Source organism: Schistocerca cancellata, chromosome 1 (assembly GCF_023864275.1).
Source record: "Schistocerca cancellata isolate TAMUIC-IGC-003103 chromosome 1, iqSchCanc2.1, whole genome shotgun sequence".
Classification (NCBI taxonomy): domain Eukaryota; kingdom Metazoa; phylum Arthropoda; class Insecta; order Orthoptera; family Acrididae; genus Schistocerca; species Schistocerca cancellata.
Genome location: NC_064626.1, coordinates 611,574,060 through 611,637,161, shown reverse-complemented (window position 1 = coordinate 611,637,161; position 63,102 = coordinate 611,574,060). Strand labels below are relative to the sequence as shown.

The window sequence follows — 63,102 nt, the reverse complement described above, 5'->3', positions numbered from 1 at the left end:
AACATTCGAAAGTTGAAAATCTTGTCAAAAAAGTGAAGGTGGTCTCATATAAAAGCCAGACAATTTTTACTTCATTTGTGAAATCAGTTACAACTGATGCATAGTTAAATAGTCAGGCTCAAATTACTGAAATTAAATTGGTAGGACTCATGACAGAATATAATCTTCCATTCAGTGTTGTAGGACACCTGGAGGGCGTAGCTAAAAATTGATTTTCTGATTCTAAAATCACCGAGGCTATGCGTTTACGGCGCACTAAATGTTCCCAGATCACAAATAACATGATAAGAGGTTGCCATAAGAACGAACTTGCACAAAAACTGAGACATTCGAAATTCAATGTTCTTACTGATGAGTCAACAGATGTGAAGAGCACAAGGCATAAATGATGATAGTCGATTTTTTCCATTTTCAGGTTAGGACAGGAATTTGTAGCTCAAATACGGCCGAATTTGTAGGGGGGTGTACATGGCAAGAATGCTGGCAGTTACTAAGCTATTTGCCATTTTATTTTTGTTGTGCACGGTAAAAACGATGAATGTCATCTGTGTTCATGGCACATACGATGAGAGTCATTTCATAAGTTTGGCAAAACCTGCTTGATCAGGAGTTCAACGTGCTGTCTTCATTCTTTTGTTTACTTTGTGTTTGTGGTTAGAAAGTTGCCAAAGTTTATAGCTTGTGTTCTTGGTAGTAGTTTCTGTGAAAATAAGTGAATTAAGTGAGTCAAGTGTGGATGAAGATCGTGAAACGTCAGTAAACCTAGCACAAAGATGAGAAAATCCCAGACCTAGAAAGCCTGAAAATGAATCACGTCTTAATGATAAGAGCTACACCTACAAAGGTAAGAATTAAGGATGGTGATAATTTTATTGACACACCTGTGTGTTATAAAGCATTTTTGTCTATTTTTGGTGTAACTGGAAGAAGGGTTCAGACTATTCAAACGAGTCTGAAAGAAACAGGTGAACCCCCAACAGACAAGAGAGGAAAGTATGACCACAAACATTGTAGGACCTCAGAAGAAGTTTAGCAAAGTGTCATTAATGACATTGCATCATTTAAGGGTCGTACAAGCCATTATAGTTTTGATAAAACTAAAAAAAAAAAAAAAACAACTTGACAGATACTTTAAATTTGAAAAAAATGTACAAATTGTACAAGAAAGGTAGATATAGTGGTAAGATTGTGTCCTATGAATATTATAGACAGATATTCGTATCTAAGTTTAACGTAGCTTTTGGATGCAGCACATGTGACAGGTACCAAGCAGAAATGAAAGCTCTAAGCCTCCAGCTGGAACAGACTAATGATGACAAGGAAAAAGCAAATATTTTAAGCAGCATTAAGACAAAACAATGTGAGAATGAACTGCACTTGAGGAAAGCTAACATGTTTTATGACACAAAGAGAAAATGTAGGAAAATTTCTAGGAAAAGGGAGGATACTGAGGCACTTACCATTGATTTAAAAAAAAAAATAATTTAAGCTTACGTAATTTGACCACAAATGACGTTTACTACCACCGTCAATTGTCATTGTATTTGTTCAATGTCCACAGCCTATCTATGAGAAATGCAACTTTTTTTGCTTACCCAGAAACAGAAGGAGGTAAAGGTGCAGACAAAGTAGTATCGATGTTACACTATTATATCTTCACCATGTTACAGTCCAATGTCAAAAACTTGTACATATTTTGCAATTCTTGTAGCGGACAGAACAAGAACTACACCATGTTTCGCTTCTGTCATTATGTGGAACAAATCCTAAAAAAACTAGACTGCATAACAATCATATTCCCTACTCGCAGCCACTCTTACCTAGAATGCGATAGAGATACATAAGTTGTAAGTAGCAGTATTAAAATAAAATCTGTATGGGCATAATGTGTTAAAATCTAGAATATTATAAATCTTATAAAATAAACAGTAAACAGAATCTGTTTACAGCTTACAAGATCCACAGAAGAAGCACAGAAAGATAGTGGACTTTCATCGTTTTTACCGAGTTTTTTATGACTACCATCACTTTTATCATGTTTTTGTGTACCTATTTAAGTTCTTAATTAATAAAGTACCTTAAAATTGAAAATGTGTTTATTGTATTACATTTATTACCTAAACAAATAGATATAGAACAATAAAAATTTTGTTGTGATAATTATACGGTGAACGTTTATGATATACGAGAGACTAAAGCAGAAAATTAGTCGTCCTGAAAAGTTACAAAAAAGTGACTATCATCATTTTTGCCTTGTGCTCTTCATGTAGGATCTGTTAAAACGTACTATGTTGTAGTTAGATACTTTGATAAAGACACAAATAAAACTGAAAGTAAAATTTGGAATCTTTGTGAATTTTTTTGACAGGATGAGTATGATATGATTAGAATAAAGTAGAAACTTCATTCTTATCTAATGTTTACATTTTCTGAGTGCGTTTTATACTGAAAACAGTATTATAGGATTTGCTTCTGACGGCTGTAGTTCTATGATGGTGTCAAGAAACTCTTTTGCTCCTCGATTATCTGAAAAATGTACTGGACTAATTATTCTCAAATGTATATGACACTCGCTTCACATATGTGCCAGTGAAGCTTGTAAATGTTTTCCCGGACGTTGTGGTGTCCTAGCTAGCAAAGTTCACAACCATTTTAAGGCCAGTGCTAAGAGACAGACGCAGCTGCAAGAATTTCAAAAGTTCTTAGATCTCAAAATTCATGAATTGTTGCATCCATCACAGACAAGATGGCTATCTTTGCCAGCTGCTGTAGTGAGAGTTTTAGAACAGTGGAATGCTTTGTATCTCTATTTTGATTCTAAATGCCTAGATGAGACTGGTTGTGGCAGAAGAAATGCACCTAACTCTCAATGACAATGTTTTAAAATTATTTTATATATTTTTGTCTATATTTTAACGAAATTCACAGATTTAAATAAGTATTTGCAGATTGGTAAAATTGTTATTATTGACTTACATCACAAAATCGTAGAAGGATACCAGAATATGTTGTTTGCTACAAGGACCAGGAGTATGCCATAACCAATAAATTGACTGACATTGACCCCTAACAATGGTCGAAGTTTCTCCCTGACAGTCAGAATTATATAATGAACTGGATGCTGTGAAAGACGTTTACCGGAGTTCGAGGGATTTCATGCAGATGGGAGGCTCAGAACTGAAAAAGAGATATAACTTTCATGATGATTTATTGCCATTACTTGCAATTTTCACGCCTAAAAGGGTTCTTTCAAACAAGAAAAAAAACTCGCTCTCTTATACCTCTATTGCCATGAATAGTCTGTCTAGGTGATGACAAGTGTTGTGGTTGGCAAGAGAGCCAACACCGTTTTACTAAAGGAGGCCGAAATGCACGCGTTTTAGCTCACGCAGGCTGGCGTGAGGTCTGGAACATGACAAGGAAATTAGAATTTAGAAAAACGGACGTAGCTGGTGGAATACTTAACTTTAATCCATTAATGATGAACGTCGGTCTTGACGGTACATGATTCACAATATCAATAATAACAGATAACGGCGCCTTGCTAGGTCGTAGCAAATGACGTAGCTGAAGGCTATGCTAAACTATCGTCTCGGAAAATGAGAACGTAAGTAGGCAGTGAACCATCGCTAGCAAAGTCGGCTGTACAACTGGGGCGAGTGCTAGGAAGTCTCTCTAGACCTGCTGTGTGGCGGCGCTCGGTCTGCAATCTCTGATAGCGGCGACACGCGGGTCCGACGTATACTAACGGACCGCGGCCGATTTAAAGGCTACCACCTAGCAAGTGTGGTATCTAGCGGTGACACCATATTCCTCCCCCGCAAATCGGCGTACAGTTGTGGCATAAGGCTTCCGCCCGCCGTGGGGAGGACCCCATGTCGATGTATGCGACGAGGTGGGGAGCCTAACAACAGGCGAGGCTGTGCCACCCGCACCCTGCCATTCGGACCGCGGGGAGCTAGGAAACGCCTGAAAACCTGCTCCAGGGTGCACGCCAACATGCGGTGTATGCGCCCGCAGAGAGACAGGAGGGGCCGAAGGGTCGACCTCCATCGGGCCGAGGCACCCGACGGGCGAAGACGACATATGGTCCGGAGCGGTCAAGAGTTCCATGTCGGAGGACAACTGGTCACGAGAAGCGATCGGCGGCGAATGACCCAGGGAGGCGCCCGGCGGTTGCAGCGACGCGTCCACTGCGGGCGTCGCCGGCGGGAGAACAGGCAGCGGCGGCGGTGGCGGCGGCGTGTCGCCATGGGGCAAAATGGAAGGCAGCGTCGGTAACAATTGGGGTTGAGGCGAGCCAGTAGATGGGTCCCCAGGGCGCTGACCGGACGGCATCGTCGCTGAAAGCAGACGGCGAGCGGCAGATCCCGTGCGACGACAGAGGCGCAGCTGGTTGAGATGCCGACGCACCTCACCAGAGGCCCCCAAAACCAGATACATAGCGCGTCCGAGGCAGCGAAGAATGCGCCCTTCGAGCCAATGCCGTGAACCTCGGTAGTGGCGGTAGTAGACAACGTCGCCTGGGGCAAAAGCAGGTGTCTGCCGCTGCACAGGAACCTGATGCGGCGGATGTAGCAAAGACATCGAGGTTCGATGAGGGCGACCGTGGAGCAACTCAGCTGGCGAGCGACCATCTCGGGGCTGAGAGCGATACGAGGACAAAAAGAGCAATAACGCGTCCTCCCGAGAATGCAACTCTTTTAACTTCAACATCTGTGACTTGAAAGTCCTGACCAATCGTTCAGCGGCACCGTTTGACTGTGGCGAAAACGGTGCGGACGTCAGATGTTGAATACCATTGGCCTTGCAGAATGACTGAAATTCTGTGGACATGAATTGTGGGCCATTGTCGGAAACAATAGTCTGAGGAACACCGTCAATGCAAAAGATAGCAGATAACGCTTGGATGGTGGCAGATGACGTCGTGGAAGATATCCGGACAGCAAAAGTAAAATTACTGAATGAATCTACCACAACAAACCATCGAGCATTCCAGAATGGACCAGCAAAATTAATGTGTAAGCGTTGCCAAGGGGAAGTGTCTTTTGGCCATGCAAAGAATTTCCGCAGTGGTGCTGATTGTTGTTCGGCACACACCTTGCAAGAAGAGCACATATTCGTAATCGCGGCATCGATTCCGAACCAAGTACAGAGCTGACGAGCAAGTTGTTTCGTTCTCACTAAACCCCAATGTCCTTGGTGGAGAAGCTGTAAGATAGAGGTCTGTAACGAACGTGGAACCACGACCCTGGACTGATCATTATCAGAACGCAACAGCAAAATACCACGTCGAACAAAAAGTCTGTCCTTCTGAGCAAAAAATCGGCGAACCAACGGATCCTCGATCCGTGACTTTGACAAGGGCCATTGCGTAGCAACAAAACGCAGAACGGTAGCAAGGACAGGGTCGGCAGCTGTGGCTGTAGCTACACGACGAAAATCAATCGGAAACGATTCGACCACGTCATCGGTTTCCGAATCAATGAACATGCAAGCAAGTTCAGAGGAATCGAATGCTCTATCCTCAGCAAAAGGCAAACGGGACAACGCATCGGCGTTTCCGTGCTTAGCAGTTGATCGATACAAGATATCGTAGCGGTACTGGGAGAGGAAAAGAGACCAGCGAATGAATTTCTGCGCTGTACGTGGAGGTGCAGGCTTGTTCGGATGAAAAAGCGATGTCAAAGGTTTGTGGTCTGTGATGATGGTAAAGTGCCGACCATACAAGAAATCATGAAACTTTGTAACACCAAATACTAGAGCCAACGCTTCTTTCTCGATCTGTGAATAATTTCTTTGCGCAGACGAGAGCAATTTGGACGCAAAGGCAATAGGGCGATCGTGCGATCCATCTTTGTGCGCAAGCACTGCACCGATCCCGAAATCCGATGTATCCACCATCAACAAAAGGGGCTTCTGGGGATCGAATGGCGTAAGGCAAGTATTGGAAAGCAACGCCGATTTCAACTGGCGAAAGGCGCGTTCGCATTCCGTCGTCCAGACGAACGGAACACCTTTATGGCGTAAGCGATGAAGCAGAGCTGAAATGGAAGAGGCATGTGGCACATATCTGTTATAGTAATTTATTTTTCCCAGCACACTCTGTAGCTGCTTCAAATTCTGCGGCGAAGGCAAGTCTTGTATGGCACGAAGGTGCGTGGGACTGGGATGTATGCCTTGGGCATTGAGTACATGCCCCAGGTATGGCAAATCACGAGCAAAAGACACACATTTGTTCTTCCGCAAGCGAAGACCATTTTGTCGCAAGACCAGAAATAATGTTCTGAGATTGGCCAAATGTTCTTCTTCCGTCTTTCCGGAGATCACAATATCGTCCAGATAGTTTGCTGCAGTAGGGACCGACGCACAAACAGTTTGTAGATATTGCTGAAACAATGCAGGGGCGGATACACAGCCGAATGGCAGTCGTTTGAATTGATACAAAACAAGATGCGTGTTAACCACCAAAAGGCGCTGGGATTCTTCGTCCACCGGTATTTGCAAGTACGCATCTGTGAGGTCCAACTTCGAAAAATATTTGCCTGGGCACAGTTTGTCAAATAGATCTTCCGGGCGGGGTAAAGGAAAAGTTGCAATAACTAGTTGTGGATTCACTGTTGCCTTGAAGTCCACACAAAGTCTCAATTTTCCGGAAGGTTTTGGCAAAATTACTAAGGGTGATGCCTAGAGAGAAGCCTGCACACGTTCACACCTTGTGATTCCAAATCGTGTAATGTTTTTGCGACCTCATCGCGCAATGAGTGGGGAAAATTGCGCGCTCTGAAAAATTTCGGTTGCGCGTTTACTTTCTGTTCCAAATGTGCTTTATAGTTCTTAGCGCAACCAAGACCCAGTGCAAAAATGTCGGCAAATTCTTCACAGAGACGAGAAACACTGGCTGAAGGCAGTCTGGCTCACTGATAGGACCTGATTTACTATAGACAAGTTAAACAACTGAAATAAATCGAAACCAAACAAGTTCACTGCAGAAGAAGAACGAAGGACGTAAAATGACGCAAGTTTTGTTTGTCCTTTGTATGTTGCAAGAAGGCTGCACTGTCCTAACACAGGGATATCTTGACCTGAATAACTAGTTAACTTAACATTTGCGGCATGCAACGGAGGTGTGCCCAGCTGTTTGTACGTGTCTTGATTGATCAGTGAAACTGCAGCTCTGGTATCGAGCTGGAATGGTATCACTTTGCTGTTAACGTCCAAGTCCACAAAAAGTTTATTGTCCTGCTGATGACAAGAGCGACTGTCTTGCGCAACGTGAACTGACACAGGTACAAAATCACTTGCAACTTGACGGGAGTTCCGGCGATGTCGATGCACACTATTTGTGGGACGAAAACAGTCACTGTTAGAGAGAGTGGCACTGGGTGGAGTGGAATGAACTACATGAATTTCCATGGGCGAAGTTACGCGAGTCTGAGTATCCTTGATTCGGTTCCGATTCCGGCGCAAAGCAAGGGGCCTGGAATGGTTTTGAGCTTCCGATCTGAGCTTTTTCTGGCAAACACTCTGAACATGTCCTTTTTTATTACAATAAAAGCAAATAGCTTGCCGTAACAGGCAATTCACACGCGAATGTCTAGTAGCGCACCGTGGGCAGGATTTGAGCACTGCATTTGCTTGCCGGCGCAGCACACGTGGCTGAGAGCCTGGCGGCAGCGGCGCGGCCGGGCGCGAGGGCTGTTTACTGCTCCGTGCAGCTCGCCCGGCAGGCCGGTTAACCTGACACACAGCTGGTGAAGTTTCAAATGATTCATGAGCAAATTCAAGAGTGTCCTGCCAATCCAATATGTCCATCACTTGTTGAAGGGAGGGATTGACTAGTTTCAAAATCTGTTCCCTTATACGAACATCGGAAACGTTCTGTGCAATTGCATCACGTACCGTAGTATCTGAATAAGGGAGTCCACATTGACACTCAAAAGCACAATACTTAGTAAGGCCTTGCAAGATCGCAACCCACTCCCGATTAGTCTGACCTGCCGTACGTTTTGTACGAAAGAAGGTATACCTTTTCGCAACTACATTGACTGATTCTTTGAAATATGCATCTAATGCAGACAAAATTTTGTCGCAGGGCAGAGTTGCTACGTTGCGTCAGGGAAATAATTTGACTATCACATGGTATGTTTGTATGCCGACCGATGATAAGAGATAAGGCTGCCGCTCGTTACCTCGAATTCTGTAGGTGGCGAGATGGAATCCAAATTGGCGTGACCACTCCGTCCAGCTTTCCAGTGCAGCATCAAAAGATTGAAAAGTTGGTGCAACAGCGTGTTGTGGCTCCGTTAGCGGTGGAGCGGCGGCTGCCGCATCGTTTTGCATTGCACATTGACCCTGGACGAGCTGTCCAAGGGCATCCAGTAATGCCTGCGTCTGCTGATTCTGTAAGCGATAAAATTCGGACAGTACATCTGGAGATTGTGGCGAAGCCATTACACAAGATAATCAGGGCAGTTTAGAGAAGATTACGGTTTTGCCTCGTCGTCAATGTTGTGGTTGGCAAGAGAGCCAACACCGTTTTACTAAAGGAGGCCGAAATCACGCGTTTTAGTTCACGCAGGCTGGCGTGAGGTCTGGAACATGACAAGGAAATTAGAATTTAGAAAAACGGACGTAGCTGGTGGAATACTTAACTTTAATCCATTAATGATGAACGTCGGTCTTGACAGTACACGATTCACAATATCAATAGTAACAGATAACGGCGCCTTGCTAGGCCGTAGCAAATGACGTAGCTGAAGGCTATGCTAAACTATCGTCTCGGCAAATGAGAACGTAAGTAGGCAGTGAACCATCGCTAGCAAAGTCGGCTGTACAACTGGGGCGAGTGCTAGGAAGTCTCTCTAGACCTGCTGTGTGGCGGCGCTCGGTCTGCAATCACTGATAGCGGCGACACGCGGGTCCGACGTATACTAACAGACCGCGGCCGATTTAAAGGCTACCACCTAGCAAGTGTGGTGTCTAGCGGTGACACCACAACAAGCATTTACAACAAATCAGTGATGAATGAAGGAAACTTCCTATCATAAAAATGGACGAAAATATTAAGAACTGTTCAGAAGTGGACGGAGTTTGAGGGATGTATTCAACATAAAAATTTTATTTGGCAAGAAAAAATTCTACATCTACATATACAGCTACATGATTATTCTGCAATTCACATTTAAGTGCTTGGCAGAGGGTTCATCGAACCACAATCATACTATCTCTCTACCATTCCACTCCCGAACAGCGCGCGGGAAAAACGAACACCTAAACCTTTTTGTTCGAGCTCTGATTTCTCTTATATTATTTTGATGATCTTTACTACCTATGTAGGTTGGACTCAACAAAATATTTTCGCATTCGGAAGAGAAAGTTGGTGACTGAAATTTCGTAAATAGATCTCGCCGCGACGAAAAATGTCTTCGCTTTAATGACTTCTATCCCAACTCGCGTATCATATCTGCCACACTCTCTCCCCTATTACGTGATAATACAAAACGAGCTGCCTTTTTTTGCACCCTTTCGATGTCCTCCGTCAATCTCACCTGGTGAGGATCCCACACCGTGCAACAATATTCTAACATAGGACTAACGAGTGTAGTGTCAGCTGTCTCTTTAGTGGACTTGTTGCATCTTCTAAGTGTCCTCCCAATGAAACGTAACCTTTGGCTCGCCTTCCCTACAATATTATCTATGTGGTCTTTCCAAATGAAGTTGTTTGTAATTTTAACACCCAGGTACTTAGTTGAATTGACAACCTTGAGAATTGTACTATTTATCGAGTAATCAAATTCCAACGGATTTCTTTTGGAACTCATGTGGATCACCTCACACTTTTCATTATTTAGTGTCAACTGCCACCTGCCACACCATATAGCAATCTTTTCTAAATCGGTTTGCAACTGATACTGGTCTTTGGATGACCTTACTAGACGGTAAATTACAGCATCATCTGCGAACAACCTAAGAGAACTGCTGAGATTGTCACCCCGGTCATTTATATAGATCAGGAACAGCAGAGGTCCCAGGACGCTGCCCTGGGGAACACCTGATATCACTTCAGTTTTACTCGATGATTTGCCGTCTAATACTACGAACTGCGACCTTCCTGTCAGGAAATCACGAATCCAGTCGCACAACTGAGACGATACCCCATAGGCCCACAGCTTGATTAGAAGTCGCTTGTGAGGAACGGTGTCAAATGCTGCCTGCAAAAGAATTTTTATTAAGATGAATCTCATAGAAGTGGAAAATAGCAATAGGTTCATTACTTTCACTGTGAATGGATGTTTACTTGCCGGCAGTGTGTGACAAGCAGCTGCTCATGCAAAAATTTTGTTCTGCTGAAAATATGCCCAGCAGCATGAAGAAAACACAGTTATGTTCATCCTATTCCAATTCTTCTGTTCCTGAACCTCCAGATGGGGAAGGTATGGTGATGATGATGATGATGCATCCAATTTTGAAGTCTTCTTCCAAGTTAAGCAAATAACGAAGTAATCTTTTTATAATTTTATGAACATATTTAGTTTTTATAAATTACTTCCTAGTAAAAATATTAAAAATAGTGGCATTTAAGTGTAGAGAAGTTAACATGACATAATGGAACACACCTATTTTTATGTGGCACCAGTATAAAGCTCTGACAGAGGCCAGCCACAGATTCTTCCCAATCATAATTGCGCTCTAATTCCATTATTCTTCACGATAATTATGTAAGTGATAAACAGGAATTACGCTTAAAGTTTGTTGGGTGTCACTGACTGCTTACATTATGAAATACTAGATGATTACAGGATAGGTAATTTGCGCTATATTTTAAGCAGAAGCATGGTTTTGACGCATCTCATTATTTCTGACATCATATCTCCTGAACTGTTTGCTGTATAGTGATATTGTGTTGTAGGTGCATTCAGTGATATCTGTATACGCAGAGTAAGTTGCAAATGGCATTAGTACTGAAGAAGTGATAAATTAAAACGTCAGGCCTGATGAAGTTTTAATGCACTCCAATGTAATCAGAAGCTAGTTTTTGGACGTCTAAGTGTCTATGATGTCATACCCCTTGAACTAAGTGCTATACAATGATATATTTTTTCAGATGCATTTAGCGATATACGTAGATACCGTCTGCAAAGTGTGTTGTGAATAGCATTAATGATAAAGAAGTAAAATAATGTCATGGTATATGCTGAAGTTTGACCACACAAACAGTGAAAATGTAGTAAGCGATAAACTTTTTTCCTTCCATAATTTTTTGAGGACTGCCAGCGTTTCCTAAAGATATGAGGGTGTAGGTGAAGTTTGCTGGTAGTTGCTAAGTGTTATCATTTTCGAGTAATGGATGAACAAAGTTGGAATATTTGAGTGCCATCAGTTCCAAGACAGAGACTTAATTTCTAACTGTAATATTTATCATGTTAAACCCAACTTACTCTTAAAGAGAGGATTATGATAGCATGTTTAATTTTGAAATTCAGTCAATAGTTATGCAAAATATTGAAAACGAGTTTTTTCTTGCTTCTGGAAGCCATTAGATTAGCCACCTGCAACAAAAAGTCCAGGACAGACACCCAAAAACGGATTCAATATTGTAGAATGTGGATCTGTACGATCACTTATCGAAATGAACGATAACTATGAAGCAGTTATCGATTCCCTAATGCTGAAAGGTTGGCACCAGTGATAACGGTAGCACACAGTAGTGAAAGTGATTGGAGATACATCGTGAAGACACAGTTGTAGATCTTATACGTATTTCCCGTCAATCAATGACATAATTATACGATATTCTATGAACCGAAAACATGATGTTAACAACTTGAAATTTTGATGTTAAAAGTCGCTCAAACAAAAAGAAAAACCCTACGATTCACACAAAGAATTTATCGTGTGGGTATTCCATATTGTAAAACTTGAGGACTGAACATATCATAATTATTGATGAAGTAATCATATTTCTGTGCTACACAATACATCATTCTCTTCAAGGATTTTCTTCATACACTGTACAGCCATTAGTAAAGTGTATATCTGATTTGTTAACCATTTCTCTATGTATAGTCATAAAATTAAGGTACATTGCCTGACAAAGAAGATGAACTGCCCAGAAGAAAGGGTCAGCTGTCAATGCGACTTTGTACAAATACACACAGTGATAGTTTATAGCTAAATTTATTGGGGTGCTGGTTCAGGAAATGTTTAGCCTTCATTTTAAAATTATGTACAAAGAAACAAACATTTGCAAAAAGAAAATTTGCTCAAGAAATTGATAAAAATCCTAAAAGAGCAAAATCAATTTTTTACTTACTTTAATCTAAACTGTTACAGTTCAAGTTTGATCTACTAATTTAAAAATGAAATCCTAGTGCCTATTTTCCATGAATGTGATGCACACATGGCATGCTTTATTGAATATATGAGTCGTTAAATCACAGATATTCTTTAGAAGGCCATCTGCAGTAATTAAATCACACTATAATAGCTGTTTGACAGTCTGTATTTTCTTTTCATTGAGCAAACAGCTAATTTTTTGCTGCATGAGAGTTGGTGCTCCTGCATAGCCACTTCCCTGTAGCAGTTCTTAATATGGATAAGCAAGGCATTGTGGTAGTCTCGACTCCCATTTGGTTGTTTCTGATGTCACACCAAGCTCTAATGAAATGTGCCTGGATAGACACACGCATGGTGCAATAGCAGAACTGCATCAGCACGTTTTATCCTCTGATATCCTGAATTCAGATTGTATTCGTAAGTGATAGATGACTGCATCATGTTTAATGTGTCTGAAAAGTATTTTAGTTGTCAGTTTCGCAAAATGAGTGATTTTGATAGTGATGTTACAATAACTACTTTTTTAATAAATTTTCCCACTCAAGGCCATTCAGTGGAAAGCTGGAACTTCTTCAGAATGGTCGTCTACCCCCTGTCTCAGCAATTTCAAGACAGAGAACAGAAACAGAGAACAAAACCAGAAATTTCGTACCAGCATTTAATCCTGATATTTGCAACAAAACAGTCTGGTTATGCAGTAGTGACACATTATGTAAATTCTTCTGATTGTTGCTCAGAAAGGACAAATCGCCTTGGAACAGCAAAGATCGTCCTTATTTGGACCTTAATAATCTGCACATTGTAATTTCGAGGCACGAAAACTCTGAATCTCACATCCATACACGAATAGACCTGCGTCCATTTGGTAAAAGTATGATTGATTTGCAGTTAGATTAACAGAAACGTGTAAGCATTGAGAAGCAGATTGGAGCAGTGGAACAGAATGACGAAATTCTGACGGGATTGACAGAATCCATCTGATTATTAGGACAGCAGGAATTGTCATTTCGAGAACATGGGGAACTGCTACTCCAACTGTCAAGGAAATTATGTGGAGGTAATTCATTTTGTTAGCTGAATTTGGCGAAAAATTGAGATCTAACTGATCTGCCTTTGTATTCACTACATGATATCATCTTTTTCAAAATGATTTAATCTGAAGCGTACATGGTATTACGCACTGCGATAAAACTAAGATCAAAGAAGCGTCATTTGTTGCTCTTTTACTAGATGAAACATCAGATGTCAAATCTTTCGCAATCATGAACTGTTTGCAGATATATATACCGGGGACAGATTAATAGACTGTCTTTAAGAATTTGTATACAAAAATAAGTTGGTCACGCTGATTATGATGGGGCTGCCATCATAGCAGGACGTTCGAATATTGTGTGAACAAAATTTTGAGAAATAAGTCCAAATGCTATATTTATGCCTGTTACGCCCACAAATTGAATTTGGTTTTATCACTGGGAGTATTGTACATGAGAGCGTATAGGGTGTTTTCTTTTTTCCTGATATTAGTGGTTTTGTAACATTTTTGCCCATCAAACTTATATAGTTGTGAAGAGTCTTCCACAACTTGTGTGAACAAGGTGAAGTTTTTCAAAACATTTGACACAAACTGTGGCCAATCAGAGGGTTGAAGTGGAGATCTGTACAAGTAAATTTTGGAAAATTAAAAAACAAACTGGGTCACAACTGCTGTTAATGAAGCACATGGATTTCTCACAATGTTATGGGATTTCCAATTTAACTCCATTTTGGGTCTCTTTGAAAAACTGCTTTCACTGAGAAACGTTGCATTTAACATTGTGCAGCCCAGTTCCTTGGACTTACAATTTGCAGCAAAGAAGTGGAAGGCTTGAAAGAAAAGCTGCACAATAAAAGATACAATGGCTTTTGGGAAAATGTGTACAAAGTTGAAAGCATATGTCATACTCCAAGGAAGGGAGGAAAATAAAAACGAACAGAAACATATGTAAAGGATGACTATAGGAGGGTGCAGTTAAATGCCAGTTTTATCCTATACGTACATACATACACAACATATACACTTATATACAAGTGATAAGTTTCATATTGCATGTCTTACCAAAATTTTTAGGACATGCCACTGTGATATCCATTCTTCTTTTAATGTAGACGAAAATAACAGTAATTTTTTTTCTTGATCTGTGGATGACAACTGAGGAAATTTTTCTCTGTTGAAAGCACTGCAACTGCATTTAGTTTCTCCTAATTCATACTGCTTCTTAGAAAAGTTAGAAAAGTTTTTATTCTTTTTGGTGTTGAAAAGCACCATGTTGCCTCTTATGTAATCATGAGAACTGTCAATATGATTTTTATTGGTGCGAGTATCGTAATTTCACTAAGGAGATTATCTAGACTATTTTTCAAAATAAGTTTCAGCAGTTCCGTTAATTTGCAATATTCATGAACATCAGACCTGCAAAAGTATAAGTCCAGTTTACTTTCCAGCTGCTCTATGTCAGTAATGGAATATTATGGAGTGGTCAGCACTATCTACACTCCTGGAAATTGAAATAAGAACACCGTGAATTCATTGTCCCAGGAAGGGGAAACTTTATTGACACATTCCTGGGGTCAGATACATCACATGATCACACTGACAGAACCACAGGCACATAGACACAGGCAACAGAGCATGCACAATGTCGGCACTAGTACAGTGTATATCCACCTTTCGCAGCAATGCAGGCTGCTATTCTCCCATGGAGACGATCGTAGAGATGCTGGATGTAGTCCTGTGGAACGGCTTGCCATGCCATTTCCACCTGGCGCCTCAGTTGGATCAGCGTTCGTGCTGGACGTGCAGACCGCGTGAGACGACGCTTCATCCAGTCCCAAACATGCTCAATGGGGGACAGATCCGGAGATCTTGCTGGCCAGGGTAGTTGACTTACACCTTCTAGAGCACGTTGGGTGGCACGGGATACATGCGGACGTGCATTGTCCTGTTGGAACAGCAAGTTCCCTTGCCGGTCTAGGAATGGTAGAACGATGGGTTCGATGACGGTTTGGATGTACCGTGCACTATTCAGTGTCCCCTCGACGATCACCAGTGGTGTACGGCCAGTGTAGGAGATCGCTCCCCACACCATGATGCCGGGTGTTGGCCCTGTGTGCCTCGGTCGTATGCAGTCCTGATTGTGGCGCTCACCTGCACGGCGCCAAACACGCATACGACCATCATTGGCACCAAGGCAGAAGCGACTCTCATCGCTGAAGACGACACGTCTCCATTCGTCCCTCCATTCACGCCAGTCGCGACACCACTGGAGGCGGGCTGCACGATGTTGAGGCGTGAGCGGAAGACGGCCTAACAGTGTGCGGGACCGTAGCCCAGCTTCATGGAGACGGTTGCGAATGGTCCTCGCCGATACCCCAGGAGCAACAGTGTCCCTAATTTGCTGGGAAGTGGCGGTGCGGTCCCCTACGGCACTGCGTATGATCCTACGGTCTTGGCGTGCATCCGTGCGTCGCTGCGGTCCGGTCCCAGGTCGACGGGCACGTGCACCTTCCGCCGACCACTGGCGACAACATCGATGTACTGTGGAGACCTCACGCCCCACGTGTTGAGCAATTCGGCGGTACGTCCACCCGGCCTCCCGCATGCCCACTATACGCCCTCGCTCAAAGTCCGTCAACAGCACATACGGTTCACGTCCACGCTGTCGCGGCATGCTACCAGTGTTAAAGACTGCGATGGAGCTCCGTATGCCACGGCAAACTGGCTGACACTGACGGCGGCGGTGCACAAATGCTGCGCAGCTAGCGCCATTCGACGGCCAACATCGCGGTTCCTGGTGTGTCCGCTGTGCCGTGCGTGTGATCATTGCTTGTACAGCCCTCTCGCAGTGTCCGGAGCAAGTATGGTGGGTCTGACACACCGGTGTCAATGTGTTCTTTTTTCCATTTCCAGGAGTGTATTTTGCAGGATTTCGTTCTTAAAGGTAGTGCCGCATTTTTTATATGAGAATTTAGCAGCTACTACGTGTTTTGTGGGAGAATATTTGTTGATTACTTCAATGCATATACAATTGCACACTTCCTTAAATTCTTCAATGGTGTCTTCAAAACATTCACTTAGCAGTTTAAGTTTCTTAATTTAAAAGTACCAGTTTTGAGAGTTGTTATGTATTCATTAACTTCAAACACACTAATTTCTTGTGACTGCATTTGGTTGTAAGTTATTTCAGCATGAGGCATAATATGATGAAACAACTCTAATCAAAACCTATAATTATCATCATTCAGGCACCTAAAAATGCTTTTGCTTCTGTGTTGATTTTACCTGCACTTGAAGTTTACTGAATTTCAGTAAGGCACTCCTTTCGAGGTTGCTAATTTTCTTGAGCTCTATTGAAGTTCCACTTTGTAGAAGATGGGCATGGAATGCCAATGTCTGTATACTTCTAGAGAACTGACACGCTGCAGTGATTTTGAGAATAGTATTGGAATAACCAGAATGTTAGAGAAAAACGTTCTTGCATTTTGTAGAATACTTGCAGCATTTCTCATTATTATTTTATGTGCGAAACAGTTGTGGTTACGACAGTGCCATCAATATCACAGACCAAACAGACGCAGTCCTGATGTGTGGTATCTGTGAGAGAGAGTGAAAGACAGTTAAGTTCACAGCTTTGTATTGAGTAGATGAGTTGCATGATTCTTTCTCATAACAAAGTTTTGTTAACTCATAACGGTGTCTGTAGTGGAGATCTATCACATTGGTGACCCATGGCTACTGCGACAATCATATTGGAACGGAAATTCATTCACTTTGTTCTACCATGCTCTAACAGCGCAGGCATCTTCTGCTATGCTGTACACATAAACTATGCTAACAATGCAGGCATCTTGTGCTGCGCTGTATGCATCAACTGCTCCATGTGATGATACCACTTGGATTCTGCCTCTGTATGTGGCCATCAGTGCAGTGAGTGCTTTAATTGATAAACAGCTATGAAATCGGAGTTATGTTCATGTTTGCAAACGATGCAGCCCCAAGCTCTCGCAACTGCCACGACACAACAATGAGCGTCATTGCCCAATTTAAAATCGTTAGACTTCACACAAGATCCAGCACCACACATGTTGCTTCTGGGACTTGATTCTCTATGGTCAAGCATTACAATCAATACCAAGACAATTGTGTCGACTGCGCCAGCTGCACTCTGAATTTAAGTCATGCACACTGCCGTATTAGACAATGTATGTCACCAGCATTCTCATCTGCCAGATGTTGGATGTGCTCTACATCCACACTATGAGTGCTACAAGATACTCCCACAATCATTCTGCTTTAAACGTTTCATGGGAAATCACTACTGGACATCAAGCCTGCCCTCCAGTGACTTTCTAACAAACCTAAACTGCCTCCATTGCGCCATTAGCAATCTGCCCTATAGGTTTACACCCCTTGGAATGTGTCTTCACATCACAGGGAACACTGGATGATGATATCAAATTTATCACATTAATCTGATACCTGGTTGAATACGCCATCATCATTAGCAATGTCATAATAAATACATTACATCGAAATCTGCCTTACTACAATGACTACCACATACCTCAGAAAAACAGTCATGAAAGGCCATATATGATGAACAGTTGGAAGATAAAACTCAATCACAGTTGTGGCCTGACTGCAAACTTTGATAGACACAAACCTCATGCCATACAATATGCTTTGGACACTCTGAATACTCATACTTCCTCAGCAACTGCAACTAGCCCTGCTTCCTCATGAAGCAGAGCCTCTAGACTGGAAGTTTGACATAGCAGATAGATTATTTATGGTCCTACAACATCAGTATTGCATAAACTTCAGAGGCACCACACTATCACAGCATGTCAGAGAACTGCAATCCACAACATGGGCTGAGCTGTTCCAAACGGAACCAAGAATAATTGACAGTGACATCACCACCGCGACCCTAGGCATGGTCTGGCTGTCTGCCCAGAGTACTACTCCCGCAGCTCGCTACTCTATCACGTCTGACCCTGTTGCCCCTGTTACATGGCTGTACTCGTACCATGCGCAATTCATTAACACCATGTGCAACTGCTGGCTTTCATTCTTGTTCACAAACTTCAAGCATGGACTGGAGTAGGCGCATTGGCCTGCGAGCAGATGGCAAGCTGCCTTTGCACATACCGAATCGGACGTCATCCTCAATGTCACTCCCTCAGGGATACTGGTTCCAATGTAAGTACAGTTCCTAAAGACATGTTCACAATGTTTAAAGACATATAATCGAATCAGTGATCTCGCCCTGTCAAAAGAAACTGGTCAATGGCATACCAGGTGCAAAGTAAAGAGCTGGTAGAATGCTGGCACTGAACTCTTCAGGCAACACTCACATGCTACACAACAGCTGAATGGAGGTGACATCTGCACAGCTTTTAAGGAAGACCTACAGGCCTCTTTGCCAGAAATATTGCACAGGGAAACCGTCACCCTTCCTCCAGTCTTTGTCCTAACAGGTCTAGTACAGTAAGTGAAAAAACAGACTAACAATTAACAAATTCCACCCCCTGATGGCACACTTTACATGCAAAACATTTCTTCACAAATTGTTGTTGGAATGCTTCGTGATGACACCATTTGTTCATCATTACAGCCTCTGTAAGGGACCATTCCGGGTTGTCGAGTGAGGACTGTAGGTCTTCGATATCATCATCAAAGGCAAAGTGACTATGGTGTCCCTCCACAGACTTATGCCAGCGTGAGTACTCTGGGATTCCGCCGATACAGATGAAGAGAATGCAGACACACCCCACTTGACAGTGATGACCAACATCACTGTGACACAAACACAACCTCTAAACCACTTTACACATCAGCAGTCATTACTTCTGACGTTCAAAACTCCCTGCGTGAAGACCTCAGCACAAGTCGATTGAGTGGCTCTATCATCGCACCTATCCTTGAGTGGTATCCTCACCATTACTGACCAATTTAGATTCCCAGTCAGCTGTCAACATTCATGACACCAACGACGCCAATCCCTTCATCTACAGTACCATCAACAACACATCAACACCCATCGTCACCACTGGGTACTTCAAATCTGAATCTAATTTTAATGTGGCTAAGCCCTTAAATACCCCTGGATTTATTGAGTTACCTTTTTCATCACGTCTATGTAAGAGATTTCAAAGTTCCCCAAAAGAAAATAGTCTTATTATTTCAGACAATACATCATGATCTTTTTTACTTTATGCTCATTGATTGAAAGTCTATATACCTCGCTTTCTCCTTAATACTTATGGTTCCTAAAAGTGATAGTGAAATTACATTATCAACTTGCTCCTGTGACTTCCCGTGCTTTTCGGTTCTTTGTTTCATTTTGTTTATGTTTCGAAAGCCATCATTTGTCCACATTACATTACCTCCAAAGAGTAAACACTTCGCAACTGAAAACCCAAATTTTCTATTGGAACCATTCAAAATAAAAACTACTGTAAGGGTTACAGGTTACGTTCAAGAAAATAGTACACAGTTTTTAAGTGCAATACACATGGAGTAAAAAAACTAATCCTGCCTTCCACCAGCGCACTGGTATTGACACTGCTTAAGGGACAATGTCTTCTCTCCCTTGTGTCTGCACTTGCAGTTTCCTATGCGAGCATGTGCACTACAGCCAAATACTACGTTGATGGAACTATGAAGCACACAGTTCATGCAAAGAAATGATTTATGGGAAAGGAGTGCACTCACAAAGTAGCCAAAAGCACTGAGCTACCGGCTCGGAGAGAGGCAGGAGGTATGCTGGCTAGGGTTGCAGAAGGGAGGGGTGACAAGGGCCAGGCTTGTGATACACAGCCAGTGAGATACTGGCACGAGGAAGAAGACGTGGAGGCGTGGATTGGGAGTAGGTGACGGGACAGAGGGAGTGGAAACTATTAGACAGAGGGTGTAGGGACAGTGGGTCAGCAGAGATTGAAGCCAGGCAGATTACTGGAGCAAAGTGTGTGTTGTAAGGATAACTCCCATCTACATAATTTCGAGAGGCTAGTGCTGAAGGGTAGGATCAAGATGGCATGAATTGCCAAGCACTCATTGAACATAAGCAAATTCTGCTCCGCTGCTTCTTGTCGCACTGGGTGGTCAACTTTGTTTCTGGCCTCTGTTTGGTGGTTGCCATTCATTCTAGTGTACAGCTGGCTGGTTGTCATGCTGACATAAACAGCTGTGCAGTGACTGCAGCAGAGTTGGTATATGACATACCTACTGAGGTGGCCCTGCCTCTGATGGCATGATGATGGGTAATCAAAGCCCTGGTGCAAGAGATGTTTCAGTTGCTCCAATACAGGGCGATAGTGGGCGACTGTCTGATGAGAAGGAGTGGGCACTCTTTTATTGCATTGTAGCTGATTCTTGCTGGTGGTTGGAGGATTAAAGATATGTAAGGATAAGGTACAGGAAATCTGTTTGCAGACTAGGTTTCCTGGGGGAGAGGGAGTGGGACTGCTTATCTGTCAAGACCCTCGTGTGACCTTCAGCATACTGGGAAAGGGAATTCTCGTTATTGCAGGTATGCCATCTGTGGATGGGCAGGCTGGATGGGAGTAATTTTTTGATGTGGTAAGTGTGACAGCTGTCAAAATGCAGGTACCATTAGTGGTTTTAATGGTTGGTTGGTTTAATGGTTAAAGGGACGAAAGTAAGAGGTCATCAGTTCCTACAATGTGGAACAGGCAAGTCAACAAAGCTGCACACCAATGAAGGGCCTGGTGCACGAAATCCAAGGAAAGAAATCCTCAGTGTCTTATGAAGGTCAAAAAGGCCTAGAGAAAGGAACAAGAAAGAAGAAAAGGGGGGGGGGGGAAGGAAGAAAGGTGGGTGAGGTGCCTCATCCAAGGAACAGCCAGAGACTCCCAGAGGCAGAATGTGCGATGGTTGTCATACACCTGTCCATTTACCAGAGGCACCCACATCCAACAACTCCCAGAAAAGACTAGCGACATGGACAGGGCGAGAGAAGCACAGGAAAACAGAGGGAGAACACGAAGTGCGAGAAGGGGGAAGAAGGGCAAGAGAGAAGGGTAGGGTGAGGACTGGGGTGGAGTGCGAAGTCCAGACAGCTGCTGTCTGTTTAGGGCAGAGGAGATAACAGGGCATCCCGCCAACACCTCAATGGGTCAGCAAACCTAAGATGCCCTCCCATATAAAGAGTGGTAAAAACACTCTTCACAAATAAACAGTAAAACCAGATCAACCACTGAGGCAAATCCAATATCATTAGGGGTAGCGAGTCAGGAAGATTAAGGCTGCACTGCAGGTCAGCTAGGTCAGGAAAGTCCAGCAAAATGTCGACCACTGTCAAATGGGCACAACAGTGACAGTAGAGGAGGGGGGGGGGATCCTCCTGATGGAGGGGATTACCATGAGTATGCCCAATGAAAAGCTATTACAGGGCAATGGAGTCTTTGTGGGAGACACAAATTCATGGTTTCCTCTATTGCCATTAGTTTGTTCAGCAAAGTCAGAGTATTCAATACTGTATTCAAAATCATTAGAGCTTGTCGGTATCAAACTGATTGAAGGTCTGATTCCAGAATACCGATCTCAAGGGACAGCTTGCTGGCAGCCAATTTGGCCAGTTTGTCAGTGAGTTCATTCCATCTGATACCAACATGACCCAGGGTCCAGCCAAATGCTACTGAGGGCACACCACATTGTTTGAGGGTAGGAAGGGAATCCTCAATAGTCAGGACCAAAGATCAGCGAGGGTACCATGGGTCAAAAGCTTGTAAACTGCTCAAAGAGTCGTTATGTGTGAGGAAGGACTCACTGGTGCAGGGGCAGATACGCTTAAGAGCATTAGAGATGGCTACCAACTCCTCAGTGGAAACACTGCAGCTGTTCAGCAAGGACCAGAGTTCATTACATCCTGTATGAAGGTAAGCAAAGCCAATGTAACTTGAAACCATCAAGCCATCAGTGTAGACTAGATATGGACCCCAAAATGCACCAAGAATGGAAAACTGTTGGGGAAGGGCTTCAGGACAAGCTGAGTCGTTCGGACCTTATGATAGCTCAAGGCAGAGATGTGGCGAGGTATGTGCCATGGAGCTGTACATGAGTAGGTCCAGAGAGGAGGTAGTAAATGGGAAAGCTGCAGTTCAGAAAAATGGAACAAGATGTGGATGGCGATCATAATTCCAGATCTGGGCTGACGTTGCAGGAGGTGGATACACGTATCTAGAGAGAGGAGACGGTAGTTTGGGTGCTCTGGGGAGCAGCACATACATAATGCATAAGCTATCAACTGCTATTGGTGCAGAGCCTGCAATGGCAGAACCTCTGCCATTCGTTAGGAGGCCGATCACAGGGCTATTGCGAGAGGTACCAGCATTTGTAATGTTGAAGGTGATGCTGAGATATATGCAATACTCTCGAAATTAAGATGGGACTGGACCATTGTTGTGTAGAGCCATATCAGAGTAGAGGAGTCTATTCCCCAGTTTGTGTTGCTGTGGCACTGAAGAGCATTAAGGTGTGACCAACATGTCTGCTGCAGTTGATGAATATGGGGAAGCCATGCCAACTGAGTATCAAAGATCAGTTCCAGGAAAAGATGAGGGTCCACCACATTGAGGAACGGGCCATCAAAGTATAGATACAGATTGGAAGGATTGTACGGTGATGAGAGACATGCATAATATAAGTCTTGGCAGCTGAAAAATCGAATCCTTGAGAGAGAGCTCAAGATTGCATTCAGTGTTTTGCTCCCTGCAGTCTGCATTCAGTAACATCCATTTCGAATGAAGAAAAAGAAGTGCAAAAATTATCAGCATACAAAGATGGGGACATTGTAGGCCCCACCGCCACCATCAGACCAGTGATAGCCACTAAAAAGAGAAGGACACTGAAAACAGAACCATGCAGAACCCCATTCTCCTGCAGATAGGAGGTGCTACACGATGTATCAATTTTTATCTGGAAAGAGCGTCAGGAAAGGAAGTTCTGGATAAAAATCGGGAGCAGGCCACAAAGGCCCCACTCATATAAGGTGGCAGATGGAAGTAGACTGCAACAAGGTGCTGATCCTGCGCAAAAGCCATTCAGATAGCTAATTCCAGGTAGACTAAATTATCTGCAGTAGAGTAGCCTCGGCGAAAACCACCTTGGGTTGAAGCCAAAATGTCCTGAATTCAAGGATACAATACAGCCTTCCACTCACCATGCTGAAGTAAGTTGCAGAGGACATTTGTTAAACTGACTGGACAATAGCTGTCCCTCTGAAGCTGCGGTTTACCAGATTTAAAAACTGAAATAACGACACTTTCTCGCCATTGGGAAGGGAATTCGGCCTCACTACAGAGACAGTTAAAAAGGGAAAGTATATGATGTTCCCTAGCCACCGATAAGTGTTGAAGCATTTGGTTGTGTACCTGGTCCGGTCCAGGAACTGTGTCGTGACAGAGAGAAAGTGCACTGGCGAATTCCCTTTCACTAAACAGGGTGTTATAAGGTTCTAGGTGAGAGGGTGGGGGAGGGGGAGGAGGGAACGATAGATAAATGGAGTCATTCCAGATGGCGTTTGAGAAGATGGAATGCAGGCAGATGATGGACTGATACTGAGGCGTGGATGAAATGCCAAGCAAAACGCTCAGCAATAGAATCTCGGCTGGTGAGGATAATACCATTCAGGGAAACTTCCCAGGACACCTGTAGAAGGGCAGTGGCCAGAAATGCACCTGATATTTACCCATACCTGCGAAGACAGAGTATGCAGCCCTATGGAAGTGACATATCGTTCCCAACAAAACCATGTCTGTCGTTTAAGAAGGTAATGGGTCCAGGCACGAAGCTGTTTAAAGCTCAGAAGGAGGTCAAGAGATAGATGGTATTTGTAGCATTGGAGGGCATGATGGCTGTCTTTGATAGCTGCAGCAGTTTCGGGGATCCACCAAGAAACAGTCTTCCACTAGCGAGAACCTGAGGAAGAAGGAATCGTCGAATCCATTGCCAAAAGGATGGCATCGGTCAAACTATGTACATACTCTTTAGTGTAATCATGTGGTGAAGTGGCTGAAATAGCAAACAAGGAAAAGATATTCGAATCACGATTAGTAAAAGCCCACCTGCGAGTTTTCCAAATGAGTGGCGCTGGAGAAAAGATAAGATGATCAGAAATGATTGCTGTCACACAAATCGTCATGAACTCATCGTTGAACGGGGGGCAGTAATCTAGGGCTACATATGGAAAGATCAGTGGGCGAGAAAATGCAGTGTGCCACACTAAAGTGTATGGGGACACCAGTGTTTAGGAGTTAGAGATCAAGCCTTGGCAGCAGGTCTTCAAAAGTCTTCCCAATCAGTGATATCAGAGGATTATGGACAAAATCCTCAAGGATAAGGAAGGGGGAGAGGCGCTGAGGAAGATGGGCAAGAAAGACAGGAAGCATAGGAGGCCAGTCTTGGGGGAAATAAAGATTGCATTTCGTTACTGCAGAGTCTAAATTGATCCAGATGGTCACAGCTTCCAGTGAAGTACGAAGAGGAACTCAGGAATTAGCAATGTCTGTGCAGACTGACATAAAGACATGACCAGACGCTCCTAAAGCACCAACCTGGTTCTGACAGAAGGCTTAGAAACCATGAAGAGTTGACAAATGAGTACCCACAAAATGAGATTCCGGTAATACAACACAAGCTACAGAATAGAGAGAAAGAAGATACTGGAATTCTGGAAGGTGGCATTCTACTGGAGGAGAATAGTACAAGAGGACAGATGGACATTAAGTTTCCCAGAATTGGTCGTTGTGCTGTGTCATTGCCCATTGCCAGTAAGGATGAAGTGACATTCATTAATGTGAGATCAGACCCTGCTTGAGACAGAGAGGCTGGGATGTTGGGTGGACCTCGTCCCGAGACTTACACATGATCTTCTTCTCCTTCAGAGGGCGAGAGGAGGTATGGTTAGGAAGAGAGAAAGTTGCAGCAGTATCAGGATATGAATGATGATGGTGGCCATGAGGCCTACAGAGCGTGATTCACGCATCTGACTCGAAGTAACAGGCTTTTTGTCCTGGAGACTCCAATGACAGGGGATTCCTAGATGGAGCCTCATCCCCAGTGGATGTCAGACAAGAAGATGGTTTATTCTTGAACTGAGGAGAAGGAGTGGTTCCATGACGGGAGGGAAATGGAACTGCCAGGGAGGAGGAAAGGGAAGGGGGACAGTACAGAGGTAAGGAAGAAGGAGGAGGAGGAAAGGGCATAATAAAAGTAAAGGCAGACTTTAAAGATACTGGGTGGAGACAGTTGAATGTCTGCCATACCTCAGAATATCATACACGATCGAGAGTTTTGAATTCCTGAAACATTCTGTCCTTTTTATAGATCGGGCAATCCAGCGAGCTAGGAGAATATGGGCAGGAGCAGTTCTTGCACTTGGGTGGTGGGATGCAATATTTCCCCACATGGAGAGAAAAGCTGCAGTCGCTACAAATAGGATTCACCTCACATCGCGAAGACATGTGACAAAATGGAGACACCGGAAATAGCGCATGATAGATGAAATATAGGGCTTCATGTCGCAATGATAAACCATAACTTTGATTTTTTCGGAAGATTATCACTCTCAAAATCCAGAATGAAAGTACTCGTAGCAACAAGATTATTCTTAGGACCTCTCTGAACTCTCTGGACGAAATGAACGCTGTGCCATGTCATATTAGTTTCGACCTCCTCGTCAGATTGAAGGAGGAGGTCCCTGAGGAAGATAATGCGCTGGCTCATATTTAAGGACTCGTGAGCATTGATGCTCACTGGGATATTTCTTAAGAGTTCGCAAGCACAAAGGAAAGCCGATTGACTAGCAGAAGAGATATTAATCAATAGGGTACCAGATTGCATCTTAGTGAGTCTGCTTCACGAAAATTATTTTCGATATGTTCTACAAAAAAGACTGCTGTGGAAGGAAAGTAAGTTTGGGCCACGGTTAGTAATACCAGCAAAGTTTGCAGAGGGAATTTCAAAGCAAGCACACGATGACGTGTTATGTGGTCATGGAGTGTGTGGAGCAGAAAACCATAGAATAACTGGGAGGTGCTGGTGGAGAGAGAGGAAAGCGGATATGGATCAGTATGTGAGGAACTGCACACAGTGTACAGAATCTCACTTGAATCGTAAACGAGTACCGTTGCAAAGGCACCTGAAGCATCAAAACAGTTTTAAATGTTTGAGATTGATTTATTAAAACCATTAAGTCGTACATCAGAAGGAAACCGGTTTTTGTTGACAAGGTACAAGGAGATGGGTACTATGCCAAACCAGTAGGTAGTGACAGTGACGCAAGCAATTGTTAACAACTGGATGTTGAAGTTTGGAGTACCAGATACAGTAATTGTGGACCAGGATACGAATGTCATGACAGACTTATTGAAGGAGTTATGTTGGTTACTGCATCTGAAGAAGTTAAGAACTAGCCCTGTTGATCCACAGGTTAATGGTAGAACAGAACAAGTGCACAGAACAACAGGCAAAATGTCTGTTGTCTGCTGCTGCTTGCGTCTTAATTCCTTGTATGTGGCCGGCTGAGGCAGCTGGCGGATAGCCTCTGTTTTGTCCAGCAATGGTCGCGAGCTTGAAGCAGTAATGCGGTGGCCTTGGAAGTCAACTTGCGACTGTCCGAAGACATACTTCGTCACGTTCAGCACAGTTTCGTACTCAGTCTTTGAAAAATTTCGACGGGATGCTGGAGAAGTTCTTCTGGCGAGGCTAAGAAGACCAAACCGTCGTCGAGGTAAGCCAAACAGAATGACAGGCCTCGCAACACTGAAACGACGAACCTTTGTCACGTTTGAGCCCCATTCCGGAGACCGAAAGTCATAAATTTGCTCTCAAATAAGCCAAATGGCGTAATAATGGCTGTCTTCGATATATCTTTGTCGGCCACCGGAATCTGTGCTTAGGCTTTGGCGCAATCTAGTACACTATCCTGTATACACCAAAGCGCCGCCCAACGCGTAGTTGAAGTCGCGGAGCAGAGGTATCCGGTACCTCTCAGGTATTGTGTGGGTGTTCAGTGCTCTGTAATCCCCACAAGGCCGTCACGTACCACCCTTTTCGGCGACGAGGTGAAACAGTGAAGATCAGGAGGTGTCAGATGTGCGTATGATGCCCTCTTTGATCATTTTATCAAACTCGACCTTCAAACGGTCCGGTGCCAGTCGTCGTGATTGGCAGGAGACCGGCGACCCCTCAGTTGCCTTGATATAGTGCACATTGTTGTGCCTGACGTTCTTCGGTATGCCCAGTGGCTTTGTTAACGCTGCGAAGTTCCTCAGTAGCGTGGCGGTAATCAGCCGGGCAGATTGGGTGGATGTCTGGCGCCGGAAACCCGCGGCCGTATACCCGGTGGGCTGGTCTAGAAGGCGGGTGATGGTCATATCTGGCAACAGATTATAGTACACCAAGATATCCGCTCCTATTATTGGCTCTGCCACATCCGCCACTGTCAAATTCCAAAGGAATACACGGCAGAGGCCAAGATTCTTTGCATGCCATACGTTGCAACAGGCGAGTTATTCGCAGCCGCCAGGCGGAATGACGTACGCGGTCGGTACTAATGTAGCATCGTACGTGGGTAAATACATAAGTCGGAGCCAGCATCAATCAAGTACTTATAACCGGTGTGTCGATGCTGAAGAACAGGCGCTGTGATGTTGGCCGGCAATTGGAAGAAGCGCCTACGTTTAATTGCAGTTGGCATTTGGGAACGCTCAGGTTTTGGTGCACGAACAGCAGACCCGTGATGTGCCTGGATTGCCGTGGGGAGGCGTATGTTCTAGATGTGCTCTATGAAACGCCCATCGAGCGTAGAAGGATCCATTTCTTGTCTTGGAGCTGCTTCCACGAAATGACCTTTCAACAGAAATCTCATAATGCAATCTTTCAATAGTTAACTGACTGTGAATCTAAATTAGTAAATCTGGACGTCAGCAGTGCTGCGCCATGGCCCTGAAAAATCATTCTGAATAAACTGAAAATTCTTACCTCATTGATGTCGCCGGATAACGCGTATATATCTGCTCCTATAAGAAATTTTTCTGGCACAGAACCAGTGCAATACTGGCCACTAGATTTTGTTATGTATGAAAAACAACTGATATTCTTTACGATAATCGGCATGACTATGGATAGGAGAAATTAGTAACAACTTTAAATTCAGATGAATGACTGTCAAAAGTTATCTTTATAAGGAAGATTATTACTGAGAGATTTTTTGAAAAACATCTACATGCGACTTTGATATAACAATAGAACAAAAATCAGTTGTACCAATTAACATATGCACGCAGCAATAAAGAACAATAATATTTTGCTTTTACCTTGTACTACAACGCTCAGGCACCACCATCGTTCTCCATTACCGACCTGCGAGCTACTGCTACTACTGCAGCCGACACTGCTCTCTGGTCTGGATGCTATTGTAGCTTACATATAGCAGGCAGCGCGTGAGCAATCCATTGAAGTTACATCTGCTCGAGTGCGCTAGCAATAAATTCTTTAGTCATGGACCTCCTACATAACCCTCCACTGGGGGGTAAAAATTTGGCAGTGATGGTGAGTCAATTGGGCTTGCCATGAGCAACAATTTTTTCTATAACCTATTTAGTTTACTAAGTCTACAGTCACAGAATATGTATATATAACATTATTGATAAATAATATAAGTAAAGAACATATTAAGAAATGACATAAAGTGCACACGCACTGAGTACAGAACATATTAAAAAATGAAATAGAGTGCATACACATTATATCAGTCTTTACCAATTTTACAAGAATTAGGAAAGGAATGGGAAGGATAGCGTCATGGTTGTAACACAGTGGGTTGCACATCGCTGCACAAAAGTCCATATCTTTTCACAGAAGCACAACACCAAGTGTGATAATCTGAAGTTCTTTTCCCTGAAGTATTTATCAATGTAGCCAAGACACTGAAATGTAGTATTAAGACTGCATGTTGTCCTTTTGGTAGTACAGTAGGTACACCAAACAGTAGGACCATAATGACATCTCTGTCGGTCACAGTGGTAGGCAGCCTGATATGTCAACAACACATTCTTGTAGAATCCATAATCTTACATCAATGTAGTATTAGTGCATCCGCCAAATAGAGTGCTCCATGACCATGAAGATGGACAGGACATACGGATATCGCAGTAATTGGTGGTAATTAGGTCAGAAGGTTAAGGATACATTAAGTCTTATGCTAGTCATCATTCAGAACTACACTAGTGTATCATCTGATCTGAATAATTATTGGCACTCATTGCCCAGTTACAAAGCATTTACGAAGTATTACAAAACATTATTCAGAAGTCATCTCATTGTAGTAATTATTGGCACTCATTGGCTGGTTGCAAAGTATTTATGTAGTGTTGCAAAACATTATTATACATTATTCATAAGTCATCATCCAAAACAGGAGTTATTGCGTGTAGCAACAATCTGCTAGTGAGTATATTTGATATCATGCAAGTGACATAAGACATATTTAAAATGTAAGAGATTGGCCCTAGTACTCAAGGCATTTAGTCTAATAATACATAGACATAATGGAATCAATACATCAGAAAAATTTGCATTATATTTACGACTAGCAATATATCTTAAACTGGTAGCATTATTTAGTTGTATACTGGTAGTAGTTGGGACTAGTAATAAATTGTTTTTGTGGTAGCAATGCATTGCGTTGGGATCAATAGTCAGTTGCTGGGGCATGAAAATATTTGCTTTTGACTTACTGTTGTAAATAAGGATTATTAACATCATTCGTCATGAGTCAGCTGTAGCAAGGCTATCAAACAAGTAGAGTATATGTGATCACATTCATGAATGATAGAGACAATTGGGTAAAAAAGAATGGAAGTATTAGAACACGTTTAATAACTAAGTGCTTGTAGCATATAAGATAATGACATATTTCAGAAATCATTTTAATGTCATGAAAAGCTTCTCCTGGAAAAATTACAAAGTGGATTATTGAGCTGAAAGAAGAAATGTATATTATGCTGGAAAGTGGTAAACTTCTAATTAACAGGTAATGACATAACTGCTTAACATGCATGTACTCTAGCTGTCCCTTTCCAAAACATTCAGTCATTATACTATGTCATATACGACATACTGTCTAATAGAACTACAACAAATACTTAAATGACTACATAAACATCATTATTATCCTCATCTGCAAAAAAGAAAAAACTTCATTGTTCATTACTATTTTCATCATATAACTATACACCATCATTTATTATCCTCTGCAAAAATAGTTCGTTATTCATTATCTTATTTATCAGCATCATTCATCACCATCATCTTTTCATACATTATTAAGTTTCTTACTCCCAGCATACTTCATCACTAAAATTAACATACATAGCTCTGTTCGACGGTCTGCCGCAATTGCGACATACTCTGAAAGAAAAATAATTAGTCAAGGTTGCTATCATACGGTGCATATACTATATTTTGGTAATCTTTGTTAATTCTGATCCATTTACTCTTCATGACAAGGTATTGCATTTTCTTTCGTTCATTCCGATGGTGAAATTTCCATTTCATAGCCGGCCGCGGTGGCCGTGCGGTTCTGGCACTGCAGTCCGGAACCGCGGGACTGCTACGGTCGCAGGTTCGAATCCTGCCTCGGGCATGGGTGTGTGTGATGTCCTTAGGTTGGTTAGGTTTAAGTAGTTCTAAGTTCTAGGGGACTTATGACCTAAGATGTTGAGTCCCAACGAGTAATGGCTTCCCACAGAGAGACAACACCAGAGAGTATATTTTACTATGTAGTTCACAGATTGCTCAGCAGAGAGCAGCTGCTGCTGGGGCATGGCCAAAATAAACCTACACAAATGTGCACAGTGAGTTTTGATGCACCTGACATTTCTTGTCAGAAAAATATTAGCGAACAAACTTTATGTACACAATTGTAACCACCAGAACTGAAAAGGTTAAACTCGTCACGTAATTGTGTTGCGTTTTCTGAACATTGTTTAGGTTCTGCACCGATATCATCTCTAAGTAATTTTGTTGTGGCTGTATGTGTATTACGTATTTCTTGTGCAGCGGATCTAATTTCTTCACTACTATTCCTAGCACAAGCCTTAATTTTCTCACGTAACTGTTCTTTGGTATCATGACAATGCATGGCAATGGCTGTAATCTGCTCACTAAGTTGTTTGTAACTGTTGTCGTGTTTTTCATTAAGTTGCCTATAATTGTCTTGTTTTTCATTCGACTGTTTAAAATAGTTGTCTTGTTTTTCATCAAGTTGTTTGTAATTGTTGTGTTTTTCATTAAGTTGTAGCAATAATGCCACAACTTGATCCATGCCAAAATTAGTCATTCTATTCTCTGTGCTGTGTGATGGTGTATCTGCATTTGTCACTTTTCTTTGTAACCATTTGGTCACTGTCTGATTCATGGAAAGGTATGCTAATTGGATGTGCACTGTTGGTCACTACATCGGAATCAAATAAATCTGACGTATTTTGAGTACATTGTTCATCTTCGTTAGAAACATTTATCTGTTCACTGTGTAAATTTTGCAAATCAGGTGTGTCAAACTGGGTAGCATTCATTGTGGTGGAACGCACCGCGTCTTCAATTATCGTTAAATTTACTGTGGACATAATTGAATTTGTTTGCTCATCGTTTAGATTAGAATCATTACTGGTGGTCGGCACGCACTGACTATCTGTAATTGGAGGATTATCATTATGACACTGCATGTCGCTAGTATTATCAGTCAAATTATTCAAGTCGGCTTTTTCACTCATTACGCATCGTGATGTACTGTTGGCAGTTTTTCGCGGTATTTTCACAAGTCAAAAGTAGTCACAAAATCAAACAAAGACAAAGAAAAAATGGAACAAATACAATAACAACAAGGAGCAATAAATTGCCGATGATCTGTGAAAGAAGAAGTGACAAATTAGTAAATGCCTTGCGCCAGATGCAAAGTACATTTAACATTAGGTAAATAAGAGCAGATATATAACTGAATACTTCTCAGAAATTCACAGAAAAATACGACCAGGGCAGGCTGTCGACAAGTGTAAACTCCCAACAGATTAATTCCATAACCTCGCAGTAGAAAGGTGACTAACTTTCCAATAAAATGTGACTCATATATGACCTTTCAACAGAAATCTCGCAATGTAACCTTTCAATAATTAACTGACTGTGAATCTAAACTGGTAAATCTGGACGTCAGCAGTGCTGCGTCATGGCCCTGAAAAATCATTCTGAATAAACTGAAAATTCTTACCTCATTGATGTCGCCGGATAACGCGTATATATCTGCTGCTATAAGAAATTTTTCTGGCACAGCCCAGTGCAAAGCTGGCCACTAGATTTTGTTATGTATGAGAAACAACTGATTTTCTTTACGATATACTGAAGCGCCAAAAAAAAAAAAAAAAACTGGTAAAGGCATGCGTATTCAAGTACAGAGATATGGAAACAGGCAGATACGATGCTTCGATCGGCAACGCCCGTATAACTTTAGGAACGAAGACATGGACGTGTCTATGGTGTTGATGGTCACACTTTGGAAATTTTACAGGAAGATGAGCTGTATGGAATAAATTCGGACCTTAAGCTTAAGGAAGCTGTCACTGTAACTGCATTAAACTGCTTTACATGAAATTGTGAAACACGTCGACAGAGCAGGAAAGTTATCAATGAAGGAATTATTAGCAGAGTTGGAGTACCTGTTCAGTTCTGGTGAGCTTTTGGCAGCGACCCCACCGACACAGCATAGTATCCAAACTGGAAATGAACTGTCTACATATCATAAACTGTACAGAATTCCGCATCATCTTCATAAAAAAGGAGATGGTACAAAAGTATATCAGTTTTGTTGCGAGTACAGATATCTCAGTAGTTGTTCAATCACAGATGCTTTTGCAATTCAAATATATTCGAAACTTTGGGTAATCTAGGACGGTGCAGGTCTTTCTCCACCATGGATCTAAAGAGCCGATATTAGCAATTAGAAATAGTACTGAATGATCAGCCAGAAACAGCACTTATGGTTCGTTCAGAACACTATTAATATCACCAGGTCGTTTGTTAGATGGAGTTCTGCAAGGATTGAAAACGAGTGTATGGTAAATTCGGAAGTCATAATTGTCTTTGTAAAGGATATGGAAAAACATGTACTATGGCTAAGGGAGGTGTTTTAAGAGGTTGTGCACACATCACCTGACACACATGAAGAAGTCTGGACAGATCCTAGATTAGTAAAAGCTGAACAAGATTTTCTGAAAATGCATATGGAAAAGGAGTTACAATGTCTTTATGCCTAGAAAATTATTGTAGGAAGTCTGTACCGACATTTACAGAGATACCATGACTCGTCATCACCTGTTGAAAAAGGGAATAAAGTTTCATTTGACATCAATGCGCAAACATGGGTTTGGTAAATTAAAAGAACTGTTTAAGACTAGTGCAATGCTGTTTTTTCGAAATTACTAGAAGGAATTCTTATCGTCATGAAAGACAAACTATCATGTGCCTTGGCTGTGCATTGAATCAAGTAGTAGACAGCTCAGAGCCTCATGGCAGCTGAATAAAGTGGGAAGTAAGTACTCTACGACAGAGGAAGAAATGCTGAGCCTCATACTGCGTGTTCGTGTTTAACATATAATCATATAAAGTGTACTAACTTGTGAGTTGATTGAAATATTCATTGACGGTACGTTTCTACAAGTATGATAACTCAAAAAAAATTTTTAGACACCTAATATACTTCGATGCGCACACCATTCGTGGTGCGACAGACATCTAATCTGTATTTCACTTCTCTCCAAGTGTTTTGTAGCATTGCAGGCGGACCATTTGCGATAGCTGCAGGAATGTGTTGGTACAGATCTGGTAGATAACGAACTGGTGTCTGGTGCACTTGGTTCTTGATAAACGTCACAAAAAAAAATTCAAGTGCTGTGATGTCTAGACTTCTAGGGGGCCAAGCAATCGATGGGCTAGCTCTCTCAGTCCAATGATTACGTCAATAAAGCAATTATGCACAAGTCCACGTGGTACCAATAGCCGCAAGCAAACACAGAAAACATTTTGGGTTACATACTTGTAAAAACAAACCGCCAATAACTATCTTACATTTTAAAAAATGGAAAATTTATGATAGAATAAAAACAATGTTATGAAAAACATAGATTGCTACTCACCATATACTGGAGATGTTGTGTCTCAGAAAGGAACAACAAAAACGCTGCTATAAATGTGCGCTTTCGGCCAAGAGGCCTTCATTTAAATGTAGAAAAGACACACCCACACATTCATGCATGCTCCTTTCACATACGAATACACACAACCACTAAGTCTGCCCATTGAGGCCAGACTGAGAGCAACTGTCACTGACGGGAGACAGAGTCTCGTTTTATATTGTGATATGTGTAACATGGACACACTGTATATAGCGTAACATGCTTGAGATGTTATCTGAACTGGCTGACCTAGGAGGAATGGGCAGTATTCAACAATATTATAGGAACGCTCATTTCAAACAAGGAACTTCATATGGACATATACCCTATCACGAATGCTTCCTGCGATAGCACACATTTAATGGACATTTATGTTTGAGCTAATGGGGCACACATATGTTCTTACCTCTTTGACGTTTTATTCTAGCCCAGTCTATCTCGCTGCTTTCAGCCTCTTTGCTCTCGAAGTCTTTCTGCCATTAAACTACTCCACTGAGCACAGATGTATGTTGATGTGTAGTAACAGAAGGAGTGAGAGGTATTGAGAGTGTATCAGACAGAATCATAGGTTAGCTGTGATTATAAACACACTGGCTAAAACGTCACACGTCTTTACTAATTAAGAATATGCAGATGTGGTGTATGTTACGGCTTCCGCAATGTTAGTGCTCCTGCTCCTGTCGAAGAACACCGTTGGCGCTCTCCGACATGTCGTATTCCTGATCGTAGAATGTTCACCAGACTTTTTAACACAATGCTTAAAACAGGTATTGTTCAAGTTCCCATTTTTCTTCTGAATGTGTAATTTAACAACCTATGCAGGAATGAAACACAATGCCGAATGGTGCAGCGTAGACCTACTACCAGCCCACGGCGAGTTTCTGCCTGGTTCAAAAATGGTTCAAATGGCTCTGAGCACTATGGGACTTAACATCTATGGTCGTCAGTCCCCTAGAACTTAGAACTACTTAAACCTAACTAACCTAAGGACAGCACACAACACCCAGTCATCACGAGGCAGAGAAAATCCCTGACCCCGCCGGGAATCGAACCCGGGAACCTGGGCGTGGGAAGCGAGAACGCTGCCGCACGACCACGAGCTGCGGACGAGTTTCTGCCTGTATCAGTGTCCTATGAACACATGGACTTGGGCTTAATTTCATTTCTTCCACAGCTTAATGATTAACCTAAGTGTTCATTGGTGACATGTAAACAACAGATCCGGTTGCGAGAAAGGAACGCACCTGCCTCCAACAGTTGAATGCGAACTTCATATGTTACTCCTCCATTGAGTCTGTGCAGTCACATCAAGATAATCACAGCCCATCTGGTTGCTCCTGGTGATCCGTTACCTAAGGAAAGGCACTTCCACCATCCCTTCCCTTCTTCAAAATCTACTACATATAAATACTAAGAAATAATACATGACCATTAGAGAACTACACTGAAGCACCAAACGAACTGGTATAGGTATGCGTATTCCAACACAGAGATATGTAAACAGGCACAATATGACGCTGCGGTCGGCAACGCCTATATAAGACATCAAGTGTGTGGCAGTTGTTAGATCGGATACTGCTGCTACAATGGCAGGTTATCAATAATTAAGTGAGTTTGTACGTGGTGTTGTAGTCGGCGCTGGAGCGATCGGTCACAGAATTTCCGAGGTAGCGACTACTTGGGGATTTTCCTGTACGACCATTTCATGATGTACCGTGACTATCAGGAGTCCGATAAAAGATCAAATCTCCGACATCGTTGCGGTAGGAAAAAGATTCTACAAGAACGGGACCGACGACGACTGAAGAGAATCTTTCGATATGACAGAAGCGCAACCCTTCCGCAAATGCTGCAAATTTCAATGCTGGGCCATCAGCAAGTGTCAGCGAGCGAACCTTTCAACGAAACATCATCAATAAGGGCTTTCGGAACCGAAGGTCCACTCGTGTTCCTTGATGACTGCACGACACAAAACTTTATGCCTCGCCTAGGCCCATCAACACCGACATTGGACTGTTGACGAGTGGAAACATGTTGCCTAGTAGGACGAGTCTCGCTTCAAATTGTACCGAGCGGATGGATGTATACGGGTATGGAGACAACCTCATGAATCCATGGACCCTGCATGTCAGCAGGGAACTGTTAAAGCTGGTGGAGGCTCTGTAATGGTGTGGGGTGTGTGCAGTTGGAGTAATATGGGACTCCTGATACTTCTAAATACGACTCTGACAGATGACATGTACGTAAGCATCCTGTCTGATCACCTGCATCCATTCATGTCCACTGTGCATTCCGATGCAACGTGCTGTTCAGAAGAGATCTCCACCCACTCGTACTCTTACGGATTTATGAACAGCCCTGCGGGATTCATGGTGTCTTAAGCACAGTACAATACTGACTGCTTGTGACAAGAATACAGCAATTCATAGACATAACTCAACTGGACTTAAATACTACTGTTTGTCGCCTGACCATCAGTGTAGTGTACACCATGATTTTCCTGCCTGTCTTATGGGTAGACAATTCCGAATATTTCTAGTTGTTGCCTTGCCTCTCAACTCCATTGCCGGGACTTGCGACGATGTCTCTACCATTCTTTTCAATGGTTTATCATGATTCATAAGGACGATAGATGTTTTGGTTGGAAACTACTTTCACGTTTATTGGAGAAGTCATCTCAACCTGATAAGGACCGTGATACTTCATCAAAAAAATCTTTGTTATCCCTTCAGGCGTGTAGGGGTTGGCGACCAGTACCCTTTGACCCTCTCTATAGTGCGATAATTTCGCACGCTGTGTGGGCTGTTCCAGTCGCTCCAAAGCTTTGGTATTGGCTCGTTCTACCGACTGCCATACTTCCTATATTCTTTTAGCAATTTTCTTAACTCATTCACAGACTGGTCTTAATTTAGGAATCAAGATATCAAAGTGGGGCGAAATTTTACTACTGTACATCATCTAGAAATTCGAAAGGACTGTATTGGTATGCACTTTAGAGCTACACACACAAACTATATATTGCAAATATGTACCCTCATCCGCATGAATGCTGCGAACGTAATAACCCTACATTTGAGAGATTATTTTTTGTACTTGTTTTGTTCAGCGATTGATCTGTGAATGGAACCAGCTTGTTTGTAATTCCCGAGTATGTAGTACATAACATAACTGTTTCATCAAACTCAACACAAAATTTATTCCATGATCTGTAACTAAGGTATCAGATACACCAAATTTAAATATTCAATTGTTCACCAAATCCTGGACTAGCGTCTTAGCATGCTGCTCAGGAACTACTGCCATTGCTAAGAACCTCGAAAAATGATCTGTGATTGTGAGTACATATTTATTCCCAAAATATCATGTCACATCATTTGTAAAGGTACTTCACATGTTGCTCAACATCATGTTTCCATGTTTGCCACCAGAAACTTTCTGCTACATGTCTGTTTGTCACTCAGCATCCCCCATGACCTGCCAACACATGATCACGCACTTGATGTAGCGCTTCATTCTTGAACATCAGTGGAACCACTATGTACAGGCCACATTTAGCCATTCTACAGAGCAAGTTTTCATGAGTCACGAACGTGGCTGTGATCTGAATATCTCACAGCCATTGATGATTGTTTGTGCTCTCTGCCATTGTGCTAAAATCTTGCCTAGTGCTTCTAATACTGTAATTTTCGAGCTTACGGTATCCACATGTGTGTTCTTCTTGCCTCATTTGTGGACTATCTCATAATCAGATTCCCTGAGTTTGAATACTCATCTCATTAACATACTTGACGGGTCTTTTAGCCCTAACAACCATTTAAGTGAGATATGGTTTGTGACGAACTTAACTTTCCATCCATATAATTAGCAACAAAAGTGAGGTATCCCGTGTATTACTACTAACATCTCCTTTTCTGTGGTGGAGTATTTCTGCTCTGCTTTATTCAATTGCCTTGAAGCATATGCTCCTGGATGTTTCTGCCCATCGATGTTCTGGCTTAAAATACAACGAAGGCCCCATTGCTAGCATCACAGGAGAAACCAAATTCCTTCTCGAAATCAGAAATTTTAGGTCTGGACAGTAACTAGCACTGCCTTAAATGCCTCAAATGTTGTCTGGCATTGTCTGTCCAGTGAAATTTTATACCCTTCCCCAAAAAATGATTCAAGGATTCTGTGATCTGCACAAAATGCTTTACAAATGTGAGATAGTAGCTGGATAAATCCAAAAACTACTATAGTTGTTTTGTCTTCTGTTTTGCTACGTAGTCCCAGACAGTCTCTGTTAGGCGAGAAAAGATTTGAACACCATTCCTGCTAATTACATGGCCAAGATAATTTACCTGCATCTGCACAAAGTGGCACTTGTCTACGCTAAGAGTAAAGTATGCAGCTCGTTGCCTATTGAACACGTTTTCTAAGCATTCCACATACTCTAGCACATGCTTAAAAATACAGTACGATGATATCACCCAAATGTACCATGGAAGCGTTTAGCTTTAACCCCCTTAGATTTCCATCCACTAACCTTTGGAACATGGCTGGAGCGTTTTTAGGCCCAGATGGCATTCATTTATGGAGATAATGTCCCCAAGGGATACTGAAAGCTGTCCTCGGTCTTTATTCCAGGACTACCTCCAACTAGTCGTATCCGTTGTTAAGTACTGGCACTGTCACAGGTTGTCTAATTTTTCCGTAATATTGGGGATCGGATATGGATCCACCATAGTCTTTGCATTTAAGTAATGACAATCAAAAAAACCATACACCTCCTGGTGCCATCTGTTGACTCTTTGAGCACGATGACAATATTTGCAGTGATAGCCCATATCACTGTATTCTGTAATACTATTTGCTAACTGCTGATCTATAAACTCTTTCTTTACCAGTTGAAGATGTCTCACCAAGTGATATGGTTTCCTGTACACCAGTGTATCAGCCGGCCGAAGTGGCCGCGCGGTTCTGGCGCTGCAGTCTGGAACCGCGAGACTGCTACGGTCGCAGGTTCGAATCCTGCCTCGGGCATGGATGTGTGTGATGTCCTTAGGTTAATTAGGTTTAACTAGTTCTAAGTTCTAGGGGACTAATGACCTCAGCAGTTGAGTCCTATAGTGCTCAGAGCCATTTGAACCAACACCAGTGTATCGTCTTTTGAAGGTAAACAGTCCCGGGGATGCTGTGTTGCTGGTAAAGGACCCTTCATGTTAAACAAATCCACGAACCATAGTAACAATGCTTTCCACTAACTGCCGGTTACTGACTTGCAAGTGACCCATTTTCCCCATGGTGTCACCGCCAGACACCACACTTGCTAGGTGGTAGCTTTTTAATCGGCCGCGGTCTGCTAGTATACGACGGACCCGCGTGTCGCCACTGTCAGTGATTGCAGACCGAGCGCCGCCACACGGCAGGTCTAGAGACACTTCCTAGCACTCGCCCCAGTTGTACAGCCGACTTTGCTAGCGAAGCTACACTGACAAATACGCTCTCATTTGCCGAGACGATAGTTAGCATAGCCTTCAGCTACGTCATTTGCTACGACCTAGCAAGGCGCCATTACCAGTTAATATTGAGATTGTAAAACCTGTACCGTAAAGAGCGATGTACACCAATTATTATGGATTAAAGTTAAGTATTCCAGCAACTACGTTCTTTCCTTACTAGACTCGACTACTTAACTGTTCCAGACCTCATGCCAGTCTGCGTGAGTTTAACGCGTGCATTTCGGCCTCCTCTAGCTATACGGTGTTGGCTCTTCTGCCAACACATCACATGGCGACGAGTCTACAAACGGTCTTCTTTATACTTGCTTAATTTACTTGTGTCAGGGCTTCGCCACAATCTCCAGATGTACTGTCCGAATTTTATCGCTTGCAGAATCAGCAGACACAGGCCTTATTGGATGACCTTGGACAGCTCGTCCAGGGTCAACGTGCAATGCAAAATGATGCAGCCGCCGCCGCTTCATCGCTACCGCAGCCACAACACGGAGTTGCACCACCTTTTCGTCCGTTCGATGCGGCACTGGAAAGCTGGACGGAGTGGTCACGCCAATTTGGATTCCATCTCGCCGCCTACAGAATTCAAGGTATTGAGCGGCAGCCTTTTTTGCTTTCTTGTATAGGGGTGTCCACCTACCAAGTGATAGTGAAATTATTTCCCTGACGCGACGTAGCAACTCAGTCCTACGAAGAAATTTTGTCTGCATTAGATGCATATTTCAAAGAATCAGTCAATGTAGTTGCAAAAAGGTATACTTTCTTTCGTACAAAACGTACGGCCGGTCAAACTAATCGGGAGTGGGTTGCAACATTGCAAGGCCTTACTAGGGAGTGTGCTTTTGAGTGTGAATGTGGACTCCCTTATTCAGATACTATGGTGCGTGATGCAATTGCACAGAACGTTTCTGATGTTCGTATACGGGAACAGATTTTGAAACTAGTCAATCCCTCCCTTCAACAAGTGATGGACATATTGGATAGGCAAGACACACTTGACTTTGCTCAGGAATCATTTGAAACTTCGCCAGCCGTGTGTCACATTAACCGGCCCGCCGGGCGAGCTGCACGGAACTGTAAACAGCCCTCGTGCCAGTCCGCGCAGCCACGTGTGCCACGTAAGCAAGCAAATGCAGTGCTAAAATCATGCCCGCGGTGTGCAACTAGACATTTGCGTGAGAATTGCCCGTCACGCCAAGCTATTTGCTTTTTCTGTAATAAAAAAGGTCATGTTGAGAGTGTGTGCCAGAAAAAGCTTAGATCGGACTCTCACAACCATTCCAGGCCCTTTGCTTCGCACTGGAATCGAACCAAAAATACTCGGGCTCGTGAACCTTCGCCCATGGACATTCATGTAGTAAATACCACTCTGCCCAGTGCCACTCTCTCTAACAGTGACTGTGTTCTTCCCACAAAAAGTGTGCGTCGACATCGACGGAAATCCCGCCAAGTCGCAAGTGCTTCTGTACCAGTGTCTGTTCACGTTGCACGAGACAGTCGCTCTTGTCGTCAGCAGGACAATAAACTTTTTGTAGATTTGGACTTTGACAGAAATGTGATACCATTCCAGCTCGATACCAGAGCTGCAGTTTCTCTGATCAATCACGACACGTATAAACAACTGGGCACACCTCCGTTGCATGCCGCCAATGTTAAGCTAACTACATATTCAGGTCACAAGATCCCTGTGTTAGGACAGTGCAGCCTTCTTGCAACATACAAGGGACAAACAAAACTTGTGTCTTTTTACGTCCTTCGTTCTTCTTCTGCAGTGAACTTGTTTGGTTTAGATTTATTTCAGTTGTTTAACTTGTCTATCGTAAATCAGGTCCTCTCAGTGAACCAGACTGTGCCTTCAGCCAGTGTTTCTCGTCTATGTGAAGAATTTGCAGACATTTTTGCACCGGGCCTTGGTTGCGCTAAGAACTATGAAGCACATTTGGAACTGAAAGTAAACGCGCAACTGAAATTTTTCAGAGCGCGCAATGTTCCCCACGCATTGCGTGATGAGGTCGCAAAAACGTTACACGATTTAGAATCACAAAGTGTAATTGAACGTGTGCAGGCTTCTCTCTGGGCTTCACCCTTAGTCATTTTGCAAAAAACCTTCCGGAAAATTGAGACTTTGTGTGGACTTCAAGGCAACAGTGAATCCACAACTAGTGACTGCAACTTTTCCTTTACCCCGCCCGGAAGATCTTTTTGACAAACTGTGCCCGGGTAAATATTTTTCGAAGTTGGACCTAGCAGATGCGTACTTGCAAATACCGGTGGACGAAGAATCCCAGCGCGTCTTGGTGGTTAACATGCATCTTGGTTTGTACCGATTCAAAAGACTGCCATTCGGGTGTGTTTGTGCGTCGGTCCCTACTGCAGCAAACTATCTGGACGTTATTGTGATCTCCGGAAATACGGAAGAAGAACATTTAGCCAATCTCAGAACATTATTTCAGGTCTTGTGACAAAATGGTCTTCGCTTGCGGAAGGACAAATGTGTGTTTTTTGCTCGTGACTTGCCATATCTGGGACATGTACTCAATGCCCAAGGCATACATCCCAGTCCAGAGCACCTCCGTGCCATACAGGACTTGCCTTCGCCGCAGAATTTGAAGCCGCTACAGAGTGTGCTGGGAAAAATTAATTATTATAATAAATATATCCCACATGCCTCTTCCATTTCAGCTCCGCTTCATCGCTTACGCCGTAAAGGTGTTCCGTTCGTCTGGACGACGGAATGCGAACGTGCCTTTCGCCAGTTGAAATCGGTGTTGCTTTCTAATACTTGCCTTACGCCATTCGTTTCCCAGAAACCCCTTTTGTTGATGGTAGATGCATCGGATTTCGGGATCGGTGCTGTGCTTGCGCACACAGATGGCTCGCATGATCGCCCTATTGCCTTTGCGTCCAAATTGCTCTCGCCTGCGCAACGAAATTATTCACAGATCGAGAAAGAAGCTTTGGCTCTCGTCTTTGATGTTACTAAGTTTCATGATTTCTTGTATGGTCGTCACTTTACCATCATCACAGACCACAAACCTTTGACATCGCTTTTTCATCCGTCCAAGCCTGTACCTCCACGTACAGCGCAGAAATTCATTCGCTGGTCTATTTTCCTCTCGCAGTATCGCTACGATATCTTGTATCGGTCCTCTGCTAAGCACGGAAACGCCGATGCGTTGTCCCGTTTGCCTGTTGCTGAGGATAAAGCATTCGATTCCTCCGAACTTGCTTGCATGTTCATTGATTCGGAAACCGATGACGTGGTCGAATCGTTTCCGATTGATTTTCGTCGTGTTGCTACAGCCACAGCAGCTGACCCTGTCCTTGCTACCGTTTTGCGTTTTGTTGCTACGCAATGGCCCTTGTCAAAGTCACGGATCGAGGATCCGTTGGTTCGCCGATTTTTTGCTCACAAGGAGAGACTTTTTGTACGACGTGGTGTTTTGCTGTTGCGTTCTGATAATGATCAGTCCAGGGTCGTGGTCCCACGTTCGTTACAGTCCTCTGTCTTAAAACTTCTCCACCAAAGACATTGGGGTATAGTGAGAACGAAACAACTTGCTCGTCAGCACTGTACTTGGTTCGGAATCGATGCTGCGATTACGCATATGTGCTCTTCTTGCATGGCGTGTGCCGAACAACAATCTGCACCACCGCGGAAATACTATGCATGGCCAAAAGCCACTTCCCCCTTGGCAACGCTTACACATCGATTATCCTGGCCCCTTCTGGAATGCTCGATGGTTTGTTCTGGTCGATTCCTTCAGTAATTTTCCTTTTGTTGTCCGGATGTCTTCCACGACGTCATCTGCCACCATCCAAGCGTTATCCGCTATCTTTTGCGTTGAAGGTCTTCCACAGACTATTGTTCCGACAATGGCCCACAATTCATGTCCGCAGAATTTCAGTCCTTCTGCAAGGCCAATGGTATTCAACATCTGACGTCCGCGCCGTTTTCGCCACAGTCAAACGGTGCCGCTGAACGTTTGGTCAGGACTTTCAAGTCACAGATGTTGAAATTGAAAGAGTCGCATTCTCGGGAGGACGCGTTATTGCTCTTTTTGTCCTCGTATCGCTCTCAGCCCCGAGAAGGTCGCTCGCCGGCTGAGTTGCTCCATGGTCGTCCTCATCGAACCTTGATGTCTTTGCTACATCCGCCGCATCAGGTTCTTGTGCAGCGGCCGACACCTGCTTTTGCTCCAGGCGACGTTGTATACTATCGCAACTATCGCGGTTCACGGCGTTGGCTCGCAGGGCGCATTCTTCGCTGCCTCGGCCGCGCGATGTATCTGGTTTTGGGGGCCTCTGGTGAGGTGCGTCGGCATCTCAATCAGCTGCGCCTCTGTCGTCGCACGGGATCTGCCGCTCCCCGTCTGCTTTCAGCGACGGTGCCGTCCGGTCAGCGCCCTGGGGACCCATCTACTGGCTCGCCTCATCCCCAGATGTTACCGACGCTGCCTTCCATTTTGCCCCATGGCGACGCGGCGCCACCGCCGCCGCCGCCACCTGTTCTCTCGCCGGCGCCGCCCGCAGTGGACGCGTCGCTGCAACCGCCGGGCGCCTCCCTGGGTCACGCGCCGCCGATCGCTTCCCGTGACCAGTTGTCCTCCGCCATGGAACTCTTGACCGCTCCGGACCATCTGTCGTCTTCGCCAGTCGGGTGCTCCGACTCGATGGAGGTCGACCCTTCGGCCCCTCCTGACTATCTACGGGCGCATACACCGCATGTTGGCGTGCACCCTGGACTAGGTTTTCAGGCGTTTCCTAGCTCCCCTCGGACCGAATGGCCGGGTGCGGGTGGCACAGCCTCGCCTCGTCGCATACGTCAACATGGGTCCTCCCCACGGCAGGCGGAAGCCTTATAATACAACCGTACGTCGATTTGCGGGGGAGGAATGTGGTGTCACCGCCAGACACCACACTTGCTAGGTGGTAGCTTTTAAATCGGCCGCGGTCCGCTAGTATACGACGGACCTGCGTGTCGCCACTGTCAGTGATTGCAGACCGAGCGCCGCCACACGGCAGGTCTAGAGACACTTCCTAGCACTCGACGCGGCGCCACCGCCGCCGCCGCCACCTGTTCTCTCGCCGGCGCCGCCCGCAGGGGACGCGTCGCTGCAACCGCCGGGCGCCTCCCTGGGTCACGCGCCGCCGATCGCTTCCCGTGACCAGTTGTCCTCCGCCATGGAACTCTTGACCGCTCCGGACCATCTGTCGTCTTCGCCAGTCGGGTGCTCCGACTCGATGGAGGTCGACCCTTCGGCCCCTCCTGACTATCTACGGGCGCATACACCGCATGTTGGCGTGCACCCTGGACTAGGTTTTCAGGCGTTTCCTAGCTCCCCTCGGACCGAATGGCCGGGTGCGGGTGGCACAGCCTCGCCTCGTCGCATACGTCAACATGGGTCCTCCCCACGGCAGGCGGAAGCCTTATAATACAACCGTACGTCGATTTGCGGGGGCGGAATGTGATGTCACCGCCAGACACCACACTTGCTAGGTGGTAGCTTTTAAATCGGCCGCGATCCGCTAGTATACGACGGACCCGCGTGTCGCCACTGTCAGTGATTGCAGACCGAGCGCCGCCACACGGCAGGTCTAGAGACACTTCCTAGCACTCGCCCCAGTTGTACAGCCGACTTTGCTAGCGAAGCTACACTGATAAATACGCTCTCATTTGCCGAGACGATAGTTAGCATAGCCTTCAGCTACGTCATTTGCTACGACCTAGCAAGGCGCCATTACCAGTTAATATTGAGATTGTAAAACCTGTACCGTAAAGAGCGATGTACACCAATTATGGATTAAAGTTAAGTACTCCAGCAACTACGTTCTTTCCTTACTAGACTCAACTATTAACTGTTCCAGACCTCACGCCAGTCTGTGTGAGTTTAACGCGTGCATTTCGGCCTCCTCTAGCTATACGGTGTTGGCTCTTCTGCCAACACATCAATGTTGATACATTGACAATTTGCTTGCAGCTCTGGCCACCTTTGACCTATGAATTTCTTCTTCATTTGCAATCGCTCAGCCGCTAATTCGCTATTATTAAGCCCTTCGACAGACTAACCACGTCTTTGTTGAAGTTACTCAGACTACAGGAATGATAACTTCACCAATAATATAACTCACGCGCACTACCCTTCTGTGCACAAAGCAATGTATTCTATTCAATTCTTCATTTTCCTGCATCAGCTCTACCACATCTAACGCTCCCTACGGCAAATTGGTACCAGCAGAACCCCACACTAACTTCCCCATACCTGCTGTGTGTGTGTGTGTGTGTGTGTGTGTGTGTGTGTGTGTGTGTGTGTGAGAGAGAGAGAGAGAGAGAGAGAGAGAGAGAGAGAGAGAGAGTATGTGTGTGTGTGTGTATACAGTTTAATTGGCAACTCCTTCATGAGGGGTGAGCTAGCGACAGTGCCTCACTTGCATCTGTGTCCCCCCAATGAGAATGAAGCCCTATTGAGTTCCACCATACAGTATGAAATATCGATTTTGGCGTCATCACGAAAATCTAGCCTGAGAATTGCTGAATATCCTTCACCTATTTTTGGTAACACTTTCATTTATCCCTGGTAGTTATCAGTTCCAACACTGAAAAAGAGTAATGTCGTGCCCATCGACTCTACCTTGTTATCGCCAACTTCCTGCACCGTATAACACGGAAGACCCAGTCACCTCCTGCCTATGAGGTTCAGACTGTCGACAGACATCTGCACCCAGTGTACACCAAAAATTTGTGTTCTTTGCCTTTTACATAGCCTGACAAGCAGCATTCTGACTGTGTATTTATTGAAACTTCGTGGCAAATTAAAACTGTGTGCCGGACCGAGACTCGAACTCGGGACCTTTGCCTTTCGCGGGCAAGTGCTCTTCCAACTGGTGCTCAGTTGGTAGAGCACTTGCCCGCGAAAGGCAAAGGTCCCGAGTTCGAGTCTCGGTCCGGCACACAGTTTTAATCTGCCAGGAAGTTTCATATCAGCGCACACTCCGCTGCAGAGTGAAAATTTCATTCTGTGTATTTCTTTATGGAATATTATGTCCTGTTGGAAACGTTTCTCGATGGCCGAAGGACTCCGATTTGTGTTTATTGACTACTTCTGTTGCCGTTTCTTCCCTTTTCCTTAATTTCCACAATTCTGTGCTTGATGTGCTATCCAGTTACATAATATAGCGTTGCTGACGCTGTTGCCGTATGTGAACTTTAGGTTTTCATCTACAACATTTTACCTCTGCAGAGAAACGCGATGCTCCGTACGTTCTTTAATCAATTTTCTCTGTCTGTGACGCGAGTCTCAGAGCCGCCACCGGCCGGAGTGGCCGAGTGGTTCTAGGCGCTACAGTCTGGAACCGCGCGACCGCTACGGTCGCAGGTTCGAATCCTGCCTCGGGCATGGATGTGTGTGATGTCCTTAGGTTAGTTAGGGGACTGATGACCTCAGAAGTTAAGTCCCATAGTGCTCAGAGCCATTTGAACCACTTTTTTGAGAGCCGCCGCTAAATCCCCTGGATTTTCCATTCTCTCTCTGCGAGACATCTCTGCAGCAGTACACGTAACAAAACGTCAAAGGCTCTATTTTCGGCTTCTTGGAGCAAGACTCTAGCTGCTTCCGCATTTCGCTTCAGCTGGTATGTTTGTAATTGACCCTCTGAATCCTATCCGAAACAATCCCTAACGACTCCTTTTGTTTCTGTGATGAGGTACTCATTTTTTCCCGAAAAAATTTTGAGCTATTTTGTTTCTGATAATGTTGTCGTAAGCCACCAGTCTCTGCAGGAATCTTTCTGACTTACCTAGGACTTCACGGTGCAACACGTGACCTAGGACTTCATGGTGCAACACGTGTCTTCATTTCGACTGTTAACTACAAATTAGCTACATGGAGAGTAATCCTGTCTGACCAGCCATTCATTGCGGCTGCAGCCCTGACATTATCAATAAACTCTGTTACGTCCACTGCTGGTTTACCAGAAAAATGTTATTAGCGCAGTTGCTGAAGGATAGGAAGAAGAAGGGAGGTAGATATATTACTGTTTCAGCTTCATCAGACCCCGACTGTAACTGCTGAACCACAGCTTGTAGTGCCTCTATTTTGCTAGGTAACCTGCTGTTGCTATGAATTTAACCCTGATAATATTTGCGCCTGTTTCGTCAAAGCAGTAACAGTTTCATCTGTGGTAGCAGAAAGTGTGTCTGGCATTTTGCGCAAGTCACTACTTCCGTTTACAACAACTCTTAAATAGAAAAAGCTGTACGTCAGTACACCATCAATAACTACACGTTGATGTTCTCGTCATATCATCGCCCAACGCGATGCAAAACAGTTCTGGGCCACACGATCAAACTGCCTACAAGTTCAAATGGTTCAAATGGCTCTGAGCACTATGGGACTTAACATCTGAGGTCATGAGTCCCCTAGAACTTAGACCTACTTAAACCTAACTAACCTAAGGACATCACACATCCATCCCCGAGGCAGGATTCGTACCTGCGACCGTAGCGGTCGCGCGGTTCCAGACTGAAGCGCCTAGAACCGTTCGGCCACATCGGCCGGGGTCCTACAAGTATCAGACGTAAATGGCACAGGTTTGGTACAAGGTAGCTCATGACAAAACTTGCACGAAATTGGTGCTACATTAGTTTCCTTAACATTCCCTATAAAAAATGACAAGTCTACTGGCTCCCCTGGTATAAGAAATGATATCTAAAGGATGCTACTGACCTTGCTAGGCGATCACAGTCAGCCCTGTTGTTGTTGAGCTAGACTTCCAACCCCAAGTCGCAGTGACACTCTCAATCACTCATCGTAAATGTGATGAGCTTATGATCGTTGTGGTAACCCTGTAGTGTACCATCCAGTTCTTCATGTTATCTGCACTACGGACCAAGCAGTTGACGTCTCCAGACACTTACAACAACACTGACAACTGCTGCTGGAAGACTGTCTTCAACAAGAGCAACCGTTTGATATCTGCTGCTCCATCTCTGGTTTGTCAATAGTCAAGATGCTTACCCACTGCCTCATTTCATTAAAATTTGGGTTTCAGTGAAGTGTTTTTGGTCATGGCATAAACGTCTCGAAAATTTCTGCTGAGGCAAATTTTTTGTCTGTAGCAGTTCATTCCTCAGTTTTCTTGTTACAGAATAAGTTGACAAGTAAGCCAACAAACAGAATGGCTCGTAATAACACAAACACACTCCAGAGGCCTTCAGTGAAGAAAAAGTTGACTCACCGGTCAACATTGCGCTGGTACTAATAGACGGCGCTGTAGAATGCCAGAGTCTTGAGGTGACAGCCACTCTTACACCAATGCTACGACCTGAGCCCGGGATAACTAGGAAGTCGACCGATTGTGAGGGTGAATGATCCGTGCACACCTGAAGGCTTAAGCTGTACAGCACTATCTGTAAATGCATTTATTTGTTGAATGAATTTTTACAAAGGTATAGCTTCTTCTGAGCTGTTGGCAATGGCTGGAAGTAGGCGCATATGCCGCAGAGGAATGCCAATGCTTCGTTAGTGCATCGTGATGTCACTGCTGCAGGTCAGTGCCTAAGTTGCGTGCTTTGCCGGTGACGGTGGTGGGCGAGGTAAGCGCGGCCCGCAGGATGTAATACAGCGGCCCAGATCGGCTAGTACCTTAGTACTCTCGAAGGACACCCCGTCATGCGCTCAGGTGGAGTCCGCCAAATGTGGTCCACGACGTCAGTTGTGGAGACAGGCCCTCGTCATCCACATACATCGACCGAGACTGCAGCAGATGTTCACGTGTAGGCCAGCAGGCTCCGTGGACATACCTCGCTTGGTCAGTGCGAGAACTGCAGTTTATAGATCGGCTGCGATGACCCATTGGAAGAGGAGGACTGGCTGTTCACCAGTCTTCTCATCAGCAATGACCCAGTAGGCAGCAATGGGAGACCACGGCTGTGGTGTGAATCATGTTTGGCTGCAACAGTGTTTAAGTCAGCAACTAGGTAGTAGGCTGATCACCATCGAATAGATGTTCGTGATTTTATGAAGCCGGCCGGAGTGGCCGAGCGGTTGTAGATGCTACAGGCTGGAACCGCGCGACCACAACGGTCGCAGGTTCGAATCCTGCCTAGGGCATGGATGTGTGTGATGTCCTTAGGTTAGTTAGGTTTAAGTAGTTCTAAGTTCTAGGGGGCTGATGACCTCAGAAGTTAAGTCCCATGAAGCTCAGAGCCATTTTTTTTTTTTTGATTTTATGAAAACTCATTAGATGATCATTCTCTCTAGTTCTAATACTGTGCACAGAATGGCAGCATAACAGAATGTGTCTTGAGCTTCGAAAGCTGCGTTATTTATATGAGCTCCTGCCAACAGTGCAGTGGCTCTGAGCCCATAAGTGTATTTGTTCCCCTTTATTGGACTTGTCAGCACTCCTTGCCTCGCTGTGGAAACTTCACTAATGATTTTAGGTTGTCGAGCTCTGTCTTTCTGTCAATGTTATATTTCGTAGCGGTGCTCAGTCACGGAGTTACAGCATGTTACCTCACAGTGCCATGCTAAGTAGTACAATAGTGTTTTCATTTTTATTTCTACCTGTCCTGTTCTCAATGTCTACTGCATTGGCGGTATGCCATGTTGAAGTAACAATTGGTACATCACTTCTGCTCTAACCTACCCTGTTCTGAGCTCATCTGATGGAGCCTTAACAAAAATATTAAGCCTGCACAATAAAATTATTCTACTGTGCAACAATACATTTTTTAAATTGATACTTTGTACACCTCATGTTTACTAACCCATGTTTACTAACTGCTGTGCATGTGTAAACCTGACAGTGTACTGAAAAATACAGAAAATAAATAACAATGACCATTAAATGTGTTTTACCTTGCAATCTGTTCAGAATAGGGCATATGTCCATATGACGTTCTCTGCTTCAAATGATCCTTCCTGTTATATCCCTGAATACTGAGCGTTCACTCTGGGACACCATGAATGGTACAAAGTTTAAAGTAGTAACTGATCATGCAACATTAAAACTGCTATTAGGGTTGGAAGATCCACCAATCAGGTTAAAGTATTTGGCAGTGAAACTGATAGAGTTCAGTTTTGAGGTAATCTATCACCCAGGCAGAACACGGGAAAGCAGATAGCCACAGTCAAAAAGTTTGTGTTCACAAGATGTGGGTCGCACCACTATGAAATGCCTGGTAGTGTAAGCTCATGACATAAGGTACCGCAACACAGCCACAGTTTACTGTACGCAGCACTGTGTTATATAAGCAAACAAAACTAGGAGCTCATGTTGTGGTTCAAGCTGTGCTGTGGGAAGAAGTATTGAGAAAGAGTTGGCCGTGGGGATCAAAGAACCATGGAATGAGATGTAGCTTAACATTGAAAGTGGTGAACATCTATGCAGGATGTAGAACAATATGTAAAGATCTGTGTGCCATGTAAACAACAGGTTGAATTGAGTCAGCAGCATATTCCACCACAAACATCACTAGGTGATAGTAAATCATTTGAAATGATTGGAATGGACATCTTAGATCCTTTTGGTCGGAAATCACTATGTTCTGACAATATATCACTATTTGAGAGAAGTAGCTACCCTGAATCAGCAGAATGACATAGTGGCTCAGGTCATGGTGAATAATTGCTCGGAGCCAATTGTGAGGCTTGATGAAACAATTTTGTCATTTATTACATATCTGTAATTAAAAGACAATCATGTTACAACTCTAAACAAATGGAAGTATGGGGGGAGTTAATGTAACAAGAAGGCTAATGCAAAACGACCATCATAAGGATTGCCATACACTATTACCATATGCGAGGCACCTAACTGTTAATTGTGGAGTAGTACTGTAGACGTATGTGTACATTACATGTAACTCCGGCTTGGGCTCAGGAGTAAGTGACAGCAGCTGGTCGATGAACTATAATAATACTGTACCTGCAACAGTTATTTTGATATTGTTTTCGTAGGAAACCGGTTTCGACGTTCAATTACATCATCTTCAGGCCTGTCACATGAATGACGCTAAGTGCCACTCATGCATGTATAACACAAGGCACCAATATTCGTATCGGTTTTCGTAGATATCGAAACTTCATAGGCATGTGTGCACTTCACACATGTAACAGGAGTTGTGTCTGCCAACGAAAAAGAAAATCATGTTTATCAATTTCTGAATCATTATTTGTGGATGGAATGTTTAAGAGTCGGAAGAAATACTTGTATGTACTTCACATCGATCTTAGAAGTTCTTGGGAGGTAACAGTCAATATTCAGGCAGTCTACGCTTTGTTACCAATCGAAAAGCGAAAACTCATATGATCTTCTTGTTTAACTATTAAAAACAATGTGTCTGGATGGAACGTTGCTTCTCTTATGGTGGCCTTAGAAACTGCTATTGTCCAATCAGCCAGAAGTTTCTTTCCTGAAACAGAGATTATGGGCTGAAGTTAAAAAAAAAAATGGTTCTGAGCACTATGGGACTTAACTTCTGAGGTCATCAGTCCCCTAGAACTTAGAACTACTTAAACCTAACTAACCTAAGGACATCACACACATCCATGCCCGAGGCAGCAGTCGAACCTGCGACCGTAGCAGTCGTGCGGTTCCAGAGTGTAGTGCCTAGAACCGCTTGGCCTCTCCGGCCGGCCTGAAGTTTTCATTTAATCAATGTTTGTCAAAGAAGTTCAGTGTTGCGGCCATGTTCCTCCCTATCAGGAAAACGAAGAAATACGTTGTTATTAGGTTGATGCATAAGTTCGTAGCGTTTTTCTTTTGCATCTTGGTATTCCGGTTGCTATAGGTTTATTTTCATTTTTTATTTGTAGTTTACTGTTGCTATCGGAGTTTACATGTTGCCATTTTGTCTTTTGAAGATAGTGAATGGAGCTGTGCACGCTAGAATATGGAGCGCCAAGTGGAGACATCGAACTATTTCAGACGTAGGGGTTACAGCAGCGGAGGCAGCCAGAAATATTTGCGTCGTGTGTGGGGAGAAAGCCATTGGACAGAGCACGGCAAGAAAATGAGTTTCTCGTTTATAGAAGGATCACTTTGGCATTAGCGACTCTCCACGTTCAGGAAGACCTTCAGGATTCGATGCAGATCGTTTAAACGCATTAACCCACAATGATCCACGTCAGTGCACTCTAGAACTGGCAAAAGTCTGGTGTATGGGTACTGCAGCCTCTAAGTCAAAAAAAAAAAAAAAAAAAAAAAATTGCTTCCTCGACGTGTATCCATCATTGCTGACATTCACTGTCGACAAACGAAACATCTTGCAGACGCAATCCAAGAACTACGACCAGGAAGACTGCGTGAAATGATACTGCACGATAACATCCATCCGCACTGTTAGACTGACAAAACGTGTTGTGTAAGTAATTGCGCACCCAACTTATTAACTTCATATTGTGCCCTCAGATTTTCACCTTTTCCTCTCTTTATCGAACAACCTTCAAGAAAATCCCTTTCCGGATGAAAATGCGTTCCGAACTTGGCTCGACGAGTTCTTCGCCTCAAAACCAGGAGCGGAACCGAAAAGTTACCGCGGCGTTGGAAGATTGTTGCAAATAGTGAAGGAGAATATATTATTCATGGCTTAAAGTGCCTGTTACGTATTATCTGTTTTGTTTATTAAACTTATGGACCAACCCAATAGACAAAAATGTGGTAGTGTGGTATTCCAATGAGAAACTTGAAACATTTCAGCTCTGAGCAAGAGAAACTCTGACTGAAGTTTAGGGAGTAGTTTCTCAAGAACGGGGTATACATATACACGTCGTAACATTGGTGCAGTATGTGATAATTTCCTCTTGGGAGAAGGCAGTCCGAGACCGTGTAGACGCAGATTCGACGACAAATATCTTCAAAAGCAATGATCTCGGTGTACAGAGGAAAGTCTCGGTCTCTCGACGTGAATTCCATAGAAGCACGTTCTAAGTTGAAGTTCTCCGCCTTAGCTTTTGCCTAGATGAGAGCAGTGCCAAGAGAGAATTAGGAACTGCGTACCGCGCTGACAAGTTGTATCGTAATTTTAACCTAACCTCTGTATTATCTTCTCATGCTCCATTCTTTCCTTAGTGTCACATGACCTGATAAGAGGAAATGATAGCAACAGATTTATTATGAAACTAAGACTTATGTATTTACTACTGAAAGAATACAGCTGATTCCTTCAGTCGGAAATAACATCCTAGAATCACGGAAGATTTAATAAAGAGTCACTGCAGAACTCTTACGATATTGTAACAAATATTTTTGAGATGATAGAAAATATCTAGGACAAAATTTTAGTAGCTTATGCTGTTCAAAAACAGTGCATGAGCAATTACCACACCTGCTCGGAAAACGAGTCCTTCTTGGTAACTCCCAGCTACAGTTCTCTCGCTAAAGGAGTGTCACACAACGCTGGTATTGGACTGATCTGACATCTGGGGAGCTACGACGGTAGCTGTTGTTGAAGACGAAAAGCAGACGTGTCTGCTGTTAACATGTTATCGTCAAACTGCGTCCTTGATGCCTATGACCACATGTGCGGTTTTTTTTTTCCTTCTTCAATGTGTCAATAGCACACGTAAATGATGCCCGCCGTAATTCTCCACGATAAAAAACTGATGTAGATAAGATCTTTCTCGCTTGCCGTTTGCCGGTCTTTTGTGTGTTATAAGTATAATGAGACCCTGAATCTGATAAAACGCGATAATCTGCAGATAGAATTGTTGGGGTAACCCGCGAAAAATACTGTTCGCACTGATGAAAATGCTACAGTTTTCCCACGAGAGTAGAACAGTATTTACCAAGCGGGATAACATAAGGACCTACAACTTAAGATATTTTTTCCCATAGTGGGTAATTCCGGCTTACTTGAACAAATGAGCCAGCCTTACTGTACAAAAAGCGTTGCTTTCTTTGATCTCTGTTGCAAGATAAATGTTTAATCATTATTTCAATGTCATACTCAAGAATCATTTGAAAAAGTTATGTTTCATAGCTTATCTTACGCAATAAATACATTTACCTGACGTTATGGTTACTTCAAAATACTTACAGAACTGTAGCATGTTTCACACACACTGCTAAAAGGGAAAAATGGAAAAAAATGAGAAAAAAATTGTCTTGCTTTTTCATATGAAATGGACAATAAATGATATGACAAAACCATGCTGGAAATCGTAGCTAGTACATATCTTCAATGTTTCCTTACTTGCTTGGATTGAAGACCACGAGTTTATATTTTCTTTCGACCTTATCTGAAATTTATGTCGTGAGTCTGCTGTTAACGAGTGGATAACTGTCTGAAGCAGGGTGAAAGCGATCTACTGCATTGTATAATCCGACATTCACTGTAAATGTGGACTGGGAGCAGTCGCTGCCACATTCATTTGATGTACATCTACAACGTTTTCTCAAAATTTGACTGTGTATGGATAATTTACTGTTTCTTATGCTGATACGCAACACATGAGGACAGCAACCAGCTGTTTGCTTTGTACGGGTGCCAGTGAGAGTGGCTTGCTATTCGCGGCAAGTGGAGGATGTCTCAGAGCTCGCATAGGTGTTAGATCTTTGCTTGATCACTTTCTATCCCACTTGCCCCCTATGTTAATTTCGGTACTTCAGAATTATTCCTCTCCGAGTTTAAAGAACTTCTAGATGAAGTTGACGCTGTCTGTGAGAACGTCGTTCTTCTAGCCACGGCAAGGGATCACGAACTGTGGTTTAGAAGAAATGCTGTGTCTCGCGTCCAACGAGCAACATTCGAGGTGTTTCACAGTTATTACATCTGCCGTTGCGTATACCTGTGTTTTCTCGTAAATTGATTGCATAGGACGCACACTTTACAATTAAGGGATTGACAGATATAGATGTACGCAACTCAGTTGCTGTAAGCATACGTTTTTTCAAATAAAGTTTCCAAAAATACTACGTTCCATATTTTATGATCACGTACAGCCACTTAAGCATCAATTCCAGAACTGGTTGAGATTTGGTTCAAAAATGGTTCAAATGGCTCTGAGCACTATGGGACTTAACATCTATGGTCATCAGTCCCCTAGAACTTAGAACTACTTAAACCTAACTAACCTAAGGACATTACACAACAACCAGTCATCACGAGGCAGAGAAAATTCCTGACCCCGCCGGGAAATGAACCCGGGAACCCGGGCGTAGGAAGCGAGAACGCTACCACACGACCGAGATTTGGTGATTGCCAAAATGTAAGTAGAGCCCTTTGTTGCTTGCACTATTCGCTGCTTTCATAAAGCCTGTTCAGTGACTGCGTATGTGTGTCAAAAGCTTTAATCCATAAAATTCTCTATGTGTCTATGACCGTTCAGTGACTGTTTGCGCTGTTTGCAAATAGTGTGAATATGCATGTATAACTTCAAACTATACAACGTTTAGTGAGCATCCGCCTTCATTAAAAAAAAAAAAAAACCTAGACCTACTAATACAGTAAAATAAAATATTCTAACTTTAGATAGCTTATAATTAACAAATATATCACTAACATATAAGCTACAGTCGAAGTTAGCCCTTTACTGTTAATAATAAATAACAGAAACTTTTACGTTAAGATGTGTTAATTTCTTTTCTACTCAAGGCTTGAATGGAACTGAGTCTCTTTACCATCGACGGCCGAAGACGCATTGGTGGCGGAAACCATGGACCTCCTAGGTTTGCCGGTACTGCTACAAGCGGGTCTAAATATGCTACTTAACCACAGGACAAGAAGATGGCCGTCTGTAGCACTATAAAGGTTGCAATATAATCATGTGAAAATCAGAAGTCAGTTCACTTCGGGCAGCCATCTCAACTGGATCAGTGCACTGTGTACTGTGTGTATCCTGTTTGCTATTCAAAGGGAAATCTCAACAAAAGTAATTTCAGTTACTAATATCCAATTTTCTCAAATATATATATCCAAATTAATGTTCCTAATTAGGCTGGCGACCGTTCACTTTTTTCATTCACTTATAATTGTACCACTTCTGTTAACGCCTAAGGTTAAGGCCCGTTTGGTTTACTGTCAACGTCACAAAGTTCGAAATTATAGTCCGATACCCTTTTCTATGATACACACACGCACCGTCGAACTTTGAAATCCTCGCATAGGGTAACATTATGTGTGGCAATCGTGACAGGACATTCGTTAAAGTCTCACTCACTAAAATACATATTGTAAAATAAATATTGGGTGTAAAATAACTGTAAGACGAGCATTGAATGTCCAGCGGCGCGAACTTGCATTAGATCGGGCAAAATAATTAACAGAAAACTTTACAGGCCTTTAAAAGATAAAATATAAAGTGTTAACAAAATTAAAATGGATATAAAGACGGCAGTAGGTCAGAACGAGTGAAACGAAAAAGTGCCTAGTGTACCAGGTGGCAGTAGTACACTAGATGAGAGCATAGATGACGCCATAGGACGGCAACAGGCTTATGTTGAGTACCATGCGCACGTCAATGATCAACTTCAGGTGATGAGCCCGTCGCAAATGTAAATGTTGTGTCACTAGGGCCTCCCGTCGGGGAGACCGTTCGCCGGGTGCAGGTCTTTCGATTTGACGCCACTTCGGCGACTTGCGCGTCGATGGGGATGAAACGATGATGATGAGGACAACACAACACCCACGCCACTTCGGCGACTTGCGTGTCGATGGGGATGAAATGATGATGATGAGGACAACACAACACCCACCCCCCGAGCGGAGAAAATCTCCAACCTAGCCGGGAATCGAACCCGAGCCCTTAGGATTGACATTCTGTCGCGTTGACCACACAGCTACCGGAGGCGGACCCAGTCGCAACTAAAACAAGGTATGAAGGACGACACGAATGAAGGCAGTGGTTATGTTAACGACTACATGGATATGTTCAGTTCATCAAAAGTCAAAAGCCGAGCGAAACACGAGAAGTAGAATATGAGTATCAGGATGCCTTAGAGGAAGATAGTGAAAAACCACTGAGCATGAACGATTTGTTAAAAATGTTGTCTGCACAAACTGCAGCACAAGGTAGTAATATTAACAATCAGATTAAAACACAAGGTGTTAAAATCAGTAAACAGATCGAAAAAGTAGCCTCAAAAGTAGTTTTTGTGAGTAATGTAATCAAGGATTTAAGAACTGAAATAGATACTTTCAATAACAATGTCACAACTATGCTGGGACAGATTAATGAAATCAATCATAGGTTTGATACCGAAATAGTGAAAATTCAAGACACTGTAGAACCTCCGATTGTAACAAAAGTTGATGAAAAGGTTTTTGGCCTCAAAACCGAAATAGTAAACAAATGTAAGACCGAAATTTCTCAGCTGAGTCAAACAGTGAATGATTCTGAAAAGGAACTGAGTAAACAAGTTTTTTTTTATTAATCGTATGGCTAGGGGCCCCCCCGTCGGGCAGACCGTTCGCCAGGTGCCGGTCTTTCAATTTGACGCCACTTGGCGACCTGCAGTCGATGAGGATGATAGGATGATGATGAGGACAGCACAACACTCAGTCCCTGGGCGGAGAAAATTCCCCGACCCAGCCGGGAATCGAATCCGGGCCCAGAGGATTGACAACCCGTCACGCTGCCCATTCAGCTACCGCGGGCGGACTGTAAACAAGTGACAACATGCGAAAAGAAGTGTGAACAGAACACTTCCCAAATTCAAGGTAAAATGAGCGACCTTGAACGGAAAATAAGAGAAAAACCGAATTATGTCACTGATAGAATAACGTGTAGCAAATTGCTAGAGGATGAAGAACGGTTAGATCCAGCAAAAAGGCATAATGGATGGCACCCGTTAGATTTTTTGAAAAACTGTGAAAGGAATTTTCCTGATTACGTAATGGATCAGGAAAAGATAAAAGTGCTCATTAGCGCCTTAGCTGGCGATGCGAAAAGATGGGGCCTAAATGTGGATACAGAACAAATGTCGTTTGGCGAATTGAAACAGAAATTCATACAGGAATACTGGTTGGAGCAAAAACAGGACTGTCTATGGCGGGAGTTTATCATGGCCGGGTTCTATGACAACTGAGGCGGAAACTCAATGAAAGAGTTTTGCAAAATGTGGTGTCGGAAACTTGAGAAACAGACGAACGGAATCTAAAATAGTGTGGGAATTATGGAGAAAGCTCCCAGAGGATTCAAAACATTACATGGGAAGTAATCACAAAAGTTCATCATTTTTGAAAGGGTCGAAGACGAGGACCACTGGGGAGAGAACCGTGATTATCGTCAAAATAATAACTGGAATCGGGATAATCACGAGAACAATGAACAGAATGACAATGAACATTACCGCGTACATATGATGCAAAGAGATGTCGCGGGAACATGTTATTCCGCGGTAGAGGATTTGCACCACGAAACAATCAGCACCAAAATGATGCGGAAAACTAGGGCCCGCGTGTTTTACAAGCCAGATTCGCGGGGACAAATATTACCGGCCCAAACTAAAGAAATCGTACCAGTCAAAACAAAGTGAATTTAAGACACGAGTAAGCGGCAGCGCAGTGCCACAGGACTGTACACACAGAACAACAGGTGCGTGCGTAAGTGAGTCACAGGCGACAGGCTATGCTACAAGGGCGAGCATGCGAACTGAGTAACCGCTTGCAATGAACTTGGCAGAGCGTTCAGTGTCCGTAGTGTGGCTGCAGTAGCGGCAGCAGCGAGAGATGAAATCACAAGGGAATTCAGTGGACCTGTTTCGCTGGGAAATATCACCGAAATGAGAAAGGAAGCGGACATGTTAAGTAAAACCGCAAACATCGGCAACCAAGCAAAGACAGACAATTTGTGTGAAAAGGAGTCTTTAGGGATCGCGGAGTAGCGTGATGATTTGTTTTACAGTTTAAAGCAGTGGGAAGATTTTAGAAAGGGCCATTTGAACCATTCAAAGGGAAATCTCTACAAAAGTAAATTCAATAACTAATATCCAATTTTCTCAAATATATATTTGCAAACTAATGTACCTAATTAGGCTTGCGACCGTTCATTTTTTTCATTCACTTATAATTTTACCACTTCTGTTAACACTCAAGGTTAAGACCCGTTTGGTTTTACTGTCAACATCACAAAATTCGAAATTATAGCCCGATACCCTTTTCCATTAGACACATGCACGGTCGAACTTTGAAATCCTCTCAGAGCGTAACATTAGTGTGTTTCACGGCACGTTGGTGTTATAAACGGAGGGTAAAAAAAAATTGAAAACTCTATGGCATTCCGTTGCTCTGTAAACAAAAGAGGTAATGTGGCTAGATGGCTACAGATTGTAGTAAGGTGGAAAAAGTATAGAAATTTTGGTTGCGTAAAAGATTAAGAAGTAGAATTTACAGAATAATAGAAGATTTGATGTGGAGAAAACATTCGATAATATACAGTGGAGGAGACGAAGTACGAAGGATGTATGTTTAGATTTGAAGGACAGTAGAGTATTATGAAATCAAACAAAATATATAGAAATCTGTGAAGCCAGTTAGCTACAGCTGTAACATTAAGTATTTTTTATCATGAGCTATACATTTTTACATTTATTATTGACCGGTTTCTGTTATTTCAGCCATCATCAACTGAAAGAAAAATTATAACATCTGCTGGATCAAAAATGCATATTTCTCATAGAAGACACATTCGTAACCAAAAGTAACTGTGACCAAACGTGGAATGTAAAATAACCAAATTTTGGCAATGTCTTGAAAAACACAGGTAAATGGCATACACACATTTACCTGTGTTTTTCAAGATATCGCTAATATATTGTAATTTAACATTCAACGTTTTGTCATTGTTACATTTGGCTACGAATTTTAGAAAATAAATATGTAGACATGAATCCTATCTCTTCTAAATCGACTCCTCTGCATTTAACAGTGGAATTCCTGTTGACTCTTAATGTTACAACCCTTGCTTTTAATTTCCACGAAAGTTGTTTTGAGTTTCCTATATGCTGAGTCCATCCTTCCTTTCTTTTTCGATTTCTTCATGCTTTTCATGCAGCCATTTCGTTTTAGATTCCCTGCACTTTCTATTTATTTCATTCCTCAGCGACTTGTATTTCTGTGTTCCTGAATTTCTCAGAATTTTTTTTTTCTTCTGTCTTTCTTTGATCAGCTCAAGCGTTTCTTCTGTTAACCACGGTTTCTTCGCAGTTACCTTCTTTGTACCTATGTTTTCCTTCCCAACTTCTGTTATCGCCATTTTTAGGGATGTCCATTCCTCTTCAATTCTACGCCTACTGAGCTATTCCTTACTGCTGTATCTATAGCCTTAGAGAACTTCAAGCGTATCTCGTCATTTCTTAGTACTTCCGTATTCCACTTCTTTGCGTATTGATTCTTCCTAACTTATCTCTTAAACTTCAGCCTACTCTTCATCACTGCTGTGTTGTGAACTGAGTGTATATCTGTTCCTGGGTACGCCTTACAATCCAGTATCTGATTTCGGAATCTCTGTCTGACAATGACGTAATCTAACTGAAATTTTCCCGTATCACCCGGCCTTTTCCAAGTATACTTCCTCCTCTTGTGATTCTTGAATAGAGTATTTGCTATTACGAGCTGACACCAACTAACTGTCAAATAAAAATGTCTCAAATTGAAGAACCTTACTGGCCCGATTTACTGCAATTCGTACCAAAAACTTTGATATAGAGGTGTAATGTGTAAATCATAATCACTATAATCACTTAACTTCAGAGAAGGCACAAAGAAGGCTCAGTTGAAATATGGATATAAATAAAATAATATGTCTGTGAAATACTCGAAATACTTCGTTGCAGATATATCAGCATGCTACATTGCTTAATAGATCGCACAGAAGCGCTGAACATGTATTCGTCATGCGTCGTGCGAAGATGAATGCGAAGCGTCTCCCATCTGAGAGGGTTAGTTGAGCTGAGATGTAGCGCTGACGATGGGTGCGTCGGCCACGGCGTTCTTGAAGTCTGTGTACGCGCAGCAGTACGAGTTGCCCTTCACCTGGTCCATGGCATTCGAGGACTTCCAGGTGATGTATCTGCATACGTCTCTTCAGAGATAGTAGTCGGTGGCAGGATTCTTAATGTACGGATTATTTACTCTCATAAACGACAACAGCTGCCTTAGTGTCCGCGTTGTGCACAATATTCTAGAAGACCTTCGGAAACGGAAGGTATTTTCTGCCGTCGACATAAAGGTACAACTCTGTCTAGACGTTGTTCGCGTTGGGCAGCGCCGTGATGCCGTGCGTACCAGTGTAGATTCCCAGCTCAATCTGGTTGTTCCGAACATTCTAACATATATGAAGGGCTTATTTCAACAGTGGTACAAGTCCATTTTTGTTCCTATTGAGATACAGAGTCCTAAAGTTAAATGAGCGCTGGAAAATTTGCAATTGAGATACCAGAAATAATCAAGCATATGGCTTCTTGCTAGAGATGAACCTTTCTTTCTGTTTGTTTGGCTCATTAATTTCAGAAGCATTATAGACAGAAAAGTGGAGGTAATGGACTTTTACCACTATTGAAATAAGCCCATCATATCGTCCTCCATGGTGATCCAGTTGCCACCGTCGAACGTTTGCCACTGCGGCGGAAAGGAAGTAGTTGATTTTGGTGTACTTCGATCCCAGCTCACTGGACCCAGCAGTCTGCCGACCGTCTCGGCCTGTGTAGTTTTTCAGTACTGATTATCTATGTCTACCTTTGGGAAGAAGCTGCCATAAAACCAGATTTTGGGCAGATAGAAACCAATTTGCTCGCCCTTTATATCGGCGATCATCCTAGAGTGGACGTACACTGTCTTCTAGGAGCTATCGTAGCAGCAGGCTTCGACGAGCGCGTAGAAGCCGGAGACGACCTGGAAGCCCAGCTGGACCACTTGGTACTGACCATCCCTACAGCACGAGTAGCTTTCCCTGTGGGCTGATGTCTTCGGCTGCGACCACCATCTGAGTATAGTGGGTTCATACAGCCGCCCGTCGATGGAAAAGGTGGTGCC

At 43.4% G+C, this 63,102-nt stretch overlaps 1 pseudogene; it reads right to left on the bottom strand.

The window, feature by feature from the left end:
- Positions 1-14,442: 14,442 nt before the first annotated feature.
- On the bottom strand, positions 14,443-62,112 carry LOC126089919 (uncharacterized; annotated as a pseudogene).
- Positions 62,113-63,102: the final 990 nt, after the last annotated feature.